Below are 72,089 nucleotides of genomic sequence, written 5' to 3'. Positions count from 1 at the left end.
TTAACTTCTTGGTGACTGGGGGGCAGTATTGAGTAGCTTGGATGAATAAGGTGCCCAGAGTAAACTGCCTGCTACTCAGCCTTAAAAGCTAGAATATGCATGTAATTAGTATATTTCGATAGAAAACATACTGAAGTTTCTAAAACTGTTTGAATGATGTCTGTGAGTATAACAGAACTCATATGGCAGGCGAAAACCTGAGAAAATCCAACCAGGAAGTGGGAAATCTGAGGCTTGTAGGTTTTCAACTCATAGCCTATCGAAGATACAGTGAGATATTGGTCAGGTTGCACTTCCCAAGGCTTACACTAGATGTCAACAGTCTTTGGAACCTTGTTTGATGCTTCTACTGTAAAGTGGGGCCGAATGAGAGGGGATTGAGCCAGGTGTCTGGCAGATTGCCACGAGCTCATGATGCACGGTCATGTGAAAGTTAGCTTGCGTTCCATTGCTTTTCTACAGACAACGGAATTCTCCGGTTGGAACATTATTGAAGATTTATGATAAAAACATCCTAACGATTGATTCTATACTTCGTTTGACATGTTTCTATGACCTGTAATATAACTTTTTGGACTTTTCGGCCGACCTTTCGGCTGGACTTGCAAGCGAGTTTGGATCTGTTTACCAAACAAAAGGAGCTATTTGGACATAAATTATTAACTTTATCGAACAAATCAAACAATTATTGTGGAACTGTGATTCCTGGGAGTGCATTCCGATGAAGATCATCAAAGGAAAGATAATATTTACAACGCTATTTCTGAGTTTTGTGACACCTCTCCTTGGTTGGAAAATGGCTGCATGTTTTTCTGTGTCTAGGCGCACATAATTGCTTTTACCGTAAAACTGTTTTGAAATCTGACACAGCGGTTGCATTAAGAAGTTTATCTTTAATTCTGTGTAATCTCTCTGGGATATTCGAGACGGTAGCGTCCCACCCCGCCAACAGCCAGAGAAAGTGCAGGGCACCAAATTCAAAACAACCAAAATCTCATAATTAAAATAGATCCCAGAGATCCCATATCTCCATGTTGTCTAGCATTATTAGCAGGGCTTAGATCCCATATATCCATGTTGTCTAGCAGTAGCTGTAATGTGTTCCCATATCTCCATGCTATCTAGTTGTAGCAGTGCTGAGCCACTACCAATGATCTCCTTCTCACTGGAGATCACAGAAGGTGTCAAAGTGATCTGATGGCTAATTAAACCTCTACATCCTCTCTCCTCTTCCATCTCTCATTCCTCCCTCTCTTCCTCTCCCCCACTTGTTTCTCCCCCCTGCCTATGCTCAATTCGGTTGCCACAGATGCCTTATGATCAGACAGGCACTCACAGCACTTTCAGTATGCCACTGTGATCACAAACAACTCTAAAAACATCCACCGTAACTAAAACTTCAAGGGGTGGCTTTGCCTCGTGCGAATGTGAGTGAGAGTGTGAGTGAGTCAAATGAGGGAATTCGAAAAGTTAAAGATGGGGTGATTTGTGGCTTGACAAACCTTCAGATCTCAATCTTGACTTATTTCTCAGGGAGATGTGCAAGATACTTATTTATTTTCTTTCTTTGTTTGTTTCCAGACAGTGTTTCTATTGTAGTGTTCTTAATCGACTGTTCTTAGTCAGTGAATTACTGCTGCAGTCATTGCAGAAAACACCTTCAGAATAAAGATATTTAATGACACAGATGAATGTGAAGCACCTCTTACTGCAGTCAGACATACCTGTTGCTAATGTACTTGCCTGTATTTTACTCCTTTGCTTGGATTGAAACTTAGATCGATAACAAACAGTGTCTGAAACTATGTATAGACAGACACATGATTATGTTCATTAGGAACCAAAAGGAAAAAAACTGACTGAAACTGGGAGGGACTAACTGAACTTGTCCAAAATGAAACATACGTTGTATACTGTTTTAAAATGTTTTCCTTTGTGTGCCCTAATGAACAGGACCCAGGCATTCCTGACATCAACTGTTGAGGACATTTTAAAGAGCAACTTAACTTCCTGATTTGGCCTTGTTTTAACGCTTGATCATTATGAAATGCTAGCGGCAATGACTGTAGCCAAACAGGAGCTGTCTTGGGGGTGTGGTTTGATGTGGGTGTTTCTTGGGTGTGTATTTGCTATTCAATCATAACAAACAAGGGCAGTAGTGGGTGCAGTGAGGTAAACTATGGAGTGAACCTTGCTATGGAGTGAACAAAGTTTTGAAGTTGAGGACTTCTCCCCTCCTGACTGAATCCCCATCTGTCCCCATCAGCTAATTCAGTTCTTCTATGTGTACGCATAATCTGGTGCTGACCTTCTGTCTAGCCAAGCTGACAGCAGCTAGCAAGCATAATTTGGGTATAGTTGCAGCTGGATAGCCTATGTAGCTGATATTTCTCTGTAAAACCAGTTATGGCAAGATAGCAAGATGGGAAGAGCTAGTGTCTGGAATGTGTTTCATAAGACACCTGTTCTTCAACACCTTACTATGAAAGTAGCCTGCAACTTAGTTTAAAAGTTTCATCATGTAATGTAAAGACATGTTGCCATGGAAACGGGAAAAAACTGTGAATCGAATGCCTGGTCTTGAGTCAGCTGTCCTAGTTTTGTCTAGTCAATCCTTAAAATAGACAAATAGAAAATCAATTGCTGAATTCATGTAGATAATCAAACAAAGTGTTTTGATAACTTTCAAGTGTAACATTTCCTTGTAGAATAAACCATACTTCACCTAATAATGTAGAAGTCAGAAGTGTTCTGTTAATTAGGGCTGTAATCCCATTAACGGGATTGATATGACAAAAGCCAGTAAAAGTACAGAGCGCCAAATTCAAAACAACAAAATCTCATAATTAAAATTCCTCAAACATAGATGTATCTTATACCGTTGTAAAGATAATCTTATTGTTAATTCCACCACAGTGTCTGATTTCAAATATGCTTTACAGTGAAAGCACCACAAATGATTATGGTAGGTCACCACCAACTCACAGAAAAACAGAGATTTTTCCAGCCAAAGAGAGGAGTCACAAGATGCACAAATATAGATCAAATGAATCACTAACCTTTGATGATCTTCATCAGATGACACTCATAGGACACAATACATGTCTGTTTTGTTTGATAAAGTTTGATAAAGCATATTTAAAAAATTAATTCAGTATACATTGGCGTGTTACGTTCACTAGTTCCAAAAACATCCGGTGATATTGCAGAGAGCCACATCATTTTACAGAAATACCCATTATAAATGTCGATGAAAATACAATTGTTAAACATGGAAATATAGATATACCTCCGCTTAATGCAACCGCTGTGTCAGATTTCCCAAAAACTTTACGGAAAAAGTAAACCATGCAATAATCTGAGAACTGTGCTCAGAAAAAATCTGCCATGTTGAAGTCAACAGAAATCAGAAATAACATTATAAATATTCCCTTACCTTTGATGATTGTCATCAGAATACACTCCCAAGAATCCTAGTTCCACAATAAATGTTTGATTTTTCAATAATGTCCATTATTTACTTCCAAGTAGCTACTTTTTTTAGGGTGTTTAGTACACAAATCCAAACGCTCGTGCAGGTCCAGCCGAATGTCAGACGAAAACTTCAAAATGTCAAAAAAGTTAACCTGTTGGGGCTAGGGGGCAGCATTTTCACTTTTGGATGAAAGGCGTGCCCAGAGTAAACTGCCTCCCTCCTACTCTTTTCCAGATGGGAATATATGCATAGTATTATTACTGCTGGATAGAAAACACTCTGAAGTTTCTAAAACTGTTTGAATTATATCTGTGAGTATAACAGAACTCAAATGGCAGACAAAAACCTGAGAAGAAATCCAAACAGGAAGTGAGAACTCAATTTTGAAAACAATGCCATTTGATGTCCATCTTAGATATGGATGAGCATGCACTTCCTAGGGCTTTTTTCTACGACCTGTCTGGAGGAATTGATCGTGCTTTTTGAGGATTGAATGCTGGGCTGAACAGGCTAACAACAAGTGGCTAAATTATGGGCTTTTTGGAACTTTATGGAACAAATCTGTCATTTATTGTCAAACTGGGATTCCTGGAACTGCCTTCTGATGAAGATAGTCAAAGGTAAGTGAATATTTGTGTTTTTTGTAGCTTCTGTTCTTTTTCCGTAAAGTTTTTTTTAAAAATCTGACACAGCGGTTGCATAGAGGATACGTTTATCTTTAATTCTGTGAATAACACTTGCATCTTTTATCAATGTTTATTGTGAGTATTTCTGCAAAATCACCGGATGTTTTGGAATCAAAACATTACTGCACGTAACACGCCAATATAAACTGAGATTTTATATATATATAAAATCTAGCTAATAATAACGAGTGCTGACATGCAACTACACATAGACAATAACCCACAAAACCAAAATGGAAAATGGCAACCTTAATAGGATCCCCAATCAGAGACAACGATAAACAGCTGTCTCTGACTGGGAACCAATTCAGGCCACCATAGACCTACATTTGCCTAGACAATACCAAAACCCCATAGATATACAAAAAACCCTGGACAAGACTAAAACACACATACCACCCTCGTCACACCCTGACCTAACCAAAATAATAAAGAAAACAAAGATATCTAAGGTCAGGGCGTAACAGACACATGTATTGAAATGGTGATATTACTAAACACTTATTATTAGTAATCACATTTTGCCCCTTCTGAAGGTGTTTGCCATGCCTGATGGGCATGGCAGTGTAGATCAGCTCCAGGCCCATCTTGTCACAGATACTGGTCATGAAGGAGCCTGACTTCAGCTCCTATATCTGACCCACCTCCTATGTCACAGAGGGAGGGAGAGCGAGAAAGACTGTCACCATACAGTCATGGAAGCCAACAGTAAATACACAGTTGAACATAGCCAATCACTGATCTTGATTCACAACTAATTCCCAATGGACACGTACCTGCGTGGCACTGACTCATTAGCATTACTCACTCGGGCCCGGGAGGAGTCCATTGGCACAGTGGAAAGGGGCACCTTCTTACAACATAAAAAACACATACAGTATATACACACAGCACTGATTACATTATCAATGGTGGTTAGGTGAATTCCAGGACAGATATTATTTTGACCATTGGGCCACATCAAATGTGACCAACCTGATTCAAGTGTCATCCATTTCTCTGAAGCGCGACTTGTGTCTGGCCACTGCCTCCGCCTTCTGTACCCACTCCTGATATCTTCCACCAGGGTCTGTAAGTGGCCTGTGAATTAAATAGAATAGAATCACTAAAACATATAGCGAGAAACATAACTTTCTCTTGCTGGAAGTAATTTATATGCTAATAGAGGGACTGTAACTACAGAATAGATTCAGCTGACTCTGTTACTATGCAACGAGCTGTGTAAGTTCAGCTTTTTGCTGCCAGAGCCATAGCTATATTTGTAGTAGACAAGTACCATCATTCATTTATTTGTTTCCTACACAATCCATTTTCATGAGAACAGGCGTGTTGTTTTGGGTTGGCAGACGAAGTTCCAGAATGTTAGCTTGAAAATGCTAACTCCGGGTAAGTTATCAATATCTTTGTCCAAATTTAAATGAGTTGGCTAGCTAGAAATCCAGTTCGAGTTAAAAAAAATGTAGCAACATTTTGACATTAGAAAAAGCTTGACACTTCTGTGTTGTATCCTAGTGGAGACCAATATTTATCTTGCACTATATAAAATGAAGGTTGTTGATGTGTATGACTGTATTTCAGATATATTATTGTACATTTGGATGTTGCAGTAATAGGACCTAGGAGGCCTAGTGTTTGAGCGAGTGAGAGAAAATATTATATTGATAGCAAGCCCTTAACCCAATGACTCAACTGCCACCGCATGGAGAGAAATAAAACTGCTTTTTTCAGGGACTCACGGAGCTGATTACATTTTCAGCAACAAGAGTGATCAAATTAAGATCTGACATCTGTATAGTAGCATTCCCCTTTCATCTGTAGTATCATAGCTAGGTTGGTGTGCTAGCATTATCAAATAAAGTTGCATATCTTTCATTTACAATCTGTAGAAACTATGAGAATACAAAGGTTCAGAACTTTTGTGGAATATCACAGAACAGTTGAAAAATATATGGCATATAGAAATCCAGTATGGATGGTGTTGAGAAATAGATGAGAGTGGTTGAATGGATCTGAAGGGTGGGACCAATAACATAACTCATGTAACATATACGGTCTGTAAAATGTACAGTTGAAGTTGGAAGTTTACATTCACCTTAGCCAAATACATTTAAACTCAGTTTCACAATTCCTGACATTTAATCCTAGTAAAGATTCACTGTCTTAGGTCAGTTAGGATCACCACTTTATTTTAAGAATGTGAAATGTCAGGATAGGAGAATTATTTATTTCAGCTTTTATTTCTTTCATCACATTCCCAGTGTGTCAGACATTTTGGGTGGCCTTCCACAAGCTGCCCACAATAATTTGGGCGAATTTTGGCCCATTCCTCCTGACATATCTCGTGTAACTGAGTCACGTTTGTAGGCCTCCTTGCTGGCACATGCTTTTTCAGTTCTGCCCACACATTTTCTATGGGAGTGGTAGGATTAGTGGAAAATAATGAATGAAAATATATTTAAAAAATATATATACAGTACCGTTCAAAAGTTTGGACACACCTACACCCTTTTTATCTTTATTTTCACTTTTTCTACATTGTAGAATAATAGTGAAGACATCGCAAATATAAAATAACAGATATGGAATCATGTAGTAACCAAAAATGTATTAAACAAATGTTAAGGTTTTCTTGTGTCGAAGGAGAGGACCAAAATGCAGCGTGGTTGTCTCGATACATCTTTAATAAAGATAATAACGAACAATACAAAACATAAACGTAATGTGAAAAACCTAAACAGCCCTATCTGGTGCAAACAAACAGAGACAGGAACAATCACCCACGAAACTCTCAAAGAATATGGCTGCCTAAATATGGTTCCCAATCAGAGACAACGATAAACACCTGCCTCTGATTGAGAACCACTCTAGGCAACCATAGACTTACCTAGACAACTCTACTATACCACAATCCATACCTACAAAACCCCAAGACAAAACACACCACATAAATAACCCATGCCACACCCTGGCCAAAATAATAAAGAATACACAAAATACTAAGACCAGGGCGTGACAGAACCCCCCCCAAGGTGCGGACTCCCAGACGCACACCTAAACCCATATGGGAGGGTCCGGGTGGGTGTCTGTCCACGGTGGCGGCTCCGGCGCGGGACGTGGACCCGACTCCAACAGTCTTAGACCACTTACAACGCGTCCTAGGATTGGCGACCCTCGCCGCCGACCTTGGCCTAGTAACCCTAACCAAGGGCCCCACTGGACTGAGGGGTAGCTCGGGACTGAGGGGTAGCTCGGGACTGAGGGGAAGCTCGGGACTGAGGGGAAGCTCGGGACTGAGGGGAAGCTCAGGCAGGTTGATGGCTCTGGCAGGTTGATGGCTCTGGCAGATCCTGGCTGGCTGGTGGTTCTGGCAGATCCTGGATGACTGGCGGCTCCGGCTGCTCCATGCAGACTGGCGGCTCCGGCTGCTCCATGCAGACTGGCGTCTCCGGCTGCTCCATGCAGACTGGCGTCTCCGGCTGCTCCATGCAGACTGGCGTCTCCGGCTGCTCCATGCAGACTGGCGTCTCCGGCTGCTCCATGCAGACTGGCGTCTCCGGCTGCTCCATGCAGACTGGCGTCTCCGGCTGCTCCATGCAGACTGGTGGCTCTGGCAGCTCCTTGCAGACTGACAGCTCCTTGCAGACTGACAGCTCCTTGCAGACTGACAGCTCCTTGCAGACTGACAGCTCTGGCGGTGCTGAACAGGCGGGAGACTCCGGCAGCCCTGAACAGGCGGGAGACTCCGGCAGTGCTGAACAGGCGGGAGACTCCGGCTGGAGAGGTGAAGCACACTGTAGGCCTGGTGCGTGGTGCTGGCACTGGTGGTACTGGGCCGAGGACACGCACAGGAAGCCTGGTGCGGGGAGCTGTCACCGGAGGGCTGGTGCGTGGAGGTGGTACTGGATAGACCAGACCGTGCAGGGGCACTGGAGTTCTTGAGCACCGAGCCTGCCCAACCTTACCTGGTTGAATGCTCCCGGTCGCCCTGCCAGTGCGGCGAGGTGGAATAGCGCTCACTGGGCTATGGAGGCGAACCGGGGACACCGTGCGCAAGGCTGGTGCCATGTAAACCGGCCCAAGGAGATGCACTGGAGACCAGATGCGAAGAGCCGGCTTCATGACACTTGGCTCGATGCTTACTCTAGCCCGGCCGATACGAGGAGCTGGTATGTACCGCATCTGGCCATGCACCCGCACTGGAGACACTGTGCTCCACAGCATAACCCGGTGCCTGCCCGGTCTCTCTAGCCCCCCGGTGATCACAAGAAGTTGGCGCAGGTCTCCTACCTGGCTTCGCCATACTCCCTGTGTGCCTCCCCCCAATACATTTTTGGGGCTGACTCACGGGCTTCCATCCGCGTCGCCGTGCTGCCTCCTCATACCAGCGCCTCTCCTCCTTCACGGCCTCCAGCTCTTCTTTGGGGCGGCGATATTCTCCAGGCTGAGCCCAGGGTCCTTTACCATCCAAGATTTCCTCCTTTCGCTGCTCCTTCTGCCGATGCCTGTCACCACACCGCTTGGTCCTGTTTTGCTGGGTGATTCTGTTAAGGTTTTCTTGTGTCGAAGGAGAGGAGGACCAAAATACAGCGTGGTTATCTCGATACATCTTTAATAAAGATAATAACGAACAATACAAAACAATAAACGTGAAAAACCTAACCAGCCCTATCTGATGCAAACAGACACAGAGACAGGAACAATCTCCCACGAAACACTCAAAGAATATGGCTGCCTAAATATGGTTCCCAATCAGAGACAACGATAAACACCTGCCTCTGATTGAGAACCACTCTAGGCAACCATAGACTTACCTAGACAACTCTACTATACCACAATCCCATAACCTACAAAAACCCCAAGACAAAACACACCACATAAATAACCCATGCACACCCTGGCCTGACCAAAATAATAAAGAAAACACAAAATACTAAGACCAGGGCGTGACCTCAAATCAAAAATATTTTATATTTCAGATTCTACAAAGTAACCACTCTTCCTTGATGACAGCTTTGCACAGTCTTGGCATTCTCTCAACCAGCTTCATGAGGTAGTGTGATAGAAAAATCACATACTTACCTGATTTGTTTGATATTAATAGTAAACGGTCATATATTTAACTAAGAGTAAGACTGGCCTGCTAAGGCTGAGTTTTATGGTGTCAACTCTAGCTTCCTGCAGCTGGTCTGGGTGTTGAAGACATGGGTTTTACTAGAGATAGCATGACGCTGACAATTGATTGATGTCTCAGTGATAAAAAAAAAAACAGCCACATTCCAGTCTATCATTAGTGGTGCATGTGAGACATATGTTTCCAGTCTAACTGGGCCTGCATTCTATAGATGAGATTGTTTGTTTGACTCCAAATAGAGATAGCCTGATGGAATATTACAAACATTTCAGTGTTTTTTCTCATCCTTCCATCTGGGAAACTTAGCCTGGGAGTTGGAGCCAGCCATTGTTGAATCAGTTTTAGGTTTGGTATATAAAGACCCGGTATACTCTGTATGATTCAAGCACTTGGTCTGACAGTCAAGACTGTTGGATTGACGGCTTCATAATTGCAATAATTAATCGATATTAAATAAAGATGATTGTTTGAAGGAATAACCAAGTCTCTCTCAGTACTGAATTTCCACGGCAGTAGTCACAGGAACATATTTCAATTAACAGGGGAACTTGTTGAAAGTTATTTTGTGGAATTTCTTTCATTCTCAATGCGTTTGAGTTACTCAGTTGTGTTGTGACAAGGTATGGGTGGTATACAGAAGATAACACTATTTGGTCAGTGATTTATTGGAATTCAATACACACTTAGCATGGCTAACACAGCATTCAGCAGTGATACGCCATCCCATCTGGTTTGCATTTAGTGGGACTATCATTTGTGTTTCAACAAGACAATGACCCAAAACACTCCAGGCTGTGTACGGGCTATTTGACCAAGAAGGAGAGTGATGGTGCTGCATCAGATGACCTGGCCTCCACAATCACCCGAACTCAACCCAATTGAGATGGTTTGGGATGAGTTGGACCACAGAATGAAGGAAAAGCAGCCAACAAGTGCTCAGCATATGTGGGAACTCCTTTGAGACTGTTGGAAAAACATTCCTTGTGAATCTGGTTGAGAGTGTGCAAAGCAGTAATCAAGGCGTAGGGTGGCTACTTTGAAGTAATCCATTCCTGGCCATTTGGCAATAATGTTGAAATGCATTGGAAGTGTGCACCAACGTTATGGTTGCCCATTTTCACTCCTATTTGCCAATCAACTGGCTCGATTCAGTCTTATGTAGCAACATTGAAAATTGTGTTTTTTTTTACATTGGATAAAAGTATAGAAAATGGTATATCATACACTACAGTTGAGGAACAATGGGAAAGTAATTCTGCTTTTAAAGTTGATAAACTTCTAACATCACTTTTGAGAAAATGTTGATAAACGTACTGGAGAGCTCTGCTTTGTCTACACCCATTCAGCATTGTTCACAGCCTCTTAATCCTTAGTCCCACCCATCTCTTTAAGGATTCATATGTGAGGTCATGTACTAAACAACCAAAGATTTCAGACTAAAGGCTGGTTTATACTATAGGGTGTGTTTGTAAATTTAACCTGGAGTTTCAGAGTGCGCTCTGCACGTTCGTAAACTCAGATTGTCTGTTCGGAAATTCTGAGCGTTTCACTCTTGAAACCATCAGAGCGGACACTGGACGTTCTGGCCAAGGAGCAGGATTGACAGACACATATGAAAAAACAGCTCACTCTGACCATTTTACTCACCCTAGCACAGCTCATTAGGTTGTTTTTGTATTATCCAGACTGCAAATGTGCTACTGACAACAATTTAACTTCTTGCGACTAGGTGGCACTTTTAAAAAATGTTGATGAAAAATGTTCCCGTTTTAAACAAGATATTTTGTCATGAAAAGATGCTCGACTATGCATATAATTGACAGCTTTGGAAAGAAAACACCCTGACGTTTCCAAAACTATAGATATTGTCTGTGTGTGCCACAGAACTGATGTTACAGGCGAAACCCAGATAAAAATCCAACCAGGAAGTGCCGCATTTTTTGAAACCGCCTCATGCCAATGACTCCTTATATGGCTGTGAATGAGCTACGAATGAGCTTATGTTTTCCACGTATTCCCCAAGGTGTCTACAGCATTGTGACGTCTTTTTAGGCATTTCCATTGAAGAATGGCTGTAAGGGACCATATATAGCATGTGGTCAAATGGTGTCTCCCGCAGAAAATCTTGAGTGAAATACTGAGGTAGCCATTTTTCCAATTGCTTCTTATGAGAAACCAATTGCCTCGACGGATATATTATCGAATATATATGTTAAAAACATCTTGAGGATGGATCCTAAACAACGTTTGCCGTGTTTCTGTCGATATTATGGAGCAAATTTTGAAAAAGGTTTGGCGTTATAGTTGTAGCATTTTCCAGTCGATTTCTCAGCAATGCATGGTGAAGAAACGGGAGCTATTTCCCCTACAAAAATAATATTTTTGGAAAAAAGGAACATTTGCTATCTAACTGGGAGTCTCCTGAATGAAATCATCTGAAGTTCTTCAAAGGTAAATTATTTAATTTGGTTGCTTTTCTTATTTTCGTGAAAATGTTGCCTGCTGCCAGCAGAGCCTAGCATAGCATTATGCCATGATAAACTTACACAAATGCTTGTCTAGCGTTGGCTGTAACGCATATTTTGAAAGTCTGAGATGACAGTGTTGTTAACAAAAGGCTAATCTTGTGTTTGAATATATTTATTTCATTTCATTTGCGATTTTCATGAATAGGAAACGTTTCTAGGGGTATTTATGTCCGCTTGAGGCTTTTGAGGCTATGATTACATTTGAGGCTATGATTACGCTCCCGGATACGGGATTGCTCGTCGCAAGAGGTTAAATTCACACAGGACACCAGATAGGACAGGAGAAGTACTCCAGATATAACAAACTGACCCTAGCCCCCCGACACAAACTACTGCAGCATAAATACTGGAGGCTGAGACAGGAGGGGTCAGGAGACACTGTGGGCCCATCCGATGACACCCCGGACATGGCCAAACAGGAAGGATATAACCCCACCCACTTTGCCAAAGCACAGCCCCCACACCACTAGAGGGATATCTTCAACCACCAACTTACCATCATGAGACAAGGCCGAGTATAGCCCACAAAGATCTCCGCCACGGCACAACCCAAGGGAGGGCGCCAACCCATTACGCTTTAACTTGAAATGAAAACGACTTTCTGACAAAATTAGAAACTTGTAATAATTGAAAATGTAGCTAACTAGACTATCTTACCCCTTATAAATAGTGGATGCTTCTCCCTCTCTGTCACAGATGCCATGATTGCACCTTAGTTTGAAGATGTAATCCAGAGACAGGTGTATTATACAACAGCCTTCTGTGTGGTTCTCTTTTCAACTCTCCTTGCATATTTGCAATCAATTGCCAGAATTTTTCGCCATGTCCTTGGATATCATACTCTAATTCCACTGTGCATTACATTGATTTCAAATCTCAGTCCTCCAGAATGTGGAGTGCGTACTTTTGCAGTTCTGCTATGTGATATCGTAAAAAAAAGCAGTGTTACAAAGAATCAGCTCATGTTATAGACAGAAGCGTGCTGTGCTACATGGCAGACCAATCCGAGCTCATCTCTTGGCATGTCCAGCCCTTCAATATCTGAGCCAATCATGGCTAGCAGGAAGGTTCCTGCCTTTTTCCGTGGCTAAACCAACTAGGCTAGTAATTTAACAATTTTATTCACATTTACAAATGGCACACAAGTTTGTTATTAAGGCACAAGAAAGTTCACATGTTCTAGAAGGCATTTCTGCACAAAAACGCATTTTGATAAAAAATAAAAGTTTACTTTCTAATTGCTCTCCTGTGAAGTAGTGATGCGCGACATATGCCTAGGTTCCTGAAATCATTCACAATGTGCATGCGTTGCACCCTATGCAGACTGTGAGTCCGTTTTTGCATGGCCATGGGTGGATTCTTCACATTTTAGACCACACACACACTGTTCCATCCCTTTTCTTTAGTGCAGGGAGGGTATACAGTTAACTGGAACAGGTCCATAAATGGAAACAACCATTTTCAATAAACAAATCAAATGATTACTGACAAACCTCACCCATTCCAGGACCTAAAGTACCTCAGAGGAGAATCTTGTAACTGAATCAGCCGTCTAAGTTAGTGCCTACTTAAGCTGTTACTGCACTACTGCTTTTCTCTGTGTATCTTTTATTCTCCCTATGCTGCAATAGATAGTACCAGACTGAGGTAAATGGAATACAATTGTTCTTCTGGGGATTTAAGAGCTGACTTTGGTTCCAATTTTACTACAGACAGCAGCAAATCAATAGAGCAAATTGGAGCTCATGTAACAGCTCATGTGTTTTGGTCAGCCATCATGGGTAAATACTCCACCTGTGTTTGAACTGTCTTCTCATCCAAACATTCATGAGAATGTGTTTTGTCCCTCATCATCCAGGTACTGGTTTACCTCTTTAGGGCCAAGCAGCACACTTCTGAGGTTAAATAAACACTTCTGAGGTTAAATAAATATCCATACACGTTTCCTCAACAAAGAAGTTATCAATATAGTCCGAGCTAGAAGCCCCCCACAAACTTACCATGCCTGCTACATGATTAAAATGTAAATAATCAAGTGCAAATGTTGGTTCAGAAAATGGAAGGTGAGAGGGGGAGGGATAGAGTAGAGCTAGGCAGCAGTAACTCCAGGGCTGTCTGCTTCACTAAATCATTGGTGCTGTGACATTGTCAGCTACCTTCACACATCTACAACATTCTCTGTCCTACTTACAGTCTTAGGTTTCAGCCCAAATGGCACCATATCTTTATATAGTGCAATACATTTGACCAGAGCTCTGTTCAAAAGTAGTACACTATATACAGTAGGGAAGAAGGTGTCATTTGGGACACAGATTTACAGTAGCATGGCTACAAGACACAGAACAAAATAACAGGTGGGGTGACATAGAGCTGTTGCCTGCCTGAGAAAAATAAATCTTCCCCTCCCATCTTCTTTCTCCTTTCTTGCCCTTGAGGGTGAAAGGTGGAGTGTTCCAATAGATGCTTCAAGACTCGTGAGATGGAAAGAAGAAAATAAAAAAGGAAAGTGAAAGGACAGAATAGAACACTGCAAGTCTGCTTCTTGCCCCTTGCCTTGCATTACCATAATGAAGGTGGAGTATTGCAAAAGATGCTCTTAGACTGGTGAGATAGAAAGCAATAAGAGGAAAGTAAAGGAACAGAAAACTAGAGAGTCAGTCAGCTTCTTTCCTCTTGCATGACATTATAATAATAAAGGGGCCTGGTTGAATCTGAGGTCATTAGCCTCCTTTCTGTGTGTTCTGATCTCCTAATTGAAAAATCCAGCTAGGAGCAGGAAGTCACACTACTGTGGAGAAAAGGAATGAGGCAGTGGAGTGAGGTGTGTGTGCACATGTGTGTGTCTGTGTGTGTGTGCGTTTGTGTGTGCCATCAGCGTCCCCCCATGTTCATCACTACAAGATCTCATGGTTTTACCAATTTCACTTCAGATCCCAAAGGTTATCCACATTTCTCCAAATGTTGAAGTTTCCCCATATGTCCAATTTCAAAGTTTGGGTTTGTGGTTATGGTTACAGAAGCGGCTCAACAGAAGCGGCTCGGTGGTAAGGTTTAGGCATTCATTCTGAATAGTTAAATGAAGGTTTAAGGTTTGGGATAGGGTTAATACAAACCCAAAACAAGCGCCTAGCACTCAACACACGACCCTCGGAACCGGAGCTCACAGCTTACACTCATCCGCTGTCCCCATCCACAACGCCCTAGCAAACCGCAAGCCTACGTGATGGTAATGGCGCTTACCGTTGCCCTAGAGGCCGGTGAGCACTATTTTGCCTTGGATTTTGAGAGACCTGGCTGGTTTAACAAGTCATTAAGTTAGAACAGAAGGACCCAGAGGATATGAGATCACAGTCTTGATGATGTCACACCCACAGAATTAGAATGAACCTTTTCATGTGTGAGTTCCAAATATATCTAACCGTCGCCCCTGCGTGAGTTTTCTCATGCGCATGATGTCAGAATGCTCTCACTGTTCCAAAATGTGATTTGTTACACAACAGGACAGTTACCCGCACTGCCCTCAAACCAAGGCACGCTTCCTGCTAATTTTCTAAAGGCTATGTTTCAACTTGTCAATTTCAAAGTTTTATTTTCTAACAACAGTTTGAATTGAGGTGTGTCTCCTCGTTAATTCAAATTTCACTGTTGTGAACAATTTACGTTGTTCACTGAGCGGAGAAGCTTTTCTCTTCAAAGGGAGCCCAAGCACTTCCCTTGCTTTTTCCCCAGATCAAGTATGAAGACATTGCACATCCCTAGTCAGAAAAGGCCTTGCACAAATGTTTTCACTCAGGCACATTTTCTGGCTGGCACCCGCATTGCCTTCATGGTTCTTTTCTTTGGACATGTGTGCATTCCTATCAAAGTAAGTGGCTTATTTTCTGTATATCGTGTTGTCGTTTCTGCTGTAGCACACCATATGTATTTATGGATCATAATGTATTTACTGTTTTATTCACGTTTTCGGGTACTGGTGACAAATCATGCATTCCGATTCTTGCATAGATTGTAATGGACACGTGTTTACATTTTTATGATTTTATTTTGTACTGATGATGTATGATGTTAATGCTAAGCTATTTTCCGGCTATGTGTGGCACCATGTTTGTTGACATCATACAATGCATTCTGTCAGACCAAAGATGTTATAACAAAGGATAGTTCACTCGACTGACTTACGGTGCTTTCAAGATAACTGTGAACTCAGAAAAATACGAGGTAAAATCATGACGTTAATGATCTTCAGGTCGGAAAGTCAGAGTTCAAGAAAGAGGCCAGAGTTCCCGGGTTGGAATTCCGAGTAGGATGCCTGATCCAAACAATTTTTCCCAGTCGAAGCTCGTTTTTTCCCCCGAGTTCCCAATTGTCTTGAATGCACTGAAGTCGGACATTTCCCAGTTCCCAGTTATTTTGAATTCGGCATCAGATTGTAACTTTGGTCCCTCAGGGTTGCCAGGTCAGACCCCTCTTTCTAGGGGTTTTATTTTTTTTGCCTCCATTTTTGATAAATCCCCCATCATAGTAATATTTCCTGCATCATATCCCCCCACGATACCTTCCCTATTTATACCTCCATAGACTTGAAAACTCCCCACAAATTAAATGAACCCCCCACAAACCTCCCTAAAATGGTTTCATCCATGTTTAGCTTTCACACCACGGTTAGGCTAGGCAGTAGGCTTGTATTTATTGTGATGATCTGTGAGGCAAAAACACACAAGTCATGTGCTCCAGTTCTTGTATACACTGTAACAAGAACATCAACAATTTGTAATATGCTGAAAAGTGGCTAAACTAGGTTCATATTTTTCAAGCAATGAGCGCAGCCATCTTTGACTTTGTTTATTTGCTTCTTATAGTGAATGGCATTCTGGGATTAGTGAGTTTTTGCCAAACATAAACAAACATGGCTGCCATGATAAAGAAGTCAGCTACTACAGTGACTGAAATGACTGTGACACTCAACAAAGAGCTACAGTTAGTATTAGAGTGCTTGGCAAGGAATAAGTTAGCCCTAAATATTTCTATAACTAAAAGCATTGTATTTGGAACAAAACACTCACTGAACCCTAAACCTCAACTAAATATTGTAATAAATAATGTGGAAATTGAGCAAGTTGAGATGACCTGTGAGGTGAAAATATTAGTTTGTAAACTGTCATGGTCAAAACATATTGATGCAGTAGTATCTAAGATGGGAAGAAGTATGTCTATAAGAAAGTGATGCTCTGCCTTCTAAACAACACTATCAACAGGGCAGGTCCTACAGGATCTAGTTTTGTCGCACCTTGACTACTGTTCAGTAATTTGGTCAGGTGCCACAAAAATGGACTAAGGAAAATTGCAATTCGTTCAGAACAGGGCAGCACGGCTGGCCCTTGGATTTACAGAGATAGTTCATGTTAATAATATGCATGTCAATCTCTCCTGGCTGAAATTGGAGGAGAGATTGACTACATCACTACTTTTATTTATGAGAGGTATTGACATGTTGAATGCACCAAGCTGTCTGTCTAAACTACTGGCACACAGCTCGGTCACCCATGCATACCCCACAAGACATGCCATAAGAGGTCTCTTCACAGTCCCCAGGTCCAGAACAGACTATGGGAGGCACACAGTACTACATAGAGCCATGACTACATGGTACTCTCTTCCACATCAAGTAACTGACGCAAGCAGTAAAATTTGATTTTAAAAAACAGATTAAAAGAACACCTTATGGAACAGCGGGGACTGTGAGGCAACAGAAACATTGGCACAGACACACACACAATAACATGCACATGGATTTAGTATTGTAAATATGTGGTAGTGGTAGAGTAGGGGCCTGAGGACAAACAATGTGTTGTGAAATCTGTGAATGTATTGTAATGTTTTTAAAGATGTATAAACTGCCTTAATTTTGAAAGAGTAGCTGCTGCTTTGGCAGCAGCTAATGAGGATCCATAATATATACAAATACAAAAAAGGATATTGTGGGATCTGGGTGTTTGAGCAGAGGGGCGGAGGTGAAACGTCCCTTGAGTATACGGAAGGCCTCATTGGCTGCTGGACTCCACACCAACCTATGAGACCACCCTTGAGGAGAGAGTAGCGACGATGGAGCGGAAGTTCCTAATGAAATGGAGGTAGAAGTTGGCATCTACCTTGTAGACGTTTATCTTCAGTCCTCGCAGGCCGATTTGGTAGGACTTCTCAGCTTTGACAAACAGGTGGTTAGCCAGGAGGCGTTACAGGACTACTCGGACGTGAGCGATGTGATCCTCCAAGGTAGCCGTGTAGACCAGGTTGTGATCGATATACACGGTCACCTGGTGTCCGAGCATGTCCCGGAACACCTCGTTGACAAATGCCTGGATCACTAACGGAGCATTGGCTAAGCCAAATGGCATCACCAATTACTTGTAGTGACCAGACTCTTGTAGTGACCTCTCTCCTCAATCGTGCTAAAAGCTGTCTTCCATTCATCCCTCTCCTCCTCTCCTCTCTCCCAGACGGCCGTGGCCCATTCTAACGCCCGACCAGTCAGCAGAGAAATAACCATGGCAATCTTGGAACTCTCTGTGGTCGAAGCTCCCATCTGGTGAAAAAAGTAGAGGGAGCGCTGTAGTAGGAAGCCACATCATTTAGATGGGGTGCTGTCATATACATCTGGGAGGGACAAATGGGCATCGCTGACCTGGGAAGGATGCTGAATGGGCTGGTGTGCTGGCGGTAGAGTATCCTCCTCCAGTTGAAGGCAACACCTCTTCAGTGTGTTCAAGACATTGAACACTGCGAAGAACCTCTTCCATAGCCAACCCCAGTTGTGCCAGCTGGTCGTGGTGTTGACAAAGAAGATCTGGGAGATGTTCTGATTTCCTGCTGCTTCCATTTTGCGAGGCAATATTCTGTAATGCAGACGCTGGAAGTCGAGAAGCAGGTGCAGGTGGTAAGTTTAATATAACAAGAAACGATACAATGTAGGAGTAGCGTCTAGACATGAACAACAGAAAACAACACTGCCTGGGGAAAGAACCTAAGGGAGTGCCAGATAAAGGGGAGGTAATGAGTGATGGAGGTAATGGAGTCCAGGTGTGCCTAATTATGAAGCGCAGATGCGAGTAATGATGAATGCCAGGTGCGCGTGATGATGGTTCCCAGGACCAGTGGTTAGTAAACTGGCGATGTCGAAAGCCGGAAAGTAGGAGCGGGAGTAGATGTGACATTTCTTTTCTAAACAAAAAAATGTGTCTCTTGTGCTCACCAGAGATGTGGTACATTGTAAACAAATCTAGCTGTTAGGTCACTAATTTATGTTTTGTTTTTGTCAGTGCCGTGTGATGCTTGGATGATGACATTTATCTTAAGTTCACATTTATCTTTTACAATAATGAGGAATATATTTTATGAAAACATTTATTTTCCATCAGTACAAAAAAATATTTACGTAGATGCTTTTCATACAACAATGCTGTTTAGAAGTGTTTGTTGCGCCATACGTTCTGTTGCTACTTTTCCAATCACATATTTTAGATTGTACGTTGCAGGGACCACTCAACAATGATCACAAATACGTGATTGTATGCGTCAAAGCGTTAACATTCAATTTCTATGGTCAACCACCAGAAGTCAGTCCTCTAGTCCTGCAGACCCGGTTGAGTAATGGAGTCTGACAGAGAGCATCTTCCCAGGGCTCCTCACACACACACACACACACACACACACACACACACACACACACACACACACACACACACACACACACACACACAAACGCACACACACACAAACGCACACACACAAACACACACGGCATCTTCCCAGGGCTAAGCCCCATTTGACTCACACTGCGCTGGGTCTTTTTATACCTGTCCTGTCATCCCCTTCATCCCCTCTGTGCAAATTCATCAAGCCAGGAAATGAGATAGGATGACCTTCCTTCTATGTGATTAATAGAGCCATGCTATTAAATACAGTACAGTACCCGAGAGGAGGAAAAGTGACTCATCTGTGTCCCAAATGGCACTCTATTCCTTATTTAGTGTACTAATTTTGACCTCAGCCCTATGGGCCCTGGTCGAAAGTAGTGCACTCCATAGGGAATAGGGTGCGATCTGATACACAACCTATGATTCAAACAGTACATAGTATAGTTGCATTTATAGTAGCTACATATAGTCACTTACTTCAGCTGTTTCTCCATGAGCTACAGCTCTAAGGATCACAGGTTCAATCCCAGTGCTAGGCACTAGTTTTTATTTTTTATGTTTTAAACCTATCCCAAACCTTAACCCTTACGTTACCCATTTGGAATGAATGCGTAAATTTAACCATCGAGTTGAGTTTTGAGTTTAACTTTCCGTTTAACAGGTGCAGTTGCGACATAGCAAGCCTACTTTCACTTCACCTACAGAAGAATAACAAATAATTAAAGAGCAGCAGTAAATAACAATAGTGGGGGGCGTACATGGCGTACTGGTACAGAGTCAATGTATCAAGGTGTGGGGGGCACCGGTGTCGATGTAATTATGTACATGTAGGTAGAGTTGCATATACAGTAGTTGCATATAGTCACTCAGTCCATTTGTTCCTCCAAGTAATTACATTACAATGTGAATATACTTTATTTGATGAGTTGCGTGTGTCCACCCACGATTATCAGTACAGTGGATGGTGATGTAATAATGTTAATGTCTTGGGGCGTGTCAGCAAGAAGATGGATGCGTGATGAGAGATAATAGAAATAATGGAGGGACCATCGTCTGAGGTGAGAGTGTGAATCTACTGTATCACCAAATACAAATGACACCCTATTCCCTTCAAAGTGCACTACCCATAGGGCCCTGGTCAAAATTTGTGCACTATAGTTTAGTTCATTAGGATCCCCATTAGCTACTGGGGTCCACATTAAACGTACAAATACATGTACATGGACACCAAGAGACAACAAAAATACCACACTTCATATATACATATTCATATTCCTATATACAGTACAGTTAAAGTATCTGTTTTTGTATCTGCTTTTTAAAGCTAAACTTGCTTTTTGCCTGAGTAACCTCTGGTGGTAGTGCATTCCACACATTCCAGAAATAGGTTTATCTGAAACCATTCTTGTGATTATTGTGTTTTTACTATACATTGTAAATAATATTTGTTGGCCTATGTAGCCAAATTGTATCTATGATCGTATGGAATCCATTCATTCATTTTTATACAGTATGTTCTATTTATATCTGTAAATCGCCCAATGAAATTAAGCCTCAGCCGGCCATGATTACAAACACCTGTGTGTGTCCTTTCAAACTCTATATAAACTAGTGACCCGCAGTGTTTGTCATTATACCCTGATGAAGACAGCTTGGCTGTCGAAACGATGGTATTCAATTATTGCACCTGACTTCCTAGAGTGTGTTGGCACTCCTTTTCTTGTTCAAGTGTTCTACTCCGCTAGCCAGCACCATGCCTATTAAAGTGTGTGCTTCTTCCGCCTTCAGATAGAGCATTCCATGATGACATGGGTCTATACATAACAATCTGTTTTATTAAATCGTATTTTGGTTTGGGTACCATATAGAAACCTAGAAAGAAACATCAGTTGTATAACTATAAAGCGAATAGGGTGCCATTTGGGACTCATTAGGGTGGATAAATAGATAGAGTAGGTCCCTGACCTGGCTAGCAGATGAGTCCTAGCTGTGAGACAGACATGTTTTATCTAAGTCATTATTTTTCTATTTTCTTGAGCTTCACTTGATGGTGTGATGAGTGTAGGAATGTGACACACACCTATACACATGGCGACGTACTGGAACACTCTCTCACACACACACACACACACACACACACACACACACACACACACACACACACACACACACACACACACACACACACACACACACACACACACACAGCGCTTATGTCCACTGCCCTGGGTTATTCTGAATTATTAATATCTGAGAAGCTTAGTATGCACGCCGCACACATTATCACACACTGCCTCCAAATTCCCACATTCAGGCTAAATTATAGTATTTGGTAAAACAATTATTTTTGTCTACTGTGACCAACCTGTACTACTGAGAAAGTTGTGAGTATATTTAAATTATGTAAAAGTTCCACCTTTCCCTGTTTGGATGTACTGTTCACTGTACCTTGTTAGGACTCTCCATGGGTGTGGATGGTGTTAGCCAGAGCCATATCTTTAGAGAGTTAGGCCAAATTTTAGAATGGACACAATTATGTTTTTGAGCATTCCATTCATATCAAGGCACAAGGAGAGACCCAGATGCAGACACAGGAAACAGATGGTTGGAGTCTTACAAAGTTTATTAATCCAAAAAGTGTTAGGCAAGAGAATGGTCGTGTGCAGGCAAAAGGTCAAAACCAGTTCAGAGTCCAATAGGTACCGAAGGGCAGGCGGATTCAAGGTCAGGGCAGGCAGCATGATCAGGCAGGCAGGAAAGTAGTCCAGAGTCAGGCAGTGGTCAAAACCGGGAAGATTAGCAAAAGAGAATAGAAAAAGGAGTACAGGGGGAAAACACGCTGGTTAACTTGACTAAACATACAAGATGAACTGGCACAGTGAGACAAGAAACAGTGATAAATACACTCAGGAAAATAAGTGACACCTGGAGGGGGTGGAAACAATCACAGGGACAGGTGAAACAGATCTGGAAGTGACAATTCATTTTGAGAATTTAGAATTCTGTACATAGCATTGTTTTAAAATTCTGAAAATATTTGTCAATATTGCTAACATGGCTGCCATGGAATGTAATTGTCATGTAAATGCTTCATAATGCAGAAACCTCCAAAGGTATTTGTCACATTCTGTAACGGTTCTCTTGTGGTGAAGTAGAGTCGGACCAAAATGCAGCGTGTAGATTGCGATCCATGTTTAATAAACAAATGTAAACACGAATCAATACAAACAAAAACAAAGAACGTAATGAAAACCGAAACAGCCTATACTAGTGTAAACTAACACAGAGACAGGAACAAGGACACTAAGGACAATCACCCACGACACACTCAAAGAATATGGCTGCCTAAATATGGTTCCCAATCAGAGACAACGATAAACACCTGCCTCTGATTGAGAACCACTTCAGACAGCCATAGATTTAACTAGAACACCCCACTAAGCTACAATCCCAATACATACACACCACATACAAAAACCCATGCCACACCCTGGCCTGACCAAATAAATGAAGATAAACACAAAATACTTCGACCAGGGCGTGACACATGCGCTGAAAACAACAGTGAAATGCTTACTTACAAGCCCTTAACCAACAATGCATTTTTTAGAAAAAAAGTGTCAAGAAAGTATTTACTAAAATAAACTGAAGTAAAAAATAAATTACTAAAATAAAAAATAAAATACAACGGTTTCATCCAAACATGAAAATGCTGCCCCCTAGCCCAAACAGGTTCGAGACACATTAGCGCTGTAAGGTACTGGGTGTCGTGAGTGGGAAGTCAGTCGCAGGAAAACAGAGAGTTCAATATAGTGCTCCTTTAATGCACACACGGTGAACCACGGCCACCCCACTAAACACTGGGTGCTCAAAACAAAATGACCCAGAACATAAACCAACACGTTCAACATGTAACAAAGACCAGGGTTACAATAATCAATCCCGCACAAAGAAACGGGCGGACCGGCTGACTAATAAAGCCCAACTAATTACAACAAACTAAAACAGGTGATACCAATAAACACATAAGGAGGGGGAGGAAAGAAATCGGTGGCAGCTAGTAGGCCGGTGACGACGACCGCCGAGCGCCACCCGAACGGGAAGGGGAGCCACCTTCGGTCGGACTCGTGACAAGTGCCTTGGGACCCAAAAGCATAATTAGTACTCTAACTCCCCCTTGCGCTGGTCTGGAGCAATGAAGCAGTGACGCAGGGTACCTTACTAAATCACAAATTACCTCTAAATCCCACAGCATAATCCCAAAACTTTTAGTTGAGCAACCACTGTATAGGGTTGAATACATTTACCTTCAAAAAGTTGCAATAGAAAACTCAGGCAAAAAGAAAATAATTAGGTGTTCGGCCACAATTCCAGTTTTCATTCAGTTCCTCAAGCTAGAAACATCAAAGCAATGTTGTAATTACAGACCCACCAGTGTTTTCAAATCTGCGCTCCTGCGTATCATCACCTGTCGCGCACACAGGCAGACGCATAGGCAGACTGACAGCTAGGAGCCAATATTATTAACTATTATGACATGCATTTGTCAGCTAAATTACACGTTTATTCTGTATCACTCAACTCCCATGTATGAGTCTTGTTTGTACTGAGAGGGATAGCAAGATATGTAGTGTTGATTTGTTGTTGTAGTCATGGATGGATCAGAGGGACAGATAGAACATGCACAAGAAAATGTATCAGTAGGCCTTACACGCCATAATTACCTGGAGAAATCTGACCTGCAGTGCTGTTAACGGGACGATATGACAACAGCCAGTGAAAGTGCAGGGTGCCAAATTCAAAACAACAGAAATCCCATAATTATAATAATGACATACCGTTTTTATAGGTAATCTTGATGTTAATCCCACCACAGTGTCCGATTTCAAATAGGCTTTTACAGCGAAAGCACCACAAACGATTATGTTAGGTCACCACCAAAACACAGTTTTTGTTCCGGACAAAGAGTGGAGTCACAAAAAGTGCAAATAGAGATACAATTAATCACTAACCTTTGAGGATCTTCATCAGATGACACTCATAGGACTTCATGTTACACAATACATGTATGTTCATATTTATATAAAAAAATCTGAGTTTACATTGGCGCGTTACGTTCACTAGTTCCAAAAACATCCAGTGATTTTGCATGGCCACGTCGATTCAACAGAAATACTCATTATTAATGTCGATGAAAATACAATTCTTAGACATGGAAATATAGTTTAACCTCTCCTTAATGCAACCGCTGTGTCAGATTTTTTTTAAACTTTACGGAAAAAGCAAACCATGCAATAATCTGAGACGTTGCTCAGAAAAATAATACAATTATCCACCATGTTGGAGTCAACAGAAAACAGAAATCACTTCATAAATATTCCCTTACCTTTTATGATCTTCATCAGAATGCACTCCCAGGAATCCTAGTTCCACAATAAATGCTTGATTTGTTCGATAATGTCCATTATTTATGTCCAAGTAGCTACTTTGCTAGGGTTTAGGTATGCAAATCCAAACACTCGTGCAGGTCCCGCATAACTTCAGACAAAAACTTCAAAAAGTTATATTACAGGTCTTAGAAACATTTCAAACTAAGTACAGAATCAATCTTTAGGATGTTTTTATCATAAATCTTCAATAAAGTTCCAACCGGAGAATTCCTTTGTGTATAGAGAAGCCATGGAACGCAGGTTGATATCATGTGAAATGCGTGTGACCAGGAAATGGCTCTCTGCCAGTAACCTGACTCATTCAGCTCTTATTTAGCCCCACAACACAGTAGAAGCCTCATTCAAGTTTCTAAAGATGGTTGACATCTAGTGGAAGCCATAGGAAGTTCAACTTCATCCATATCCCACTGTCAATTCAATAGGGGCTGGGTTGAAAATCAACCAACCTCAGATTTCTCACTTCCTGTTTGGATTTTTGCTCCTACCTATCTCTCTGATTTGGTCCTGCCGTACATACCTATACGTACGCTACGGTCACAAGACGCAGGCCTCCTAATTGTCCCTAGAATTTCTAAGCAAACAGCTGGAGGCAGGGCTTTCTCCTATAGAGCTCCATTTTTATGGAACGGTCTGCCTACCCATGTCAGAGACGCAAACTCGGTCTCAACCTTTAAGTCTTTACTGAAGACTCATCTCTTCAGTGGGTCATATGATTGAGTGTAGTCTGGCCCAGGAGTGGGAAGGTGAACGGAAAGGCTCTGGAGCAACGAACCGCCCTTGCTGTCTCTGCCTGGCCGGTTCCCCTCTTTCCCTGGGATTCTCTGCCTCTAACCCTATTACAGGGGCTGAGTCACTGGCTTGCTGGGGCTCTCTCATGCCGTCCCTGGAGGGGGTGCGTCACCTGAGTGGGTTGATTCACTGTTGTGGTCATCCTGTCTGGGTTGGCGCCCCCCCCCCCCCCCTTGGGTTGTGCCGTGGCGGAGATCTTTGTGGGCTATACTCAGCCTTGTCTCAGGATGGTAAGTTGGTGGTTGAAGATATCCCTCTAGTGGTGTGGGGGCTGTGCTTTGGCAAAGTGGGTGGGGTTTTATCCTTCCTGTTTGGCCCTGTCCGGGGGTGTCCTCGGATGGGGCCACAGTGTCTCCTGACCCCTCCTGTCTCAGCCTCCAGTATTTATGCTGCAGTAGTTTATGTGTCGGGGGGCTGGGGTCAGTTTGTTATATCTGGAGTACTTCTCCTGTCCTATTCGGTGTCCTGTGTGAATCTAAGTGTGTGTTCTCTAATTCTCTCCTTCTCTCTTTCTTTCTCTCTCTCGGAGGACCTGAGCCCTAGGACCATGCCCCAGGACTACCTGACATGATGACTCCTTGCTGTCCCCAGTCCACCTGGCCATGCTGCTGTTCCAGTTTCAACTGACCTGAGCCCTAGGACCATGCCCCAGGACTACCTGACATGATGACTCCTTGCTGTCCCCAGTCTACCTGGCCATGCTGCTGCTCCAGTTTCAACTTCCACCTGACTGTGCTGCTGCTCTAGTTTCAACTGTTCTGCCTTATTATTATTCGACCATGCTGGTCATTTATGAACATTGAACATCTTGACCATGTTCTGTTATAATCTCCACCCGGCACAGCCAGAAGAGGACTGGCCACCCCACATAGCCTGGTTCCTCTCTAGGTTTCTTCCTAGGTATTGGCCTTTCTAGGGAGTTTTTCCTAGCCACCGTGCTTCTCCACCTGCATTGCTTGCTGTTTGGGGTTTTAGGCTGGGTTTCTGTACAGCACTTTGAGATATCAGCTGATGTACGAAGGGCTATATAAATAAATTTGATTTGATTTGATTTGATTTGATTTGATTTCTTCTCAGTTCTGCTATACTCACAGACATCATTCAAACAGTTTTAGAAACTTTAGAGTGTTTTCTATCCAATACTAATAATAATATGTATATATTAGCAACTGGGACTGAGGAGCAGGCTGTTTACGCTGGGCACCTCTGGGCACCTTTCATACAAGCTACTGAAATACTGCCCCTGCAACCATAAGAAGTTAACACATCTGCTGTACTTATAATTCATAAAACCTTCATTTGTATCACTTTGAAGTGATCCCAATGGCAAATGTATCTTTCATCTGTACGTTTCGAGATATATTAAACCAGAAAAAAATTGACATTTTATTTGGAACTTACTAAGACTGGCTTTAACATGTTCTTAACCAGGTGCTTACTGTATATTCAGACACAACATTGATTTAAAATAAATCAATGTAAACACCTTAATAATGATGTCAGGAAAGGTTACATGCTTTTACCTTATGAAGAAATGCATACCAAATGTTCACATTTAAACTAAGACATGACTGTGCAAGCCACTGCGATACATGTGCCATAGCTTTAGTTAGCTTGTACAGTTGCCAGTCAATGAGACTTTCTGATTGATTCTAATTCATCAATTTTAATTAACTGAAGGAGTCATTCAACTTTTCTGGTTTAAAAAGTACAATTCTATGATTTGTATTATCAAATGGTTTTTGCAAATATAAAAATGCAGCTCCTACCACTCCCCCTTTGTCAAGTTTCAATGTAACCTTCTTCTTGTTCTTAAAAAAAAGCAAACAAGTATATTAATTTAAAACATAAATACCACTGCCATGGATATGAGAGAGACTACCCTACCCACTTTTAATAGCCTGACCTCTCTGATACAGAAATATTTTGGTTTACATGATAAGATTTTTTTGGTGCTCCGTTTCCCTGCATCTGTGTCAATTCCAAGCTGTGCCCATCTCTTAGTGTAAAATTGTCGGCTAACTATATTATTATATGTGTGAAATAAGTTTTGATATAGTTTAGGTTTAGGTTCGATGGGCTATCAGCTGTACAGGCTGACTGGCGGTGATGAGGGCAGGGGGAAATGGCATGTCCTCTTAGAACTGCTTATAACATATCATGTTTGTGTTGTTAAGATTCTAAGAACAACAGTGTGTTATATACATGACTTTAAAAATGGCAGAGTTATTACAATTTTTTATTCATTTTTTCATCTACATGGCGCTCTCAGATTTTTAATGTTAAACATTAACCTTGCCTGCTTGGTCAGTTTTTACAATTAAAACGCTTGTACTAACAGTATTTTAGTCAATACCAAACACATCAGACATGGGCAGAAACTGACAGAAAACAGAGTGGCAGGGATCAAACGACAACATCAACTACATCCATCCAATCAAGCCAAACGCTCCAATCAACTGTGCGGGGTAGGGGTAGGGTTCCCTTTTGGGAACGAACCCTCCCACGTTCAGCTGGAACGGTGGCGCACGGAATGCAAAAATATTCTTAGAAATATTTTACCTCCACACATTAACAAGTCCAATAGCTCAAATGAAAGATAAACACCTTGTTCATCTAGCCAGCAAGTCAGATTTCTAAAATGTTTTACGGCGAAAACATAGCACATATTTATGTCAAACCATCACCAAAGACACAGCTAATTTGAATAGCCAAAAAATGCAATCAACAAACGCAGGATTAAAAGAAAAATAATTCACTAACCTTTTGAAAATCTTCATCAGATGACAGTAATAGGACATGTTACACAGTACATTTATGTTTTTTTCAATAATATGCTATTTATATCCATAAATCTCTGTTTACAATGACGGCATGTTCACAAAATGCTACTTAAATGTCCGGAGAAATGATGATAGCTCCGGCAGATAACGTCAGATAACAAGCAATACACATCATAAACTTTGACTAAATATACATGTTCTACATATAGATAGAAAGATACACTTCTTATTAATGCAACCGCTGTGTTACATTTATTTTTAACGTTACAGAATTCGTTCACTAGGCTATAATATGAGACTGCGCTCAGAAATTAGCATTATGTCTCCTCTATCTCGGAGTCCACAGAAACCCATAATTAATACATAAATATTCCCTTACCTTTCATGTTCTTCGATCAGAAGATGTGGAAGGAGTTATACTTACCAAAAACTGCGTTTGGTTTTCAAGTCTGTGTCTTTAGGTTATCAAACGCGACAAATTCCGGTTGAAATGCAGCCAAAATTCTAGTGGATGCGCATCTAAACTTCAAAATTACATATTATATGTCGACTAAACTGGTCAAACTAAGTGCATAATCAAGCTTTAGCATGTTTTAAACATGCAAAACAATCCTTAGCTCGAACAGACAAACCGAAATCGTTTGGTCAATCCTGGAAGAAAGAGAGCTCCGGACCAGACGCGCGCATGAAAGTACATGTATTTTCGGTGACCCGGAGGTTTCAGCCCGCCAAAACTCGAGGGAGCGCCAAAACTGAAAGGGGACATCGCGCTGAAGAGATAGGAACTGTTCCCAGATCCGTAGCTGTTTGGGAAGGGTGGGGGCGATGACGTCAAAGTTGGCCCAACTTTCATGATGGCAAGAGAGCGTTTGGGAGAATGGCTGCCCTGAGAGTTCTGCTTTACATACAGACATAATTTGAACGGTTTTAGAAGCTTTAGAGTGTTTTCTATTCAATAATAATCATTATATGCGTATATTAGCCATTTTTTACAGATTTGTTTTCTGTTTACTATGGGAACGCAATTCCTCCAAAGGGGGCAGTAGTCAGCCCTATATACCAGTCTGTATATTGGTGTGTATTGGCCCCAATATCGTTAGCTGGTATTGATCTGGTAATGATCCAAAGCCCAATAAATAGGGCCTGTGTATCAGATAAGTCTTTTGATGGGTTGATGCTCTGAAACAAGAGGATGAGGACCTCAGACTCAGTGATCTGGGGCTAAAAGTGAGCACTCCTCCTCTTCCCTGCTCTCAGATGGATGTGTCCAGGTGGCCTCTTAGCTCTCAGAGCTTCACTTTCTCCTTCTCAGCACTCTGCTCTGGCTCTGACCATGGGCCGTGTCTCTGGAAATGGCTCCATATCTCTCTCTGGGTGTGTGCACATGCTTGTGTGCGTGTCCCATCTCAAAAACGCCAACGTTCACGTTGCCAGTCAGACTTTATATCACATAACTACTAGCTCAATACAACCACAACGCATCCATGGCAAATGGATTTCAATGTATTACTATTGAGGACTTCAAGTTCAAAGCTGTATCCTGCTGTGTTACCTGAAACATGCACTGTTGTTGAGTTCTCAGAAGCCCTTGCTCCCTCTTAGGTTATTTATCTGATGTCCTTAGAGGTGGTGTGTAGCAGCAGAACACAACATGGTGTCTAACACACAGCCTGGGTACCATGTGCTACTGCTTACTGCTCTTCCCCATGCATCTAGGTTCTGTTTGCTATTGTATTGTATGGTGGAATTGGGGGTAGTAGTCCTAGGCCTGATGGTGCCACTGCTCACCACATGCACCTAGGCAGTGTTTGTTATTGTATGGGGGCAGTGGAAGGGTATGGCCTTGGCCTGATTACTGCTCCCTGTCTGACAAAGTTTACAGTACCGTAGTTGAGGGATCGGATCACACTGCCAGCAAAATCTGAAGGAAACGACTTTGTGAGTGTGTCATGTTGGGCCATTACACAAAATGGGCAGTTTCTAATTCAAACAAGCCCTTGTTACTAATAAAAATAACCACAGTCTGGGAAACATTAACCAAAATATATTTATTTTATTCCCAAGTGATCTTGATTAAATGTCTCTAGGATATGAGTGTAACTGACTGGACTGGGTCATTTTTAGGCAGCTTGATTTGTGATATTATAAACAATTGTCCTCTTCCTGAAACAAAAGCATTCTCTTTGGCTAGCGAGCGGAGGTTGTTTGTTGTGTGGGTCTCATGCACCTTGTTTTGGCCTGGATCGAGATATGAAGTCTGGAGTTTCTTGTCCAACTTCAATATTTTATGCATCAGTGGATCAGTAAGTATCATATAATTGCGGTAAGGAAGGAACCCTGGCAATTAATAACAGGATAACCAAAATCCCATTCTAGTAACAATGTCTTATCCAAGTAGGTTAAAAGGCAAACTTGAACTTTTTCAAATATCTCTAACGGTCCCCCCAACGTGAGTTTTCTTATGCTTGTGATGTCAGAATGTGATTGTTACACAACAAGACAGTTAATCCACTCTGCCCTCAAACCAAGGCCTGTCAATTATCTATAGGGCTTTCCCCAGTCTCTCTTTTCCTCACTCTCCTGGTTTTGACCATTGCCTGTCCTGACTCTGAGCCCACCTACCTGATCACTCTGCTTGCCCTGACCCTGAGCCTGCCTGCCGTCCTGTTAATTCATTGTTATATTATTTTATTTCCATATACTGATATTGTATTGTAATTACTAATAATTCCTCTTTATTCTGTATTTCAGAAACTACACACACAGTATTGAACATAACTTGACAACATCATAACTGGAACTGAACATCTTTTGTGCTGAAGATTGAGGACAGCGTGGGATGCTAGCAACATACTGTTTGAAGAGGGAGTAGGGAGGATGAGGGAGTGGATACCATGATGAGAGAGTGGGGAGGTGGGTGAGATATTGTCAATATAATTGCATAATGGAACTGTATTTGATTTGTATGCCATTGAGGACAACAGTGTCGATGAGATGGAAAAAATATATTCTTATACCACCTGGTTGTTCTCCGAGTAGCTCCAAGGCATAGTGATAGGTCTCCTCGACTATGTCTCCCACCGGCTCCTCTGTCAGAAACAGCTTGAACCACTCTGTCTCAGAGTGAGATGGCAAGGGGCTTTGCACTCCAGACTGGAACTCATCAAAGCCAACAGCAGGGCCAAGAGGGCAGAAATGGCTGGAGGCCTTCCAGCTACCGCAGATCTATGTACTTCACCCACTGTTGGTCTGCCTCCATTGCCACCAGCATCTTAAGAGGGACCTGGGACTTCATTGGTGGGCAATGGGTCCTCAGATTCACGGTTCTCAATGGCCACAAGGTTGGGTAACAGCTCATCAACTGTCACTGTCAGAATCTTATTTCTCACTGTCAGAATTGACAAAAATCTTCAGAATTTCCATATTTGTGAGTTGTCTCCTTTTGAAATACATTGCTAATGCTACAGCTTATCCCACTAGCAACACACATCAACAAAAAGAATGAATGGCTCCAAGTGAGTGTCAGGGGTTATGTGATTGGCTGCCGGTCTGGTGATACTGATGATTTGTCTCCACATACGGTTTGTTTACATAGCAGGTTAGGTGAATTAACAATGGAGTTTAAGATAATTAGTTTTAGGTTAGGAAAATAGGTATGGGTTAGGCTTAGCTACAATGCTACAGTAGAAATGTAAACAAACCATCTGTAGTGAAAAATCATCAGTATCATAACACCTGCATGGTTGATAAATCACTATCGGAAAATTATTATTTGCATACTGCAAACAGACCAAGCAAATCTTGTCACCTCTTCGTATCTTTGGTTTACGCAGAAAAACAAACATGGCGGCACCCACAACCACCCTCGGATTACTTTTCACTTTTTTAAACTGTTTTACTCAATTATTTTGATCACTGGTGAGTTTACAAGTGATGCAGGTTAATTGTAAATGGTAATTGGTATCAGGAAATTCATATGATGCTAACAGCTCAGAGTTGGCTAAAAATGATTTCTTGTGTTCTTGGGTCCTCCTTTAAAAGTTGCGAGCTTACACCGCGGGACGTAGATGTACCCAGCGTCACGGTTTCATTGCTCCAGACCACCGCAAGGGGGAGTTGGTGCACTCATAATGCATTTTGGTACCAAGGTTTTTATATGACCAATCATACCGAGTGAATCCAATGACGAATTTGACGTGAGACATCCGTTGCTGGTGACTTTCTTCAGCAAAGATGGCTTTACGGTGGAAGCAAATGTAAGTAATTATAAAGTCATAACGAGTCAAGCAAAAAAATCTACAATTGAGAGAAATATGTTAGTTAATGTAGAGACAAACGATTGTGCATATTTTCTTGTCATGAAGTTCATTTACGAAAATTGCTATTTAGCATTTTTTTCAGTCATATCCAATAGCATGTGTATCAAACTCCATTATTTGAATGATGCTGTGTCTGCATGTATTCATTACAATTATACATTTCAACAGTGTTTATCACTCCTGCTCCTGGGACATCAGGAGCAGCAGTAACTATGCAATAGACTAGAAACATGATTTAAGTAAAGGCTGATTTGTAATTCATATATACAGAACAAAAACAGGTACACTACACTTCCTATGCGTATCTAACTCCCTTCATCTGCATGAACCCGAGGAGGTTCTCCCAGACATGTGGACGATTGAAAACAGAGCAGCAAAGTTGGTTTGTCACCAAAGCGGTTTAGAGCATAGTACTATTTGCTTGTGATTAGCCAGACCTTCATACAAACTTGCTATGCTGAATTCTTGACGCACAACCGAAGGTGCTGCCATATCCTGCCAGCATGCCCACAAGCATGCCACTCAGGCGGAGAACGACGCGTGGCAGAGGGCAAGGAACAAGATGGGAGTAACAATCCAGGCTATTTATTCTGAGACCAGCATAATAATGTAATGAAACAAGCAGGGAGCAGTTTTCGAACCCTCAACATTCTAGCCCGAAGTCCAGCACGCTAATGAGTGTGCCCAAATGTGTTAATTGGGGTTGGGGCGAATTGTGACTAGAAACACTTTATTAATTGGAAATCTTTAACAAGTGGAAAGGGGAAAAGTAGTATTATTACTTTTTCACAAGAGTAGCAGGCTGTGAATTCTGCTAACAATGTTTCTAGGCTGGGCTATTAGCTAAACAACTATTCCACCTTTACTAAAGAATTGTCTAATAGCTGAGCTAGGTGTGAATCCCCCCTCCCCAACTTCAACCAAGTCATTTGTATCTACCTTTTCACATCTACCTAAACAGTTAATGTTCTGAAAAAATATATATATATACACTACTGTTCAAAAGTTTGGGGTCACTTAGAAATGTCCTTGTTTTTGAAAGAAAAGCACATTTTGTTTTCCATTAAAATTAACATCAAATTGATCAGAAATACAGTGTAGACATTGTTAATGTTGTAAATAACTATTGTAGCTGGAAACGGCAGAGTTTATACGGAATATCTACATAGCCATACAGAGGTCCATTATCAGCAACCATCACTCCTTTGTTCCAATGGCACGTTTGTCACGAATATTACCGAAGGTGACTCCCCTTCTAGTTCGGGTGGCGCTCGGCAGGCGTCGTCGCCGGTCTAAATGCGGAGAAATGTGAGTTTTTCAAACGAGCCGGGGCACTGAGGACCGGTCCATCAATCCTACTCCCATCATTCCGGCGGCTAAGCTGGTGGCACCAGTAGTATGGGAGGTGGACGCGGACATCGAGCGGGCGCTAAGGGAGGAACCTGCGCCTCCACAATGTCCAGAGGGTCGTAGGTACGTGCCGCTCGCTGTTCGTGATCAATTGATTCGATGGGCTCATAGTCTACCCTCGTCGGGTCACGAAGGTATTTCTAGGACAGTGCGAGGTCTTAGGAGGAAGTACTGGTGGCCCACCTTGGTGAGGGATGTGCGATTCTATGTCTCCTCCTGTTCGGTGTGCGCCCAGAGTAAGGCTCCTAGGCACCTGCCACGAGGGAAATTACAACCCCTCCCCGTTCCACAATGGCTGTGGACCCATCTATCGGTGGATTTTCTTACTGACCTTCGCCCCTCTCAGGGGAACACAACGATCCTGGTCGTTGTGGATCGGTTCTCTAAGTCCTGCCGTCTTATCCCATTGCCCGGTCTCCCTACGGCCCTGCAGACTGCGGAAGCCCTTTTCACCCATGTCTTCTGGCACTACGGGGTGCCAGAGGATATAGTTTCTGATCGGGGTCCCCAGTTTACCTCCCGTGTGTGGAGGGCATTTATGGAACGTCTGGGGGTCTCGGTCAGCCTGACCTCAGGGTATCACCCGGAGAGTAATGGGCAGGTGGAGAGAGTGAACCAGGAGGTGGGTAGGTTTCTGCGGTCGTATTGCCAGGACCGGCCAGGGGAGTGGGCGAGATACATCCCCTGGGCAGAAATGGCCCAGAACTCACTAAGCCACTCCTCTACCAACATGTCACCATTTGAGTGTGTGTTGGGGTACCAGCCGGTCCTGGCACCATGGCATCAGAGCCAGACTGAGGCTCCTGCGGTGGAGGAGTGGGTGCAGCGCTCTAAGGAGACCTGGAGGGCCGTCCAGGAGTCATTACGCCAAGCGAGTGGACGGCAGAAGAAGAGCGCTGACCGTCACCGCAGTGAGGCCCCTGTGTTTGCACCAGGGGACAGGGTCTGGCTCTCAACCCGAAACCTGCCCCTCCGCTTGCCCTGCCGGAAGCTGGGTCCGCAGTGTGTAGGGACATTTAAAGTCCTGAGGAGAATAAACGAGGTTTGTTATCGCTTATTACTTCCTTCGTATTATCGCATTAACCCCTCGTTTCATGTGTCTCTTCTCAGGCCGGTGGTAGCTGGTCCCATGCAGGAAGGTGAGGTTCCGGAGGTCCCTCCGCCCCCTCTGGACATCGAGGGGTCCCCGGCGTACACAATACGAGCTATTCTGGACTCGAGACGCCGGGGCTTGCAGTACCTCGTTGACTGGGAGGGGTACGGTCCGGAGGAGAGGTGCTGGGTCCCGGTGGGGGATATTCTGGATCCATCTATGTTGAGAGAGTTCCATCGCCTCCATCCGGATCACCCGGGTCGTCCCCGAGGCCGGCGTCGGCGCGCTGCAGGAGCTGCGCGTCAGGGGGGGGGGGGGGAATACTGTCACGAATATTACCAAAGGTGACTCCCCTTCTAGTTCGGGTGGCGCTCGGCGGTCGTCGTCGCCGGTCTACTAGCTGCCACCGATCCTTTGTTCTGTGTTCGTTTGGTTTTGTCTAATTGGTTTCACCTGTTTCTTGTTTGATTGTTGGGGTGGGGTTATTTAACTTCGTTCAGCCCGCTTCTGTTTGTGCGGGCTTGTTCGTCTGTATGTGTTAGAGTGGTTAGTGTTTGCATTCGGGTTTCTCGCTGTCCTTTATTTTTTCACATTATTATTTCTATTTTGTTCCTGTGATTTATTCTGGACATTAAAGCATGTTTTTCCCGTATCCTTTTGCTCTCTGCGCCTGACTCCACACCTATTCACTCATTGAGCATTACAACGTTGTGTTAGCTAATCCTAGTTCATCTTATTTAATGAAAACTGAACATTGAAAAACAAAACAACAAAGAAACAACCGGAACGGTTCTGTCTGGTGTAAACACACAAAGACTGAAAACAACCACCCACAAAACACAATCGAAAACAGGCTACTTAAATATGGTTCTCAATCAGGGACAACGATTGACAGCTGCCTCTGATTGAGAACCATACCAGGCCAAACACAGAAATAGAAAATAATAGAAAAACTAACATAGACAACCCACAGAACTCATGCCCTGACCATACTAAACCAAAAGACAAAATAAAGGAACTAAGGTCAGAACGTGACAAAAATGGGCCTTCTTTAGTCTAGTTGAGTATCTGGAGCATCAGCATTTGTGGGTTCGATTACAGGCTCAAAATGGCCAGAAACAAATAACTTTCTTCTGAAACTCGTCAGTCTACTCTTGTTATGAGAAATGAAGGCTTTTCCAGGTGAGAAATTGCCAGGAAACTGAAGATCTCGTACAACACTGTGTACTATTCCCTTGAGAATACCACTCAACTGGCTCTAACCAGAATAGAAAGAGGAGTGGGAGGCCCAGGTGCACAACTGAGCAAGAGGACAAGTACATTAGAGTGTCTAGTTTGAGAAACAGACAAGTCCTCAACTGGCAGCTACATTCAATAGTACCTGCAAAACACCAGTCTCAACATCAACAGTGAAGAGGCGACTCTGTGATGCTAGCCTTCTAGGCAGAGTTACTCTGTCCAGTGTCTGTGTTCTTTTGCCCATCTTAATATTTTATTTTTATTAGTCTGTCTGAGATATGGCTTTTTCTTTGCAACTCTCTCTAGAAGGTAGTGTCATGGCTCCTGAGTGATGCAAGTGGCACAGCAGTCTAAGGCACTGCATCTCAGTGCAAGAGGCATTACTACAGTCCCTGGTTTGAATACAGGCTGTATCACATCCGACCGTGATTGGGAATGCCATAGGGCGGCGCACTATTGGACCAGCGTTATCCGGGTTTGGCCGGGATAGGCCGTGATTATGAAAAATAATTTGTTCTTACTTGCCTAGTTAAATAAAGGTTAACATTTAAAAAACAACTGGTGGCAACCTCAGCACAATCAATAGGAGGTGAACAGTGGCTGGTGCTGAAAATATAGCTAACTTGTTTGTCGTGCCCTGACCTTAGTTATCTTTGTTTTCTTTATTATTTTGGTTAGGTCAGGGTGTAACGAGGGTGGTTTGTTTATTTTTTGTATTATCTAGTGGTTTTTGTATGTCTAGGGTTTTTTGTAAGTCTAGGTGTTTATGTCTATGGTTGTCTAGATTGGTTCTCAATCAGAGGCAGCTGTTTGTCTCTGATTGGGGACCATATTTAGGTAGCCATATGCCTTGGTTATTTTGTGGGTTCTTATTCTATGTTTAGTTGCCTGTTCTGCACTAGCCATATAGCTTCACGGTTCGTTTTGTATCGTTTTGTTCAGTGTTCCCTCTTTCATTTAAGAGTTATGTACGCTTACCACGCTGCGCCTTGGTTTCCTCCATATGACGACCGTGACATTGTTGTGCAAATGTTGCACATCAACAGATGGGAAAAAACCTACACCAGTCGAGCAATTAATTTCAACAATAATCTTCATTTTAATTTGACTTTCCAAACAACAAAAGGGCTTAACTGGAGTCTATTTCTTCGGAGCCTAGACCTGAATAAAATAACTTAAGTGGCTGAGGTAGGCTGAGGCTTAACAGCCTAAAAGAAGTAGGACATTTTGTATTAGGCCTACTTAGAATTGCAACTGGTCAAAAATGTAGCATCCTACATGAAACAATCATTTAAAGAAAATATGTCTGCACATTCAAACTAAAATAATTTAAATAATAATGAAAAGTGCACATTTGTAAATCCCAAACTCTAAAAGTAATTGGAAAGGTAGATACAAATTCCTTGTGACATTGTGGTTACAGTAAAGATTGTAAACAAGATGCTGTGTTTTCATTTACAGTAGTGATGGACAACTAGAGGCATTTTGAAAACAGGTTTTCAACCACTTGTTTTTCACAAGTGTACTGTAGTACTGTAGCAGGTGGAGCCCATAATGAAACGGTTTCCTATTAGAAGGACAAAATACTTTTTATAGCCCAGCTACTTCATATGGTGCTACGAGGACTTGAAAATGAGCCGGAGCTGAAAGGATCACCAAAACTAAAGGTATTTTGGTTTCAGCGCATTTTATATATAGAAATTAAGGTATACTGTGGGATAAAATCGATAATTGTGTACAAAAACATGAACGTGTTTTTGCAGAGCTTACAACCATGCCGAAAACCATCTGTGGAGAATAGTAGACAAAGGGCTAGACAATGGGCCGCACCGAAAAAACACATAGTTGCCAAGAAAGCAGTTAGTTTTGCTACATTCTTAAAATGTGTACACATCATTTGTGTGTTGGAGTCACTTTTAATTTTTTGTGGATCAACCATTTCTATCATAGGCCATTGTAATCAATGGGGGCTCAGGGCGGTACCATTCTGCTCATCTGATGAAGGTGCTCATGGATGAGATTCCAAATGTGAAGACCAAGATCGAATCATTGAAGGCAGACCATCAGAAAGAGAAACATTCTCAGAGGGAAGAGATAAGGGCGATAAGATGCATTGGTCCTGAGCCAGGCAGTATTGGGAAAGAGTCACTCTTCATTTTTGGAGAGTCAGACGGCATCTTTGGAGAGTCAGGCGGCATTGGCAGAGATTCAGGTGGAGAATGACGTGTTGAAAAGGGATGAGGAACGAGATGGAGTCACGATCCATGCCAGGCACAACTGTGAGCTATGGAACCACCTCCAACAGGTAGTCAACATACGTGGCGGGTTCGTCAGACCGTCATTTCACCCTGACATTAGCATTCCTCTTCTGACAACAGAACTTGACCAACTGCTCATCAGGCACAGCCAGGCCCGCCCGGACCGTTATGCTGTCCTGCTATTCCAAGGATGTATAAGCGACGAGATACCACGAGTGGGCACAGTTGTACAGCGCCGTATTTTCCATTCCATCCTAATGGAAACCCTGAAGGTTTCATTTTTTAAATATTTAACACCATAATATTAATCAAATGTATTAAGACAATTTTTTTTAAATCAATCCCATGTACTATGTTATTACAAAAAAGTGAACAAATTCTCTAGTAATGCCAATTTTGAAGACTATCAAATGCTTCTCAAAGATGCATTACTCATGGTCAAAATAGCACTAACTTGCATTAATGTAAAAAATGGCTGACAATTAAATAACTTGCCATAGAATGCTGCAGCAGCCCGCAAGGTGTGATGCAGTATGACACAACTTTGAAAGGTGGAACGACTGTAGCTCACTTTTTACTAAGTTAGCGCTAGGACTAATGTAGCCTAAATTTTCTGAATGAGAATTTCTGGATGAGAATTGTGTTATGCTTCTGTGAATGTCTCTACATTGCATCCAAAAATAAACTGCATCAAAATTATTTTAGATTTTTTTAATGGAAATTCCAAATCCAAAAACAGGGAACATTCAATTCATGTGGTCTGTGTTTAGGCCACCCGTCTCTATCCGAGACGGCAAAAACTGGCAGAATTGATCATCGTCATTGTAGTTAATTACCATGTTTCAGCACTGAACCAGGCTCAATATTTGCCTAATGAAAACTACAACTCCCTTCAGCCCAGCATCCAACATAGCTCTTGACTTAATTTATCTTGTGAATCATCTGAATTCTCTCTAGAGAAACGTCAAATTGAGCTCAGAAAACATAACTAAATGGAATTCAAGTAATTGAACAGACGTTGGTAAATTAGATAATCCCCCTCCAAAAAACCAAATGTTGGTTCATCACTCAGTACCAGTTGTTATTGCTCATTTTAGAATGGGTTGGTCAAAACAAGTATTGTGATTGGTTGAGACGCGTTCTAAGCCAAACTAAAAAAAGTATTTAGCACGGGTATCATGCCAAAACACTTGTTTACTGAAATATCACTACGCTTTTCTTGATACACGGGCAAAAGAAAGAAATAACACTAATCAAACGAAATACGTTATTTACCCTTGCTTCTATTCTAACATTTGTGGCTCAAATCGGTCTTATGTAGCAAAATTTTAAATTGTGTTTTTACATTGGATATAAGTAGGGACTTGGAGCTACAAAAGGGTATTTTATACACTACAGTTGAGGAACAATGGGAAAGTAATTTTGCTTTGAAAGTTGCTAAGTTGTAAACTCCCTTTTGAGAAAATGAATATTTTGCTACTACTATTGGAGAGCCCTTATTTGTCGACACCCATTCAGCATATACCCACTTAAGCTTTAGCCCCACCCATCTCTTTAAGGTTTGATCTGAATTTATTAACAGCAGTCAAGCACCCAAGCTAACTTGCTAGCTACTTCCAGACATCTAAGTGAGAGAGAACAGCTCAATGAACATTACTCACCCTAGCAGAGCTGGTTAGGCTGTTTTCATTTTATCCAGAGCATTGGTAACAGTAACTGCGCTGCAGGCAACAATTTAATAACTTTTTTTGTTGACATTTACTGACATCGGGCATATTCAACGAGTGATGAGCGCTCGTAAATTCATCAGATATTCTGCGCTCTCTGGCACACTCAGATGAGAGTGCTCTGAAATCAAAGTAGATGGCCAGACTGAAATTACTAATGCACCCAAAATGTTTACTTGCATAGTGGAGTATTTTGTTTAGACATGTAGCTAGCTAGCTAGCTAGGTAAATAATGAAGCATAATCTCAACTCATGACGTTACTTCCCTGCATGAAACTGCATCAGCATAATTTTCATAGATATATGCAAAGAAATGCAGTTAGTTTCCTGTCTCGCCAGCTTAAGTTTGAAGTGATTGAGTGTTAGCTGTGTTGCTGGCTAGCTAACGAGGGGGGAAGAGCCTGCATAGCAATCATATTTGTTTGCTATAACGACCTGCAAATCAAACGGTACTCGCAGGAATGCAGCACAGCCATGCAAAAAAAGCCCTCTTGTGTACAATTGCTTTATTATAAATGAGCAAGACAAGACATCACAGAATGGCAGTTAAGTGCATTTCCCTGTTCATTATTCTAACCTTTTCAAGGGCCATTCGGTGGGTTTGAGTTGTCCTGGCATCCTGTCTACCACTCGGCAGGTGTTTAGCGAGAGGAAGCAGAATGCCACTAAATACTCCTCATATGGAGAACTCATTACTCGTGTCAAGAGGTGCTGGATGGAATTGTTTCATGTGGAGAAGGTGGGAAGCATGGCCGTGCATCCAATTCAAACCGTGTTCTTTTTTAGCCGAGCTCTCCCATCGTGAAAACCATGTAGCGTATATAGTAATACATTATAACATGGTTGTTTTGCTTTATTGGTTGATAGTATTGATAAAAAGTAACAACAGAGGGTGTGTGTGAATGTATGAGTGTGTGTATGTGTATGTAGGCCTGTGTGTGTATCTCTGAGTACAGCTGTGCGTCTCTGTGTGTGTGCCCGCTTATTCCTGTGTGTGGTGTGTCTGTGCATGTGCGTGTGTGTGTGTGCATGATGCATATGTGTGCACGTGTGGAAACGTAAGATACGGTTATTAAATAAAGGTCTTTCGATCTCTTTCCATGTGTCTGTTCTTGTTAATAAGAGTGGAGCTTTGACGGGATGATGCAAGGCGCTGGTAACAAACTCCTCCATGACACACATCAACACCATCATCCCAGACACCTGGACACCCAATCCAATTCATATACTGCCCCAACAGATCCAAATCAAATTTTATTTGTAACACACAACAGGTATAGAACTTATCGTGAATTGCTTACTTACAAGTCCTTAACAAACAATGCAGTTCAAGAAATAGAGTTATACATTTACTAAATATTTACGAAATAAACAAAAGAAAAAAAAGAAAACATCTATGAAAAAGTAACACAAAAAATGTACATAACAATAACAAGGCTATTTAGAGGGGGTAGAAAGCCGTCTTATGGGTAGGGGGTAGAAGCCGTTAAGGAGCCTTTTGGTACTGGACCTTGGGCTCTGCTACCAATTGCCATGCGTTAGCAGAGAGAACAGTATATGACTTGGGTGACTGGAATCTTGGAATTTTATTTGGGCCTTCCTCTGATACTACCTAGTATATAGGTCCTGGATGTCAGGAAGCTTGGCCCCAGTGATGTAGTGGGCCGTACGCACTACTCCCTGTAGAGCCTTATGGTCAGATGCCGAGCAGTTGCCATAACAGGCGGTGATGCAACCGGTCAGGATGCTCTCAATGGTGCAACTGTAGAACTTTTTGAGGATCTAGGGACCCATGTCAAAACTTTTCAGTCTCCTGTGGGACTGTTGTGCCCTCTTCACAACTGCCTTGGTGTGTTTGGAAAATTATAGTTTGTTGGTGATGTGGACACCAAGGAATTTGAAACTCTTGACCCGCTCCAATTCTGTCCCGTCGATGTTAATGAGGACCTTCAGCATGCTGACCCTCAACATTGACCCCTCATGGGTGTGTGCTTAGTCCCCTCCTGTACTCCCTGTTCACTCACTAGTGCTTGGCCAAGCATGACTCCAACACCTACAACAAGTTTGCTGACGACACAACGTTGGTAGGCCTAATCACCGTTGGCGATGAGACAGCCTACAGGGAGGAGGTCATAGACTTGGCAGTGTAGTGCCATGACAACAACCTCTCCCTCAACGTCAGTTAGACCAAGGAGCTAATGGTAGACTACAGGAAAAAGAGGGGAGAACACTCCCCTATCCACATCGACACGGCTGTATTGGAGAGTGTCAAGAGGTTCAAGTTCCATGGCGTCCACATCACTAAGGACCTAAAATGGTCCACACAACAGAGTTGTGAAAAGCGCATGACAGTGCTTCTTGCCCCTCAGGAGGCTAAAAATATTGGCATGATCATCAAAAAGTTCCACAACTGCACCATCGAGAGCATCTTGGCTGGCTGCATCACCACTTGGTAGGGCAAATGCAACACCCTCGACCGCAAAGTGCTGCAGAGGATGGTTGCGGACAGCCCAGTACATCACTTGGGCTGAGCTCCCTGCCGTCCAGGGGCCATCTATAACAGACAGTGTCAGAGGAAGGTCATAAAAATTGCCAAAGACTCCAGCTACAGTCTGCTGTCGTCAGACAAATGGTACCGGAGCATCGGCTCTCTGACCAACAGGCTTTGAGACAGCTTCTTCCCCCAAGCCATAAGACTGTGAAATGGCCATAAGACTGCTAAATATACTGAAAAATATAAACGCAACATTAAAAGTGTTGGTCCCATGTTTCATGAGCTGAAAGAAAAGATCCCAGAAATGTTCCATATACACAAAAAGGATATTTCTATCAGATTTTGTTCACAAATTTGTTTACATCCCTGTTAATGAGCATTTCTACTTTGCCGAGAAAATCCATCCACCTGACAGGTGTAGCATATCAAGAATCTGATTAAACAGCATGATCATTACACAGTTGCACGTTTTTCTGGGGACATTAAAAGGCCACTGTAAAATGTGTCACGCAACTCAATGCCACAGATGTCTCAAGTTTTGAGGGAGCACGCAATTGGCATGCTGACTGGAGGAATGTCCACCAGAATTGTTACCAGATAATTTAATGTTAACTTCTCTACTGTAAGCTGCCTCCAACGTCATTTTAGAGAGTTTGGCAAACCGCAGACCACGTGTTACCACCCCAGCGCAGGACCTCCACATCTGGGTTCTTCACCTGTGGGATTTTCTGAGACCAGCCACCCACACAGCTGATAAACTGTGGGTTTGCACAACTGAAGAATTTCTGCACAATCTGTAGGAAACCGTCTCAGGGAAGTTCATCTGCATGATCATCGTCCTCAGCAGGGTCTTGACCTGACTGCATTTTGGCTCGTAACCAGTGCTCAAATGGTCACCTTCGATGGTCACTGGCACTCTGGGAAAGTGTGCTCTCTTCACGGAAGTATCCCGGTTTCAACTGTACCAGGCAAATGGCAGGCAGCATGTATGATGTCATGTGGGTGAGCGGTTTACTGATGTCAACGTTGTGAACAGAGTGCCCCATGGTGGTGGTGGGGTTATGGTATGGTCAGGCATAATATACGGACAATGAACACAATTGCTTTTTATCGATGGTAATTTGAATGCACAGAGATACCGTGATGAGATCCTGAGGCCAATTGTTACATTCATCCGCCGCTATCACTTCATGTTTCAGCATGATAATGCATGGCCCCTAGTCACAAGGATTTGTACACAATTCCTGGAAGCTGAAAATGTCCCAGTTCTTCCATGGCCTGCATAATCACCAGACTTGTCACCCAATGAACATGTTTGGGATGGTCTGGATCGACGTGTAAGACAGTGTGTTCCCGCGAATATCCAGAAACATTGCACAGCCCCTGAAGAGGAGTGGGACAACATTCCACAGTCCACAATCAACAGCCTGATCAACTGTATGCGAAGGAGAAGTGTTGCGCTGCATGAGGCAAATGGAGGTCACACCAGATACTGACTGGTTTTCTGTTCCATGACGCTACCTTTTTTTAAAGGTATCTGTGACCAACAGATCCATAGATGTTTTTTTGGGGGGGTGCAACTCAATATAAGGAATGTGTTCCTAATGTTTGGTATACTCAACATGTCAAAGACAGGTTTTCAAAGTAGCAAAAAAATGAAATAGCAATTACAATTCCTTAACCATTGTGTTGTCTTAAAATGACCCGCCACTATTTAACAACAGAGAAAACCCTCTAAATTATATTTTTTCAACATGAAATTTTATGACTTTTCCTAGAGTGACCCCAACATTAGAAAAAATGAAACATCGCCTTTGTTCATATTATCATGAAAGCTGGGTAGAAAGATTGTTTTAGAGTCATTTCTGACCCGGCAATTCTAAAATAATTTACACACCACAAAAACCACAACGACACACACAAACAATGAGAAATTGAGATTAAGTGTGATACTGATTGATCTCAGACATCAGCTCCCTGAAGAGGAAGATCACCATGGTTGGCACAGTTAGAAAGAACAAGCCTGAGCTCCCCCCTGCACTCCTCGTAACAAGGGAGAGAGAGAGGCCTCCTCATCAACGTTTGCCTTCACCCCCACCACCACTCTAGTTTCTTACCACCCAAAGAGGAACAAGAATGTGGTCCTCCTGAGCAGACTGCACAAAATGGCTGAGATCAGTGATCGTGAGGACAGCCATCATCCGGGACTACAACCACAACAAAGGAGGCATGGAAAACCTGGACAAGGTGATTGGAACTTACAGCTGCAGGAGGATGACTGCCCACTGGCCCCTGGTCATTATTGATGTCCCCTCATACAATGCCTTCGTGATATGGAATAAGATCAACCTAACCTAGATGCCTGATAAGTGGAACAAGAGGAGAGTGTTCCTGGAGCAGCTAGTAAAGGCACTTGTAACCCCACACGTAACCCCACACATTCAAAGAAGTCGAGCGCCTCCCCCACACAGAAGCCTCTGCAGCGCTTGTGGAATCTTGTTCTGTTCCACCCGAGGCTGCAGCTGGGGCAGGCAAGAGGAGGAGATGCCAATTCTGGCCCCCAAAGAAGGACTGTAAATCAAATACTATATGCTGAACATGTGAGAAATATATCTGCAAAGTCCATGCACACACACTTGCATACTGTCCTACATGTGCTAATTAGAGTTGATTGATTCATGTTCTTCAAATTTTTTTTTGTATCTATTATCTTATTAAATTTTTATTTATTGTTGTTGTTTATACACCTTGTGGGTAGGGCAATGGTTAAAAAAATGGGAAAAGATTAATATTTTGTAGTTGAAATCCTCATTGTATAGTATATAAGAATATATCACTCTGTTGCCCAAATTGTTCAAGACTGTTAATGTTTCCCTTCAATATAATACGTTCAAAACAACTTTGTGCAAATTTCTGCTATTTTCTTAGGCTATACAAGTGCTATCTATTGCTAAACATGTATGTTTACACCTATTCAGTACCTTTAGCAATAATAAAAATAAACCTCTACAATGATGTGTCGTAATAAAAACGAGTGGCATCCACAGATTAAATGCAGTCTTTCTGCATTTTGAAGCAGGAAACCCGAGATATTCACAAAGTTTGTGATGAATGACAGGTTGTTTCTTCATGCAAAATAGATTTGTGGTTTAAAATTCAATTTTAAGCTGCTTTATTTTAGGGGTTTAGTGAATTTGGGTCATTTTTGTATCTTTAGGACAAGGGGTGTTAAGAATACACAATGGCTAAATGTTTTTTTTATGTTGATTGTAGTGTCATGTACTGTATGTCCTTATATTAGTTATTTTCAAGAATAAAGCCAAATAATAAAGAAAACACAAAATACTAAGACCAGGGCGTGACAGAACCCACCCCCCAAGGTGCGGCCGGGAGTCCGCACCTTGGGGGGTCCGGGGTCCGGGTGGGCGTCTGTCCACGGTGGCGGCTCCGGCGTGGGACGTGGACCCCACTCCAACAAAGTCTTAGTCCGCTTACATTGCGTCCTTAAATTGGCGACCCTCGCCGCCGACCTTGGCCTAGTAACCCTAACCAAGGGTCCCACTGGACTGAGGGGCAGCTCCGGACTGAGGGACAGCTCGGGACTGAGGTAGCTCAAGACTGAGGGGTAGCTCAAGACTGAGGGGTAGCTCAAGACTGAGGGGTAGCTCAGGACTGAGAGGAAGCTCAGGCGGGTTGATGACTCTGGCAGATCCTGGCTGACTGGTGGCTCTGGCAGATCCTGGCTGACTGGCGGCTCTGGCAGATCCTGGCTGACTGACGGATCCTGGCTGAATGGCGGATCCTGGCTGAATGGCGGCTCTGGCGGATCCTGGCAGTCTGGCGGTTCCTGGCTGACTGGCGGTTCCTGGCTGACTGGCGGCTCTGGCTGCTCCATGCTGACTGGCGGCTCTGGCTGCTCCATGCTGACTGGCGGCTCTGGCTGCTCCATGCTGACTGGCGGCTCTGGCTGCTCCATGCAGACTGGCGGCTCTGGCTGCTCCATGCAGACTGGCGGCTCTGGCAGCTCCTTGCAGACTGGCAGCTCCATGCTGACTGGCGGCTCTGGCTGCTCCATGCTGACTGGCGGCTCTGGCTGCTCCATGCTGACTAGCGGCTCTGGCTGCTCCATGCAGACTGGCGGCTCTTGCTGCTCCATGCAGACTGGTGGCTCTGGCAGCTCCTTGCAGACTGGCAGCTCCTTGCAGACTGGCAGCTCTGGCAGCGCTGGACAGGCGAGAGACTCCGGCAGCGCTGAACAGGCGAGGCGCACTGTAGGCCTGATGCGTGGTGCTGGCACTGGTGGTACTGGGCAGAGGTCACGCACAGGAAGCCTGGTGCGGGGAGCTGCCACCGGAGGGCTGGTGTGTGGAGGTGGACTGGATGGACCGGACCGTGAAGGCGTACTGGAGATCTTGAGAGCAGGGCTGGCACCAACCGCCCTGGCTGGATCTTCACACTAGCCCGGCAGATGTAAGGAGCTGAGATGTAGCGTACCGGGCTAAGCACGCTTAACACGGTGCCTGACAAGTACCACGCCCGCCACAGTTAGCACTGCTAGGCGCACTGTAGCGCTGAGCTGGCACAGGACGTGCAAGGCTAGGGAGGTGCACAGGAGGCCTGGTGTGTGAGGCTGGCACCATCTTCACCAGCCGACTAGCACGCACCTCAGGACGATGATGGAGAGCTGACCCAGGTGCCATCAAATCCCTGACACGCTCCGTCAGGCGAATTCCGTGCCTCATGCACCAACACAGCAACTCCCTCATAACTCTCTCCTCCAATTTCCCCATTAACTCCTTCACAATCTCTGCTTCGCTCACCTCCAACACCGCCTCTGGTTCTGGTCTCCTCCTTGGCTCCTTACGATAAACAGGGGGAGTTGGCTCAGGTCTGACTCCTGACTCTGCCACACTCTCCCTGTGCCTCCCCCCAATACATTTTTGGGGCTGACTCTCGGGCTTCCATCCACGCCGCCGTGCTCGTCTCTCCAACTCCATTCTCCTATAACCTTCCTCGCACTGCTCCAGCGAATCCCAGGCAGGCTCCGGCACTCTCCCTGGGTCGACCGCCCACCTGTCTATCTCCTCCCAAGTCATATATTCCATACTTCGCTGCTCCTGCCTGTCACCACGCCGCTTGGTCCTGTTGTGGTGGGTGATTCTGTTAAGGTTTTCTTCCGTCGAAGGAGAGGCGGACCAAAATGCAGCGTGGTTATTTCGATACATGTTTAATAAAAGATAAACACGAACAAAACAAAACAATAAACGAACCGTGAAAACCTAAACAGCCTATTCTGGTGCAAACTAACACAGAGACAGGAACAATCACCCATGAAACATTCAAAGAATATGGCTGCCTAAATATGGTTCCCAATCAGAGACAACAATAAACACCTGCCTTTGATTGAGAGCCACTCCAGGCAACCATAGACCTTTCTAGACAACCCCACTAACCATAATCCCATTACCTACAAAAAAAAACTAGACAAAACACACCACATAAATAACCCATGTCACACCCTGGCCTGACCAAAATAATATAGAAAACACAAAATACTAAGACCAGGGCGTGACAAGCAAGTATTATTTTATTTTTTATTGCCCATTTTTTCATAATCACAAGGTAATCAATGCTTTGACTGGCAGAAATAAAACTACCCAGAAAATATGACATTATTTTATTTTGAATACCACGTACAACTCAAAATCTGTTGAGGTTTTTTACAAAAGCTTCCTGCCTTACACTGAAAAAATTGCAAAAATCTATGAAAATATCTTTCACTTCATCCTTTGAGATTTGTTTTGTCTCTCTGAGTCAACAAAACAAAATTATTGTATTTTATTATAAAATACTGGTGTTTTACTGTATGACAATATTTTATTTTACCCTGATACACTATGGCCCACAACTATTGATTAAATGTGATTCATAAATAATGAACCTATTCACTATTATTAGTAGCAGCATAGTTTTTTTCTTTTAACTATTTTGAAGTTAAAAAACAGTGTAAAAAAACAGGATAAGATGTGTAAAATGTGCAGGCTAGGTAAATGCTTCCATACTAGAGAGAGAGTGAAATGACCCATACGCCACACACATAAAGAACATGGGTTTTACTATGCAACACAGTTTAACTGACAAGTAGAATCAGTTAAATTTAATCATGTAGGATTAAATCATTATTGAACTTTTCAAACAAAGCATTAATTATAAACATTGTGCAAAAAACTGTAGTTCTGCTTAAAACAAGTGTTGCTTTAGCAGTATGCTTAGGGTCACTGTCCTGCTGGAAGATGAACCTCCGTACCAGTCTCAAATCTTTGGAAGACTGAAACAGGTTTCCCTCAAGAATTTCCCTGTATTTAGCACCATTCATCATTCCTTCAATTCTGACCAGTGTCCCAGTCCCTGCCGATGAAAAACATCCCCACAGCATGATGCTGCCACCACCATGCTTCACTGGGATGGTATTCTCAGGGTGATGTGGAGGTGTTGGGTTTGTGCCAGACATTTTCCTTGATGGCAAAAAAGCTCAATTTTAGTCTCATCTGACCAGAGTACCTTCTTTCATATGTTTGGGGAGTCTCCCACGTGTCTTCTGGCGAACAGCAAACACGTTTACTTATTTTTTTTCTTTAAGCAATGGCTTTTTTTTCTGGCCACTCTTCCGTAAAGCCCAGCTCTGTGGAGTGCACAGCTTAAAGTGGTCCTATGGACAGATACTCCAATCTCTGATGTGGTGCTTTGCAGCTCTTTCGGGGTTATCTTTGGTGTCTTTTTTGCCTCTCTGATTAATGCCCTCCTTACCTGGTCTGTGAGTTTTGATGGTTGGCCCTCTCTTGGCAGGTTTGTTGTGGTGCCATAATCTTTCCATTTTTTTAATAATGGATTTAATGGTGCTCCATGGAATGTTCAAATTTTTGGACATGTTTTTATAACCCAAACCTGATCTGTACTTCTCCACAACTTTGTTCCTGACCTGTTTGGAGAGCTCCTTGGTTTTCATGGTGCCGCTTGCTTGGTGGTGCCCCTTGCTTAGTAGTGTTGCAGACTCTGGGGCCTTTCAGAACAGGTGTAAATATACGGAGATCCTGTGACAGATCATGTGACATTAGATTGCACACAGGTGGACTTTATTTAATTAATTATGTGGCCTCTCAAGGTAATTGTTTGTACCAGATCTTATTTAGGGGCTTCATAGCAAAGGTGGTGAATACACATGCACGCACCACTTTTCCGTTTTTTATTTTTTATTTTATTTTTTGAATCAAGTAATTTTTTTCATTTCACTTCAGCAATTTGAACTATTTGGTGTACTTCCATTACATGAAATCCAAATAAAAATCCATTTAAATTACAAGTTGTAAAATCAACAAAATAGGAAAAACGCCAAAAGGGGTGAATACTTTTGCAAGGCACTGTAACTGGTGTGTAACTTGGAATTTTTACTAATAAAGCTCTGTAAACTTTTCCCAGTCAGATTTGCAGAGTTTTGAATTCCGTTGTTTTGTATTAAACGGCTCTGGTTCGGAGATTACTGCTTGGATATCCGACTTGAAGAAGTATGTGATGTCCTTAACTTGGGGCCACACAAATGAATTATGTATTTCATCTGCTTGTTGCATGCTGATTTCCATCTCCTCTTTCACAACCTTCAGAACTTGGCTGACAAATGGCTGGTAATCATAATTGACTATTACGAACTTTCCTTTTAAGTCCACTGGTGGTTTTATCATCGTGGACAGGCTATCTTCTGTTTCTGTTTCTGCTTCTGCATTTTGATTCTGAAACGTTCACCTCTGTTGGAGCATTAAGGGATTGCTGTGTTCTGGAGTCAAGAACCCAGATGGTGGCTCCAGCTCTGGAGGTGCAGGTTCATGTTGTACTCGTACAAGTTGTACAAGGGGCTGCTCAAAAGAGTTTCCTTCAGTGGATACTGCAGTTAAGTTCATCACATAATTTGTTAGATTTTTTCACTGCGTCTCCTCTGATTTAATCTCAACGTTTCCTTATTTTTTTCAGCATTAGATTGTGTCATTGTATGGATTGGTGGATGATCAGGATTGCATTCTTCTTTCTTCTCCGAAAATGTAATAGTTATGACACTGGCATGCAATAGGATTCACATCCATTAAATGTTGTTAGTAGTCTATTAACAGTAGGCTATACAATGATAACACTTAATCAAAGTATAAATGTTAAATCAACTCCCTCTCCCTTTCTCTCTCAAATATGTTTTGTTACTTTTTCATTGCTAATGCTAATGTAAATAGTAATTGTGTGTGTGTGTGTGTAATATTATATTAACTAATATAATCCATCAGTTATACCTTAACTGCAGTGCAATAATGCAACTTAAAGTTAAGTGTAATCCACCCAGCTTTATATCCTAATATATCCAATTCTGTTGCTGAAAACAATATCTTTAGCTTTTCTTCTGGCTAGTCTTTCCTCCCTAGCAACTGGATCTGCGTTAATCTTTTGTCTGTGCCGTGCAGCCCTCTCCTTATTTGACAACGGCATCTACAGTATAAAGATAATGTGCCTTGAAATATCATCAATGCCATAAAATAGTATACAATTTTTATATTCAGGATTCATAGGAATTGCATGATTAAATATTGTAAACTAGTAAAAACGTGATAAAAAATCTACTGTCATTCAGCATAACGGGTGACATTGTGGTATAACATGAAATGTTGTTGTGCTGAAGGACAAAAGCAAACACGTGATACTGAAGCATGGATTTCATACATAAACATTTTAACAGTCAGTTCCTTGTACACCAATATAAAGTAATGACCTTTACCTGTAAATATTATCCTTACTTTTCTTATTTAATATAGATTTTTATAAAATAATAACATTAAAAGTATGTTTTCTGTGTTGTACTGAAGGACATACGTTTTTGTTACAAAGGTTACTAGTGGCTGAAAAGGTGAGAGATTTACTCACCTGATCACATTGATAGAGGGTCTTCAATGGGTTTTCTTTGTGATGTCACACACAGTCACATGAGTATATGCTTTAACCCTTTCATGTGTGAGTTCCAAGTATCTCTAACGGTCGCCCTAGCGTGAGTTTTTTTACGCAGGTGATGTTAGAACGTTCTCTCCATTCCAGAATGTGATTGTTATGTAACAGTACATTTAATCCGAGCTGCCCTCAAACCAAAGCATGCAGCTTGTTATTCATGGTCTATTTCCAACTTGTCAATTTAAATTATTTTCGAACACGTTTTTTTTCTAATAACAGTTTGAATTGAGGTGTGTTCCGCCTCATTCAGTCAGTTTTACTTTTACTTTGTTGACATACAATGCATTCTGGGTATCACTTGATTGTCTGTCGGACCAAAGATGCTATAACAAAATGAGGTGAGTAAGGGTTCACTCATTTTGAGAACTTCAGAAAGTGAATGGTGGGATGTGAACGATGGTAGACGACACACCCCTTCAACATGCATACTATAAACATACTGCTCACATTCTGGACGTAACTTTGTAAGGACTGTGTTTGTGTAAATAGTTTCTGAAAAGTGTGGCCATGCTGATTGTTAAGTCATTCGAAACTGGCCTTTCTAAATAAGCGTTCTAAATGAGCGTTCTAATCACACAGGTGTTATCGTACACTTCAGGGACCACTGTTTAACCCTTTACATGTGAAAGGGTTAAAATAGCTTTTTACTTTTATTATACTAAATTACATTGATGAAGCGCAAAAGTTTGGACAAAAGTTATTAAAGTTGAAAAATATTTTTTAGATACAGTATGTTGCCCATTATTCTATATATTGTTGCAAAGACTAACACAATTATGCCATGGGTGTTCATTTATATTTTTAAGATGAACTTCTACAATTAAAAAAAAAAAATCATTAGACAGTTACACTGAAGGACATTTTGACACTTTAGAGCTCAATAACTCCCTTAATTTAATAGTTTGCAACACAGATACTTCTGGGTCAAAAGAAGGGTAAGAGTTGAGTGATTTAATATTATGTTTATACATATTTATCTTTTTATGTTAAATGAATGGACTTCGGACACCAAATTTTCACATCTTGTCTTTGATCCATTACACACTATTTACACAATCACACACACACTTGTACACTCCTCACATGCTGCTGTTACTCTGTTCTTTATTTTACTCCTATTATTATCGATCCTGATGCCTAGTCACTTTACCCTACCTTCATGTATATATCTATCTCAAATACCTCATAATCCTGTACTTTGATCTGGTAATGGTAGTCCCTGAATATAAACTCAGCTAAAAAAGAAACGTCCTCTCACTGTCAATTGTGTTTATTTTCAGCAAACTTAACATGTGTAAATATTTGTATGAACATAACAAGATTCAAAAACTGAGAAATAAACTGAACAAGTTCCACAGACATGTGACTAACAGAAACTGAATAATGTGTCCCTAAACAAAGGGGGGGTAAAAATCTAAAGGAACAGTCTGGTGTGGCCACCAGCTGCATTAAGTACTGCAGTGCATTTCCTCCGAATGGACTGCACCAGATTTGCCAGTTCTTGCTGTGAGATGTTACCCCACACTTCCAAGTTTCCGGACATTTCTGGGGGGAATTGCCCTAGCCCTCACCCTCCAATCCAACAGGTCCCAGACGTGCTCAATGGGATTGAGATCCGGGCTCTTCGCTGGCCATGGCAGAACACTGACATTCAAGACCTGCAGGAATTCACACAAAGAATGAGCAGCATTGCTGGTGGCATTGTCATCAGCTGTCAGAGAAGCTTAACCGATTCCTGCGGGAAGGGTACCACATAAAGGAGGAGGATGTCTTCCCTATATTGCACACTGTTGAGATAGCCTGCAATGACAACAAGCTCAGTCCAATGATGCTGTGACAAACCATCCCCGACCATGATGGACCCTCCACCTCCAAATCAATCCCGCTTCAGAGTACAGGCCTTGGTGTAACGCTCATTCCTTCGACGATAAACGAGAATCCGACCATCCCCACTTGTGAGACAAAACCGTGACTTGTCAGTGAAGAGCAGTTTTTGCCAGTCCTGTCTGGTCCAGCAACGGTGGGTTTGTGCCCAAACATTGTTGCCGGTGATGTCTGGTGAGGACCTGACTTACAACAGGCCTAGAAGCCCTCAATCCAGCCTCACTCAGCCTATTGCGGACAGTCTGAGCACTGACTGAGGAATTGTGCATTCCTGGTGTAATTCGGGCATTTTCTGTTGCCATCCTGTACCTGTCCCACAGGTGTGATGTTTGGATGCATCGATCCTGTGCAGGTGTTGTTACATGTGGTCTGCCACTGCGAGGACGATCAGCTGTCCGTCCTGTCTCCCTGTAGCGCAGTCTTAGGCATCTCACAGTACGGACATCGCAATTTATTGCCCTGGCCACATCTGCAGTCCTCATGCCTCCTTGCAGCATGCCTAAGGCACGTTCACACAGCTGAGCAGGGACCCTGGGCATCTTTCTTTTGGTATTTTTCAGAGTCAGTAGAAAGGCCTCTTTAGTGTCCTAAATTTTCATAACTGTGACTTTTCTACCATCTGTAAGCTGTTAGTGTCTTAATGACCGTTCATCAGGTGCATGTTCAGGTGCATGTGTGAAGATCTGTGAAGTTATTTAGATTTTTCGGAACTATCTTTTAATCAGAACAACATTTTTCAGCCGTGCTAACATAATTGCCAAAGGGTTTTCCAATGAATTAGCCTCTTAAAATGATAAGCTAACACAACGTGCCATTGGAACACAGGAGTGATGGTTGCTGATAATGGGCTTCTGTACACCTATGTATATATTCCATTACAAATCAGCCATTTCCAGTTGCAATAGCCATTTACAAAATTAACAATGTCTACACTGTATTTCTGATCAATTTGATGTTATTTTAGTGGACAAAAAAATGTTTTTCTTTCAAAAACAAGGATATTTCTAAGTGACACCAAACTTTTTAACAGTAGTGTATATTTTACAGATATAGTATATTTTACATTTGTTATCTTGTTGTTATTAGTCCCACCCTTCAGCTCCATTCAACTACTCCAATTTATCTCTAAACACCTTCTATATTGGATTTCTATTTGCCATATATTTTTCAACTGCTATTTCACAAAAGTTCTGAACCTTTCCAAAGATAAAAGATTTTAAAAAATTCTAAAAGTATTCTTATATTATTGATTGACTTTTCAAATCACCCAGTATTGCTAGGATATTCTTTGTAATAGGACAGTTTATACATGCATCCAATCCGGACCTATGAAAATTGGCTGCAACTCCCCAATGGGCTCGGGAGGTGAAGGTCGAGTCATGCATCCTCCGAAACATGACCCGCCAAACCTCGCTTCTTAACACCCGCCCACTTAATCCGACACCATTGTGTCGGAGGAAACACTGTTCAACTACAGGCACCTGGCCCACCACAAGTAATCGCTAGATCACGATGAGCCAAGTATAGCCCCCCCGGCCAAACTTTCCCTAACCCAGACTATTCTGGGCCAATTGTGCGCTGCCCTATGGAACCCCCGATCACGGCCGGTTGTGATACAGCCCAGGATCGAACCTGGGTCTGTAGGGATGCCTCTTAGACTGATTTCCCACTCGGGAGGCACAAGGACCTCCAAAATTTCAATAGATGTTTTTACATTTTAATATTTCATCCTTGTATGTCTGATCGAAAATTGGCTAAATCTGGCTCGTGAAATGTCCACCGCTAAGGTTATTTCCCATGTTTAGGCATCAAAACTCATTGTGCTTCATCACATGAAGGTGACATATCTGAGGATATGTTTGCATCATACTCAGTAGTAGCCTATATAAGGCACGGAAAGGCAAACATCATCATATTTAATCCAAATTGCTGTTTCCAAAGCACATCTCTACTCATTCTGTTTTAAAAAATGCAGCATTTCAAATGCAGAGCTTCAATCACAAAACATTTTCTGTAAAGATGTAAACATAGGCAAATCTTTGCGAAAATTTTATTTTCTTTATTAATCAGAAAATAAAAGTTTTATACACTCTTTAGTATTATGGATGATGCGATGTGTGCAGATTGGGTCATCAGCGATGGTCCCTCACGGTCCACATCCAATGTGGCGGTAGAGTGTTGGTCTGTGATCCACTCCAAACCGTCAATGCAAAAATCATTAATCAAAATTGTGTCAATATTGCAAGAAAATATATAAATATATATTTAAGGTGCCCCAAAGCTTTTTACTATCATTCTTAATAGAATTTAGGTTTGTTTCGTAGTTTAGTTAATTTTTTGTTTAATTTAGTTTCGTCACATGATTTCTCAATTTGCAGTACATTTACCAATCGGTTGGGCTGCCAGACTTATTTGCCACTTCTTTTGCCTCATCACTCTCAACCATAACATTTTTAAATTCCTCATCAAACAAAGGGTATTTTACTGGGTGCATGCTGGCCCTAGGACCATGCCCCAGGACAACCTGACATGATGACTCCTTGCTGTCCCCAGTCCACCTGGCCGTGCTGCTGCTCCAGTTTCAACTGTTCTGCCTGTGATTATTATTATTTGACCATGCTGGTCATTTATGAACATTTGAACATCTTGGCCATGTTCTGTTATAATCTCCACCCGGCACAGCCAGAAGAGGACTGGCCACCCCACATAGCCTGGTTCCTCTCTAGGTTTCTTCCTAGGGAGTTTTTCCTAGCCACCGTGCTTCTACACCTGCATTGCTTGCTGTTTGGGGTTTTAGGCTGGGTTTCTGTACAGCACTTTGAGATATCAGCTGAAGGGCTATATATAAATACATTTGATTTGATTTGATTTATTAGTAACATTTTATAAATGTGTCAAGCACAGCGTCTGGTTGCTCCTCATTACACACTACAGACCAGCAAATATTCTTTACATTATCAACATATGTTTGTAGACAAGAAGCATGTACAGGCAGGGAACATTTAATGAAACATGGACAGGAACAGAATATGGACAGCGTCTGGACAGGGGAAAACAATAATGCTGACAAGGGGAACAAACTGAGGAGCAGATAGATATACAAGGGTAATCAAAAAGTAAAATATTCCAGGTGAGAACAATGAGCAATGATGATTGTAATGATGGTAACAGGTGTGCGTAATGAAGGGCAGCCTGGCGCCCTCGAGGGCCAGAGACGGGAAGCGGGAACAGGTGTTACAGTACATCACCCGCCACCCGCCGTCCATAAGGTGTGGGAGCCTGACGATCCGTGACAACATAAGAATCAGTGCAAAACTTATTGTATTACCTCTTATACACAAAGCCTTTGGAACTTTGGTTTTCCTAGATATGGCTACAATATTGTGATCACTACATCCTATGGAATTTGATATTGCTTTAAAGCAAATTTCTGCAGCATTAGTAAAGATGAGATCCATACATGTTCATGGTTTCATTCCTGTGCCACTTGTAACTACCCTGGTATGTTGACTGACAACCTGAAGCAGGTTGCTGGCACTGGTTACAGTTTGAAGTTTCTCTTGAGTGGGCAGCTTGATGAAAGCCAGTCAATATTTAAATCACCCAGAAATATATACTTATCTGTTGATATCACATACATAATTAAGCATTTCACACATTATCCAGATACTGACTGTTAGCACTTGTTGGTCTATAGCTGCTTCCCACAAGAATGGGCTTTAGGTGAGACAGATGAACCTGTAGCCATACTACTTCATCAGTATTTAACATGAGATCCTCTCTAAGCTTTACAGGAATTTGGTTCTGAATATACATCTGAAGTCTGAAGTTTACATACATCTTAGCCAAAAACATTTAAACTTAGTTTTTCACAATTCATGACATTTAATCCTAGTAAAAATTTCATCACATTCCCAGTGGGTCAGAACTTTACATACACTCCATTAGTATTTGTTAGCATTGCCTTTAAATTGTTTAACGTGGGTCAAACGTTTCGGGTAGCCTTCCACAAGCTTCCACAGAATTTTGACCCATTTCACCTGACACAGCTGGTGTAACTGAGTCAGGTTTGTAGACCTTGCTCGCACATGCTTTTTCAGTTCTGCCCACACATTTTCTATATGGTTGAGGTCAGGGCTTTGTAATGGCCACTCCAATACCTTGACTCTGTTGTCCATAAGCCATGTTGCCACAACTTTGGAAGTAAGCTTATGGTCATTGTCCATTTGGAAGACCCATTTGTGACCAAGCTTTAACTTGCTGACTGATATCTACATAATTTTCCTGCCTCATGATGTCATCTATTTTGTGAAGTGCACCAGTCCCTCCTGCAGCAAAGCACCCTCACAACATGATGGAGCCACCGCCGTGCTTCACGGTTGGGATGGTGTTCTTTGGCTTGCACGCCTCCCCCTTTTCCTCCAAACATAACAATGGTCATTATGGCCAAACAGTTCTATTTTTGTTTCATCAGACCAGAGGACATTTCTCCCAGAATTACAATATTTTTCCCCATGTGCAGTTGCAAACCGTAGTCTGGATTTTTTATGGCTGTTTTGGAGCAGTGGCTTCGACCTTGCTGAGCGGCCTTTCCGGTTATTTTGATATAGGACTCGTTTTACTGTACCTGTTTCCTCCAGCATCTTCACAAGGCCCATTGCTGTTGTTCTGGGATTGATTTGCACTTTTCGCACCAAAGTACGTTCATCTCTAGGAGACAGAATGCGTCTCCTTCCTGAGCGGTATGACTGCTGCGTCATTCCATGGTGTTTATACTTGCATGCTATAGTTTGTACAGATGGATGTGGTATGTTCAGGCATTCGTAAATTGCTCCCAATGATGAGCCAGACTGCTGGAGGTCTACAATTGTTTTCTGAGGTCTTGGCTGATTTCTTTAGATTTTCCAATGATGTCAAGCAAAGAGGCACTGAGTTTGAAGGTAGGCCTTGAAATACATCCACATGTACACCACCAATTGACTCAAATGATGTCAATTAGCCTTCTGATAGAAGCTTCTAAAGCCATGACATAATTTATTTGCATTTTCCAAGCTGTTTACAGGCACAGTCAACTTAGTGTATGTAAACTTCTGACCCACTGGAATTGTGATACAGTGAATTACAAGTGAAATAATCTGTCTGTAAACAATTGTTGGAAAAATGACTTGTATCATGCACAAAGTAGATTTCCTAACCTACTTGCCAAAACTATAGTTTGTTATCAAACAATTTGTGGAGTGGTTGAAAAACGAGTTTTAATGACTCCAACCTAAGTGTATGTAAACTTCCATCATCAACTGTAGATCTTAACACCTCCCCCACTGATATTTCTGTTTTTTTTCGGTAATGTTATAGCCATGTATTGCTATCACTGTATCATCAAAGGTATTGTCTAAGTGAGTTTCAGAGATATGAATATCATCTGTTACAAGCTATTTTCTTCATGAACCTTGTTTCTTAGGCTACATATGTTAATATGGACAATTTTTTGTACTTTTCTGGGTTGCTTGAATGTTTTAATGCTTCACTGAGAAGCTTATCAGAAGTAGTCTTGCTAATGTTATTTATATTAGAGCTGATAGTGCGGTGGACTTTCTACTAGGGCACAGGGACTCAGTGCTAACAGGGTAATTCTGTTCATAGGCACATGATTACTGCATACAATAACTGTAGGACCAACAGAGGTATTCAGGGCAGTTAGGGGGACATAAATGAAGTTACTTACATTGTCTCTGCCAATGCCCATGGGATAATGTACATTTGAGGAATCATTAGGACAACTCAACATCACAATGATAGGGTTTAACTGAGCTGAAATTATTGGCCTTTTGTTTTTTAATCTTTCAGTGCTAGAATCAGTTCTTTAAAATCCATTTTCAGAAGTTACGATCTAGCCCTCCTGATGTCGTTTGACCCCGCATGGACTATGACAGTGTCAGGTCCAGGCATCTGTCATAGAATTGTAGGAAGCAGCCTTGTAATGTCCTGTACTTGTGCTCCTGGGTAGCACAGAGTTTCTGCACCTGTTGCTCACCATCGAGCTGCCGATGATGACAGCTGGTGAAACAGCCGAGGAAGTCTGGATGTTCTTTTACCTCAAGTGGTTTAGATGACCCATCGAAAACCGAAGGGTGGTGTGGACCCGAGCCGGCTGTAATATTTATCATGGATGATGAATGGGCTGGTCTCTCAGGCAGCCTCACGGTCTGATGAGGGTGGGAGCTTGAGGATCTGAACCCGAGGTAGAAGCCAGAGGTAGAACCAGAGACAGAGACAGAACAGAGGCTGAAGGTGCAGGTACCTCCGGCCCTCAAATCCTCAAAAGGTTCTACAGCGCACACACAGGACTCCACAAACTCACACACACTGACACTCCAACACACACACGCACAAAAACTCGTTTAATTTGCTCACATACACATAACATGCACACACATTTATACCTACTCTACACACACACACACACACACACACCACACACACAAACAATCAACATAAATGCTGCATCTACTCTGTTTATTATATCCTGATGCATACCCCTTACCCCTATACATATCTACCTCTATCACTCCAGTATCCCTGCACATTGTAAATAGGGTATTGGAACTGACCCTGTATATAGATGATTTACTTCTCGTGTTATTCTTATTTTTTATTTACTTAGTACTACATTGATATTGATTACTGCATTGTTGGGTTTAGAGCTTGCAAGAAAGGCACTTCACTGTACTTCTGCACATGACATTAAAACATGAGACGTTAAACTTAATAAATACCATTTATTTGAGAGAAGTAAGGAGTGGCATGGGGTTTACAGTGCATATTCTGATAGAGTAGGGTACAGAAACTGGAAGGCTGGCATCCTGCAGTGGTTGTCATAGCCTGGGTGCCCACCCTACCTTCACTAGGCCCTGAGAAAAGACACACACACACCTACCCTGACATACACTCATCCCTTTCCTGTGGCGGGTGGCGGCCCCTCCTAACTAACAGACAAGGCAATGGTCTGATACTCCTTCCATTTCAATATTATCGCTTGCACAGTGCTCCTTGGGATGTTTAAAGCTTGGGAAATCTTTTTGTATCCAAATCCGGCTTTAAACTTCTTCACAACATTATCTCGGACCTGCCTGGTGTGTTCCTTGTTCTTCATGATGCTCTCTGCGCTTTTAACGGACCTCTGAGACTATCACAGTGCAGGTGCATTTATACGGAGACTTGATTACACACAGGTGGATTGTATTTATCATCATTAGTCATTTAGGTCAACATTGGATCATTCAGAGATCCTCACTGAACTTCTGGAGAGAGTTTGCTGCACTGAAAGAGGTGGCAAAGTTCAAGGGGCCAAATACTTTCGCAAGGCACTGTACCAGCTGTCTCCGACAGTGAACATGCCCCAGGATGACACTGTCACGATCGAAGATGATAGGACACCTGTGCTCCCTGCCCACCTGTCTGACCAATCATCCTCCAGCTCCCACGATGACATGGGATTCACGGCAGAGAACCCAGTGATTTTGGCCCAGGACAGGCCAAACCAAAACGAAGAGAGAGAGAGAGATTTTACACCACTGCAAGGCTTTATTTTCTTTGTGTTTATAGCACCCACTGACTGGTTGAATTATTGAAACTATGATATACTTTAAATATGACCTTTGTGACTAGATTCCATGTCTTATGGAACATTTGGAGAGTCAGGGCATGAGAAAATTATATCTGACAATATTATTTTAGAGTAGTATGTGTGCGATGTTGAGTGTGTGCCTTCATATGTGTATACAGTATGTGCCTGTGTGTGTGCATGTGTGTGTGTGTTTGATTATGGATGTGACCTAGAAAGGATATGGAAGATGGTTGAGTTAAAAAGCTCTCTGGGGTCCCTGCCAGTCCTCTTCCTTCCCTAGGGTGTTTCACACTTCTTCCTCGTTTGGCCTTCTAGTAGAGCTGGAACAGCTAGTGTTAAATATGGAAACAGGGGCTCACCAGCCCAATGACATGGGCCATGCGTCCTCTGAGACCATACACTCACTCACTGTATGTCAAATAAGAGTGCCAATACAATGGTGCTATACCAAGTGATTATGCAGTTATTGAGGAAAATGGCACTCCACTTTGTATGTTTTATTCTGTTTTCTCCATCTGCAAGTGTTTCTGGCTCACTGTAGATACTGTAGGTATTCATAAGGCTTCTGTATAGAATCCGGCATCTCACATATAAAAAATCATGGATGGCATTTTACTTTTGATTACAGTACAGTATTTCATCACAGGAAATGCAGAGGCTGGCTGACTGACTGACTGAATGAGTAGCTTTAGTTTACATACCCATTATTCATGTGATGTAAGAGGTTTCTCATTGTGGATTAGGGCCACAGAGCATGCTATTTCAACACTCAAGCTTTCTGACACTTTCTCTCACACTTTCTCTCTCTTTCAAATCAGATTTTATTGGTCACATACACATGGTTAGCAGATGTTACTGTGAGTGTAGCGAAATGCTTGAGCTTCTAGTTCTGACAGTGCAGTAATATCTAACAAGTAATCTAACAATTTCCCAACAACTACCTAATACACACAAATCTAAAGTGGTGAATGGGAATATGTACATGTAAGTATATGGATGAGCAATGGCTGAGCGCTAATACATATGATATGAGTAATATAAGATATGTAAACAATATTACCATATTACAATATTACAGTGGCATTATTAAAGTGGCCAGTGATTGGGTCTCAATGTAGGCAGCACCCTCTCTGAGTTAGTGATGGCTGTTTAGCAGTCTGAAGGCCTTGAGATGGAAGCTGTTTTTCCAGTCTCTCGGTCCCAGCTTTGATGCACCTGTACTGACTTCGCCTTTTGGATGGTAGCGGTGTGAACAGGCAGTGGCTCGGGAGGTTGTTGTCCTTAATTATATTTTTGGACTTCCTCTGGCATCGGGTGTTATAGGTGTCATGGAGGGCAGGTAGTTTGCCCCCGGTGATGCGTTTTGCACCACCCTTGGGAGAGCCTTATGGTTGAGGGCGGTGCAGTTTCCGTACCAGGCTGTGATACAGCCCGACAGGATGCTCTCTGTAAAAGTTTGTCAAGGTTTTGGGTGACAAGCCAAATTTCTACAGCCTCCTCGGGTTGAAATGGCACCGTTGCACCTTCTTCACCACACAATCTGTGTGGGTGGACCATTTCAGTTTGTCTGTGATATGTACGCCCAGGAACGTAAAATCCTTCCATGTGGATAGTGGGGTGCTCCCTGTGCTGTTTCCTGAAGTCCACGATCATCTCCTTTGTTTTGTTGAATGAGAGGTTGTTTTCCTGATACCACATTCTGAGTGCACTCACCTCCTCCCTGTAGGCTGTCTTGTCATTGTTGGTAATCAAGCCCACTACTGTTGTGTCGTCTGAAAACTTGATGATTGATTTGGAGGTGTGCATGGCCATGCAATCATGGGGGAACAGGGAGTACAGGAGAGGGCTGAGCACGCACCCTTGTGGGGCCCCAGTGTTGAGGATCAGCGAAGTGGAGATGTTGTTTCCCACCTTCACCACCTAGTGGCGGCCCGTCAGAAGGTCCAGGACACAATTGCACAGGGCGGGGTTGACACCCAGGGCTCCAGCTTGATGATGAGCTTGGAGGGTACTACAGTGATGAATGCTGAGCTGTGTTCAATGAACAGCATTCTTAAATAGGTATTCCTATTGTCCAGATGGGATAGGGCAGTGTCCAGTATGATGTCAATTGCATCGTCTGTGGACCTCTTGGGGCGGTATGCAAACTGAAGTGGGTCTAGGGTGGCAGGTAAGGTGGAGGTGATCCTTGACTAGTCTCTCAAAGCACTTCATGATGACAGAAGTAAGGGCTACGGGGTAGTCATTTAGTTCAGGTATCTTTGCCTTCTTCGGTACAGGAAAAATGGTGGCCATCTTGAAGCATGTGGAGACAGCAGGCTGGGATAGGGAGCGATTGAATATGTCCGTAAACACATCAGCCAGCTGGTCTGCACATGCTCTGAGGACGCAGCTAGGGATGCCGTCTGGGCCAGCAGCCTTGCCATGGTTAACACGTTTAAATGTTTTACTCACATTGACAATGGAGAAGGAGGGGGGATGCAGTCCTAGTTAGTGGGCTGTGACGGTGGTACTGTATTATCCTCGGGCAAAGAAAGTCTTTAGTTTGTCTGGAAGTGTGACGTCGGTGTCCATGACGTGGCTGATTTTCTTTTTGTAGTCCGTGATTCATTGTAGACCCTGCTACATACGTCTCATGTCTGAAATGTTGAATTGCAACTCCATTTTGTCCCTGTACCGGTATTTCACTTGTTTGATTGCCTTGCAGAGGGAAAATCTACACTGTTTATATTCAGCCATATTCCCAGACCTCTTTCCATGGGATAAATGCGGTGGTTTGCGCTTTCAGTTTTGTGCGAATGCCGCCATCCATCCAGTGTTTCTGGTTAGGGTAGGTTTTAATAGTCACAGTGTGTAAAACAACTCCAATGCACTTCTATATAAACTCACTCACTGAGTCAGTGTATAGTTCGATGTTGTTACCTGAGGCTGACCGGGACATATCCCAGTCCGCGTGATCAAAACAATCTTAAAGCATTGAATGCATTGAATGGTTCTAATCACTGATACATCCTGTTTGAGTTTCTGCCTATAAGACAGTAGGAGCAAGATGGCATCGTGGTCGGATTTGCCAAATGACGGGCGGGGGAGGGCTTTGTATGCATCGCAGAAGTTAGAGTAGCAGTGATTGAGTGTATTACACCCGTGTGTAGTGCAATCAATATGCTGATAGAATTTAGGTAGCCTTGTACTCAAATTTGCTTTGTTAAAATCCCAAGCTACATTAAATGCAGCCTCAGGATATATGGTTTCCAGTTTACACAGAGTCTGCCCCTTCTGCTGCGCCGTTGTTTTGGGTTGGTTTCTGGGATTAAGGCCTTCTGGGATTAGGGCCATTGTCCTGGGTGGTGGTCCAAACAGAGGATCCGCTTCGGGAAAGTGGTATTCCTTCTCGTAATGTTGGTAAATTTACGCCACTCTTATATCCAATATTTCTTCCCGGCTGTATGTAATAAGACTTAACATTTCCTGCGTTAACAATGTAAGGAATAAAACATAAAAAAACTAAATACTGCATAGTTTCCTAAGGAATCGAAGAGAAGCGACCATCTCTGTCGGCTCCATCTTGCAGTGAAGGCGCCACTCTCCCACTTTCACGCAAACAAACACACACATACTGGTATTCTGAATTATTCAGCTTTCTCACACTTGATCTCTCTCTCTCTATCTCTCTCAAAACACACACACACAGGTATTCTGAATTATTTATATCTCAGAAGCCCAGTATGCACACCAAACACTCTCTACTCAAATACACACACACACACACACCCTCAGACTGACTGAAGACTCTCTGACACAGACAAGCACACACACTATACCATGGCAATTTCCGTGCTGAGACTGTAGTATCTGGGTCAGCCAGGACTCCAGTGTACTGGAATGGTTACTTTTTAATTAAGCTACACGCCACAGCCAGCTAGGCCCTGTAATCATTGAATATGCAATGTGTTGAGCTGTGAAAGTCTTACTCTCCGCCTGTATTTGATGTTTCTGTATTAGTTGTCCCAACTAGCTATCTTAAGAGAAGTGCACTAACTGTAAGTAGCTCTAGATAAGAGTGTCTGCTAAATCATAAAATATAAATGTAAAAAATCTGGGTGGATTGAGCCCATTATTACAGCTTCACAATTTTCCACTCAAAAGAAGGAATATAAATTGTACCACCCAAAAGACTCACAGAAAACATTCATTGAAAATACTACACAAGACCATACAGGACAAACACAGTCATAACCCATAACCTCCGTCCCTTACCCATCTCCTCCCTCCTCAATCACAATATCAAATCAAAAGCCAGACAGGGTACCATCTGGTAAAATATTTACAATATTAGCCTATATAATACTTCCTGATTCTCTCCAAATGATTATTCAAATAAATCTGCTACGATACTCTAATATAACTTTGCTAACAGGACTGGAATGTGATGGTGGTAAGCACACAAAGGTTGAGGAATGTAAGCCTGAACAAACTATATAAACTATAGGAACATCATTTATGCATCATGAGTTCAACATTTGGTAACCGTTGTTATCGGTAACCGTTGTTATCTCCTACACATAAACTATGATAAACTGTATAGGATAACAGTAAGAGGCACCTGCAATTCCTCGTGGTAATACCTCTTCAAATGAACTACAAGTTTACGCATATACCCACCTTCTTTACATTCTACTCAGTAAACAGACGTCAAAGCAGGTGGATGCTTGCCATTTGCTTTCCAGATTAGCCACTCTGCCACTAGAAGCAAAGTGAATTGTTTTAGGCCACCTACATTTTACATTTTTGTCATTTAGCAGACTCTGTTATCCAGACTGCTTTATAGGAGCAGTTATGATTAAGTGCCTTGCTCAAGAGCACATCGACAGAATTTGTTACCTAGTCGGCTCTGGGATTTGATCGAGTTACCTTTCGGTTACTGGCCCAACGCTCTTAGCCTCTAGGCTACCTGCCGCCCCAGAGGCTTAGCTTGCATCCGAAATGGCACACTATGTCCTATATAGTGCACTAATCAAATCAAATCAAATTTTTGATTTGATTTGATTTGATTTGATATAGTGCACTACTTAGTAGTGTACTATAAAGAGAATAGGATGCCATTTTGGATGTAGAGGGCAGACACAATGTAATGGGAGTGTAAGGGTGCATGTTGGGGTGGGCCCATACTGCCATTTTAGTAAATTACAACCATGGCCCTCTGGATCAACTGGGGCCAGGGACCTTGTTACCCACTTGGCCAAACACCATGAAAAGACCAACTGAAATGCTCACAGAGTTTGTAATGAGAAGGCTAGATAAAACATTTTTAGTTCATGTGTTGCCTTTTAGATGCAGCCACTCAGGAATCATCTCTCAGCATGTCCAAATCTCCATTATTTCAGCCAATAATGGCTAGCTAGGAAGCATCCTGAATTTCTCCCTATATAGCTCAGTGTTTTTGCCTTGGCTAAACTAGGCTGATAATTAAACACTTTTATTCATATTTACAGATCACATACAAGTTTGTAATTAAGGCACATGAAAGTATACATGTTCAAGAAGGTATTTCTGCAACAACCGAAAAGAAAAGCAAACTAAACAATTATTACGGCCCTGCTGTGAAGTAGGAACTAGTGTTAAAAGCCCCTGATCCTTTGTGCTGTCACATTTATGGATGTCTCCTTTCATGGCGCACTGATTCATAGAATGATTGTGCATTTCCATTGAAAATATTGATTGATAAATGGCCACTCTACTCTGACTCAGAAATGTGTGCTTTTGCTTTTGCAATAATGGCTAGCCATTATGACACGACTGAGGGGAAACCTATATGGCCAGAGAACCATTAGAAATATGAATTAGCATGGTCATTTAATTCCAAATAATAGACATTGCACATTACAAGAGTTGCCCTTATTCTACCTTGTGGTCCAAACAACACCCAATACCTGTAACGTCCATTATAAAAAGTAATATCTCTCCTTTTATTGTCAGCGCTTTCCATCCTCCAAACAACATCAATATTTCTGCTTCAATTGCTTCAATCTTAACATGAGTCACAAACCTCCCCTTTTGTGTGAGGGAACAACGTTTGTCCCAGCATCTGCGAAACAGTAAGGCATAATGTCTCTCTCTGAGGTGGAGTAGTAGAGAAGAGCTCTGAGGATGGAGAGTCCAAGTCTACTTTGAGTTGGCACTGAGGTCCAGTAACTGCTGTATGGGTGGGTTTCTGTGCATGCCTGTGTTTAGTAGGCACTGAGATTGAGTAGCAGTATGGGCCAGGGGCCACAGGCATCAAAACACTGATTTTGGCCTTTGTTACAACAGTAAACTATCAATTACTACTTAGCCTACACAGCCAAGGCAGCTCTCTGCTAGATATCACTATAGCAAGGCAGGGACCACCTGACTACACTATCATTCACATGGCTGGACTGTAGCGAGACACATTGTGTTTGTGTGAATAGTGTTAGTATTATTATTATTATTAGTAGTAGTAGTAGTAGTAGTATTCCCAAAATGCATCACCTGGTTTGATATCCCTTACACCAGGTATTCCCAAACTGAGTTACTCCAAATAAAAATGTCATTCAAATTTATTTTTATTTTTTAAATGATCAAGTCTTCACATTTTCAGTCCATTTATATTTATATTTTCCAACGGGGCTATACGTTTGAGTAGCCTCGTTTCTCTGCCAAAAATAAAATTAAACCATCTAAAATAATATCACAATGTCAAATGCAGGTAGCCTAGTCAAAAAATGTACATTCTATCACATTAACCGCTACTCTCTCGTGGAATTTCCACTAAGGGTCCGTAAGTAGCCAAACATAGCTGCTGATAAATGGTAAAAAACAAAAACAACTAAGGCCTGCGTCCGTAGAGACACATACCAGCTCTACTGGTAGTACTGCTACTACTACTGCTACTACCAGCAGTACTACACCTGCACCTATCGACGATACATGTTGTTCTGCTTCCACGAGCACATCTAACGCTAGCATCAGTAATTCTACATTTGTTGTTTGCCCAGCTAGCATTGACACTGAGAGTTGTGAATCTGATGCAGCCGAAGAGCTACTGACCCCTTACCTGGGAAAGCACCAAACAACAGACAGGGACTTTGGACCATTGAAAAGACACAAATACGATGAGAACTACATTGATTTGAGGTTCACTTATATTGGGAGTAGTGCCTTGCCTCAGCCACAATGTGTTATATGTGCAAAGTACTATCTCACAACTCGATGAAACCATCACTCTTGTGCAGACATTTAGAAACAAAACATGCCAATTTGAAAAATAAGCCACGAGTTATTTGAGCAAGAACTATGACAACTTTCGAGTAGTAGGACATGTTTAAAAGCAACATACCATTAATAAGAAGGGCTAGAAGAGTCTTATTGTCACGCCTTGGTCTTAGTGTTTTGTGTTTTCGTTATATATTTGGTCAGGCCAGGGTGTGACAGAGGTTTATGTTGTTGTAATTCGTATTGGGGTTTGTAGTATTTGGGATCGCGGCTGATTAGGGGTGTTGTATAGGCTTGGCTGCCTGAGGCGGTTCTCAATCAGCAGTCAGGTGATTCTCGTTGCCTCTGATTGGGAACCGTATTTAGGTAGCCTGAGTTTCACTTTGTATTTCGTGGGTGATTGTTCCTGTCTCTGTGTAGTGTTCACCAGATAGGCTGTATTAGGTTTCACGTTCCGTTTGTTGTTTTCGTATTTATTTAGTTATTTCATGTATCGCCGTTTTCTTTATTAAAGATCATGATTAACCACCACGCTGCATTTCGGTCCGACTCTCTCTCAACAAACGAAGAACGCCGTTACACTTATATGGTGAGCTACTGAGTGGCTAGGACAGGAAGCCCCATACTATTGTGGAGGACTTATTTATTCCTGCTGCCGCGGATATGGCTGGGACGATGATGGGCGAAAAGGCCGAAACAACTATGCAGACAATAAGTTCATCAAACAACACTGTTTCACGATGCATCAGTGACATGGCAGAAGATGTTTTGAAACAATTACTGCTTCGCATACAAGCCAGTGAATTCTATGCATTACAGCTGGATGAGTCAACAGATGTGGGGGGCCTAGCACAGCTCCTGGCATATGTCCGTTACGTTTATAGAGGGTCAATTAAGGAAGACATCCTTTTCTGCAAACCACTGGAAACCAGGACAACAGCAGAGGATATTTGTAACCCTTTTACACATACCATCACACGAGTGTGATCGGTCTGCAGTGGTCCCTGAAGCGTACGATTAGAACACTTATTTAGAACAGACAGTTTCGAATGACGCAACAATCAGCATTTGAGCTGGCGATTAGTTTCAGCACGCCGCCATGCTTTTTTCCTCACAGAAACCAAAGATAATAAGAGAAGACAAGATGAGTTTGGTCTGTTTATAGTATGGATGTTGAAGGGGTATGTCATCTACCATCGTTCACATCCCACCATTCACTTCCTGAAGTTCTCAAAAATTTGTGAACCCTTACTCCCTTCATTTTGTTATAGCATCTTTGGTCCGACAGATGATTCCGTGAAACCCAGAATGCATTGTATGGTAACAAACATGGCTCCACAGAGCTGGTACAACCTTCAAAAAAGTATCTTACACACATAATATGTGCCAATTACAGTCTTTGCAAAAATCAGAATGCATGATCTATCACCGGAACTTGAAAACATGTGAATAAAACAGTAAAAATATCAATAATTACCACACAAAACATTTCCTGATAGGGATTTATTGATACAAATTGCGCATCCTGACGTAACCTCTCACTCCCACTCTGAGCCATTCAGTGTTGTTGTTTATGTATGTAGCTAGTGAGCTAAGCTGTAGCATTAGCAATGTGTTGCAAAAGGAGACAACTCACAAATGCGGAAATTCTGGATATTTTTTTTAATTCTGACAATGAGTCTGAGTATTAAAGTCAGGAATCAAATTCTGACAGTGACAGTGAGGAGCTGCCCCCCAGCCATTGAGAACCCTGAATCTGAGGACACCTTGTCCACTGACAAAGTCCCAGTTCCCTTTGAAGATGCTGGTGGTGATGGAGGCAGACCAACAGTGGATGAAGTAGAGGAGTTCTGTGGTAGCTGGAAGGCTGCCAGCCATTTCACCCCTCGTGCCCCTGCTGTTTGCTTTGATGAGTCCCAGTCCCAATCGCTATGCCTTGGAGCTACAGGAGAAGATAGAGCCAGGAGTGGGGGGGTCAACCACAATTAGCGAAATTAACATCTTCCTGGTGACAGTCCTTCTCATGGGGATAGTAAAGAAGAACTCCCTAAATGAATACTGGCACACAGATGCTATGTTTGCAATTACCTTCTTTGCCACCCTCTTTTCCCAAGACTGCTTCCTAGTTCCTCTGCAACGACTGCATTTCGACAACAATGCTACTGCCATCCTAAATGACCCGTTATACAAGATAAATGTTCTTAACAGCATGACATTAACATTTGGTTGAGTCTTTGTGCCATACAATGACCTATTGCATTGATGAGTATGAGGGGCTTAGGGTGTCAGGGTCCGTGGTGATGACCATGCTGGCTCCTCATCTCAGCAAGGGACACACTTTGTATGTGGACAATTGTTTCAGCAATCCCACACTCTTCCAGCATCTGCTCTCCAACAGCACAGGGGCCTGTGGAACAGTCAGGTCAAACAGGAAGGGGATGCCGGCATTTGGATGCAGGAAACTTCAGAGAGGGTAGGCGGAGTTCAAGGAGAACATTCAACAGCTGGCAGTAAAGTGGCATGACAAACGAGACATCCATGTCCTCTCCACTATCCATACAGCAACCATGTCAGCCACAGTGAAGGTGGACCACCTGACGGGAGAGAGAAACAAAACAGACAGAGAAACATCAAACCAGACTGCATGCTTGACTATAACCTCAAAATGGGGGCAGTGGATAAGGCAGACATGATAAACAACTTTGTGGAATGCACTCAGAAAACGACCAAGTGGTATAAGAAGATATTTTTCCATCTGATCAACGCAGCCCTCAATGGCTACATAGTTCACCGCCAACTAACAGGTGTGATGATTTCTGAAAAATAGATTTTTTGTAATTGAACGTACAGATCACATAGAGAAACTACTAACGTAATAAGGCAATTACTTTGACAGAAATGCAGCCTGGAATTGAACTACGGTGTCTGTAGTGATGCCTCTTGTAACGGTTTTCTTGAGGTGAAGGAGAGGCGGACCAAAATGCAGCGTGGTTTCTATTCATGTTTTTTAATAAGACAACTAAACATGAACATAATACAAAACAACAAACGTGGAAAACCAAAACAGCCCTATCTGGTGCAAACACAGAGACAGGAACAATCACCCACAAACACACAGTGAAACCCAGGCTACCTAAGTATGATTCTGAATCAGAGACAACTAATGACACCTGCCTCTGATTGAGAACCATACTAGGCCGAAACATAGAAATACCCAAATCATAGAAAAACAA

Source organism: Oncorhynchus kisutch, linkage group LG11, assembly GCF_002021735.2.
Source record: "Oncorhynchus kisutch isolate 150728-3 linkage group LG11, Okis_V2, whole genome shotgun sequence".
Lineage (NCBI taxonomy): Eukaryota > Metazoa > Chordata > Actinopteri > Salmoniformes > Salmonidae > Oncorhynchus > Oncorhynchus kisutch.
Note: the sequence above shows the minus strand (reverse complement) of the source record.